This window comes from Vigna radiata, chromosome 11, assembly GCF_000741045.1.
Source record: "Vigna radiata var. radiata cultivar VC1973A chromosome 11, Vradiata_ver6, whole genome shotgun sequence".
In the NCBI taxonomy this organism is placed as follows: Eukaryota; Viridiplantae; Streptophyta; class Magnoliopsida; order Fabales; family Fabaceae; genus Vigna; species Vigna radiata.
In genome coordinates this window covers 4,598,846-4,658,408 of record NC_028361.1, presented here as the reverse complement: position 1 = coordinate 4,658,408, position 59,563 = coordinate 4,598,846, and the positions used below count along the sequence as shown (strand labels likewise).

General features: G+C 28.1%; 5 protein-coding genes and 1 pseudogene across 5 annotated transcripts; 3 read left to right on the top strand and 3 right to left on the bottom strand.

Annotated features, from left to right (window-relative positions):
* Positions 1-6,910: 6,910 nt before the first annotated feature.
* Positions 6,911-7,189, bottom strand: LOC106776634 (precursor of CEP3). Its single transcript, XM_014664115.1, has one exon. The coding sequence runs from the start codon at positions 7,187-7,189 to the stop codon at positions 6,911-6,913; it is 279 nt and encodes a 92-aa protein (XP_014519601.1).
* A 4,082-nt stretch (positions 7,190-11,271) lies between these two features.
* Positions 11,272-16,175, bottom strand: LOC106776482. Its single transcript, XM_014663960.2, has 6 exons — positions 15,808-16,175; positions 14,781-15,016; positions 14,448-14,706; positions 12,730-12,909; positions 12,500-12,655; positions 11,272-11,807 (listed from the first exon to the last, which is right to left on the bottom strand). The coding sequence occupies exons 1-6, from the start codon at positions 15,835-15,837 to the stop codon at positions 11,640-11,642; spliced, it is 1,029 nt and encodes a 342-aa protein (XP_014519446.1). The 5' UTR covers positions 15,838-16,175; the 3' UTR covers positions 11,272-11,639.
* Positions 16,176-25,889: 9,714 nt separating this feature from the next.
* LOC106777413 (patatin-like protein 3) lies at positions 25,890-28,289 on the top strand. Its single transcript, XM_014664998.2, has 7 exons — positions 25,890-26,093; positions 26,170-26,360; positions 26,582-26,768; positions 26,844-27,008; positions 27,086-27,385; positions 27,516-27,691; positions 28,138-28,289. Exons 1-7 carry the CDS (start codon positions 25,962-25,964, stop codon positions 28,199-28,201), a joined length of 1,215 nt encoding a protein of 404 aa, XP_014520484.1. The 5' UTR covers positions 25,890-25,961; the 3' UTR covers positions 28,202-28,289.
* Positions 28,290-32,940: 4,651 nt separating this feature from the next.
* Positions 32,941-35,045, top strand: LOC106776633 (annotated as a pseudogene).
* A 682-nt stretch (positions 35,046-35,727) lies between these two features.
* Positions 35,728-42,850, bottom strand: LOC106777891 (methionine aminopeptidase 1D, chloroplastic/mitochondrial). The gene is made up of 10 exons (XM_014665708.2): positions 42,642-42,850; positions 42,464-42,533; positions 41,937-42,165; positions 41,308-41,469; positions 41,193-41,234; positions 40,704-40,775; positions 38,790-38,869; positions 37,658-37,755; positions 37,065-37,112; positions 35,728-36,420 (listed from the first exon to the last, which is right to left on the bottom strand). Exons 1-10 carry the CDS (start codon positions 42,757-42,759, stop codon positions 36,275-36,277), a joined length of 1,065 nt encoding a protein of 354 aa, XP_014521194.1. The 5' UTR covers positions 42,760-42,850; the 3' UTR covers positions 35,728-36,274.
* A 6,316-nt stretch (positions 42,851-49,166) lies between these two features.
* Positions 49,167-50,868, top strand: LOC106777147 (cyclin-dependent kinase inhibitor 7). Its single transcript, XM_014664674.2, has 4 exons — positions 49,167-49,949; positions 50,113-50,168; positions 50,466-50,636; positions 50,780-50,868. Exons 1-4 carry the CDS (start codon positions 49,698-49,700, stop codon positions 50,847-50,849), a joined length of 549 nt encoding a protein of 182 aa, XP_014520160.1. The 5' UTR covers positions 49,167-49,697; the 3' UTR covers positions 50,850-50,868.
* Positions 50,869-59,563: the final 8,695 nt, after the last annotated feature.

Below are 59,563 nucleotides of genomic sequence, written 5' to 3'. Positions count from 1 at the left end.
ATAGATCTATTTTTATAATATCGTCCACAGTCACTAACCCCCAATTGTCGCTAGGTCCAGGCCAGTTCCTGAGGGCGTAGGGATATCCGGTACCGGAGATTTTCTGTGCAGAAGCCATAATGTCACTACAAAACAAAATTGTGAGTTAAAAAACAGTTCAAGTCCAAATTTGTTTTGAGGATCCAAAGAATCAGATATAATTACAATCATTATTACTACTTTTCTTTTTCATTTGTTTCAGTTCAAGTTCCCTTATTAATTCACAATTATGTTTTGTAGTGACATATATTAGTATAAAAATCATATTATATGACGTACAAAAACGTGACGTACATGTAAGTCTTTAAAATGCTTCACGACATAAAATGTACATAAATATGATTTTTTGTGTTCCACCCCAATTGTCGCTAGTTCCAGATCAGTTCCTGGGGGCGTAAGGATATTCGATACCGGATATTTTCTGTGCAGAAATCATAATATTAGGTTAAGACTAAGAATAGCGACAAATGACAATGTTATCTAATTTGAATAGTTTAGAGACATCCATAAAACTGGTGAGTTATCAAGAAGGTGAAGATAGGTTCCACATTTTGTGCTACTGGAAAAATAATTTTGCAATAACCATGCGCAGAGAATTTTCTGATAACCGCGCAGAGAACCTGAAAAGGAGCAGAGAATTTTGCAAGAAACTGAAAGACGTAGTTCTCCCTCGCAGGCTTCAGGTAAACTGAAACACAATTTTTACTATTTCTTTTATAATTCTATTTAAAAGGGATTTTTCAATGGTCTCAATAATAAAAAGTTTTTTTTGTTGGATTTGAATTAAAAAAAAAGAAAAACTAAATTAATTCAAATAAAACTGAATTTATTATATAAATGTCAATTGTATCCAAATTAAATGATTGTGGATTTAATCATGTATAAATTCAAATATAAAACATTTTTAATTATTAACTGTAAGTATATAGGTTAGAAATTTAAATACAACTCTAAGTTTTATATGAATGTTGAATAATACATAAGAATAAAAACTTACAATTTTATTGTCTAGAGATATTGGAATTCTAAGCTTATTCTACTTAAATATAATTAATAAACATAAAATGATGGAAAAGATGTTCACATTTTTTCACTAAAGTACGTTTCTACTTCACTTCTCCAACTTCAATTTAAACTACCCTTTACCTTTATATTATATTATTAAAAATTCTAAAATTTATCCATAAAATCTGTTTTACTGGTCATGTTAAATTTTCAAATTACCAAATTTTTTCTTACTGTTTTACTTTTTTAATTTTGTTTTGTTAATTGAGTGACTTGAAAATTATTTTATCTTATCATCTTGCTTTTGATATACACTACGAGAAAATATTTTATTAACAAAATTTTATGGACGGAAACACTCTATCGATAAAATAATATTATTAGTGGATTTTTAAATATATCGGTGAAATAGAATTTATCATCGCATTTTACTATCAAATTTTTAAATTTTAATTATTTATAAATACTTTTGTTCGTGAAATCCATTTTAAATTCCATTAATAATGCATAATTTTTTATTATTGAGAAATATTTTCATTCTTAAATAACATCAATAAAATGAGTATCGGTTTTCGCTTTAAGTTTTATCATATAGTGGTAAAGTTGATCGATAAATTCTTTATAATGAATTTAATTCGTTAATAAATTTACATGGTGATAAAATTTGTTGATAATGATTTTTTAAAATTTGTTCATAATTCTATTAGCAATTCAATTTTTTTAAAATTTATGGGTAAATTTATCGGTAATTGTATTATTTAAAATTTGTTAATAAATTTATTATTAAAATAAATATCAAAATCTTCACAAAATCTAACAAAAATATGTGTTATAAGTTAAATGGAAATTGTGAAAAAAAAAAGAGAAGAAAAAGACAGAAAAAATTGGAGTAAAAAAGGTACAAGTGGAGTTTTAACTTTAAAATTCATATGCTTTGATTTTAAATTAAAAAAAATTCAAAAATTTCAGGAACTTATAGGTTCAGATTTTATTTTATTTTTTAAAAAAACCAAGCCTATGTTTTAGCTTCAAAACCGAGATATAAAAATTAGTTAAAATTTCAAAATTTCCTCATTTTTTAATTACTTTTTCTAAGATAAGAGATATAGGTCATATTTGTTACGAAAATTGAAACATAAATACAATTATGTTTCAGGTTCTAAATAATTAAAACCTAAAAATTTACCAAAATTTTAATTTTGACATTAAAAATAGAGTTTTAGGTTATTGTTAAACCGAAGTATATTATTCTTTATTTATTTTTCTTTGTGCAAGCACTGTAATATTTTACTCTTTTTTCGTGATTTCTTTTTTTTCATCTTTACCACTTCATCTTCTTCACCATCTTCATCGTCTCTTCTTCTTCAAAAATCCTAATTAATACTTAGGATGATTTCAAACGACTCCTCATATATAACTGACAACGTCTTCACTAAATATATGGTTGTTTTTTCATTTATGATGTCGAATGCTACATTTTTGGATAATGTAGTTGGATTTTTGGATAATGTAGTTGGATTACTATCAATCTAAAAACTCTCAATCTAACTACTCCATATTGTTTGACTTATGCCCTTTTAAAGTTATATACAACTTCTTCATGCTACTTTTGAATAAACCTCACTACTTTTATGAACTGAGATTAAAAAAATCAATTTTTTTTCATATGTGATGTGGTATATCAGACAAAGTTACATCTATACAACATACAATGTACATGTCTATATCCACTACAATATTACAAAGTATGTTCATTTAAATGTGCATTTCAAACTTTACAGATAATTACTATATAACAAAATAAATAAGAACATCTTAACATGTGAGACTAAATTAAACTTTGTAATACTAAATAACAACTTACCCTTTTAAATATTTTAAAAAGGTATTTATTTTTTAAAATATAATTTTTGTATAATTAAATTAAACATTTATCCATAAAAAAATATTAATAGATTAATCAGATTACATTTATTTACTTAATTTATTACCATTCAAACTAAAATTTATGTAATTCTCGGTTAATGGGAAATAAATGACACAATCTTCCCATAGGATGGCTCCTCAGACTCTGGAACTTCTAGTTTAACCATATATCTCAGCATACCACACATAAAGTGAGTTAAGGAGAAAATAATACAATACATCATGCCACTTTCCTACCACTTAATGAGTTATTTATTTATTTATTCATACATACTATATAATGTCTTTTACTTTATAAAATGAAATATTATAATATTGCATTCTTCTTCTCCGAAAGTAATAGTTAAATCACACTATAAATTCCATTGATTTGTTTCTAAATTATTTTATTTCTATGGTCAGAATGTTATCAAATTTCAATCTTTATTGACATTAAAAACAAATATTCATTAAGGACAAAGTTCCTGTACAACTGTTATCCACAATAATTTTTTAAAGTATTCTATGTATAATAGGTTTGATTTGCTACTCAAACTTATAATAACGGTGACAATAGGTTCACTGGTTCAACAATGAATAAGGTTTAATGTAATTCAACTTACTACCTATTACTAGTGGAAACACACAGATCATATGTCCATTTTTACCTTACAATTATAAAAAATAAAAAGTTAATTATTCTAATTATAGTCAAAATAAAAATTCATAATTTAAAAGATAAAATAATTAATAACAATTTATATTAATAAAATTATTATAGTGAGACGTGTACACCGAAAAATAATTACTAAAAACAATTATCTTTATATATAAGTATAAAAATAAAAGGATAATAGTTTAACAACGGGAAAAGTATTATAATGACTCTTAATATATGTCAACTATAATTACTTAAGGACTTTATTATAGTAAAACATTAATTTAAATAATATATGTTCTTCTCATCTACATGAGTCATTAATAAATGTATTGTCATATTGTCTCACATTAATCTGATAACGTTAACATATGAATTGTAAGCACCATTTATAAATTAAAAAGAAAATTAAGAGTTTAAGTTATTTCAATTCTCTAGTAATTGAATAGGAAATTAGATTCATGAATTTCTTAAAAAGTATTATTTTGCTAATGTAATATTTATATTCTATAACTAAGCATATTGTATATGTTGACTAATCAAAATATACCCATCAAGATTTATATATTACACATAAATTTGGATTTAAAAAGTTAAATATTTCAACAAATAAAAATATATTTCATTATATATGCATAAACTATAAAAATGTAGGTCAAATAATTTGCATGTAAGATACAATTTAAGTAAAAGTTAAATAAAAAGAAAGGTAAATTATTAAAAATTAAGTACCACCTTTAATCTATTAAATAAAGGAAAACATATTACTTTTAAATGTATGAATTAATCGTTGAATAAGATATCTAATGACACTTTAATACAAAATCCTAATATTCAATATTTATAAATACCTTTTTATATATTACTTAATTTTTCATTTTTATTTAATGTAGAATTTTGAACTTATAGTTAAATATTCCTAATATGAAATAAGACCACAAACAATAAATAAAAAACTTCTTAAAAACTAGTATTTATCAAAAACTAAAACTTAATCATCCCAAATGTATTTAGTCTGTAAACCTCGCCTCTAGGTTTGCATGAGTTTATTATGCAAATAATTTTATATTGAAGTTGCCTCTTAGTAGTGGTAAATTTTTTAAAGTTTCACACTATTTAATATTTTAATCTATTTATAGTAATAAATTTTGCGTTAATATCTAAAATAAAAAATTCGATCAATATATATATTTAAAATATTTAATTCAATATTCATGTAGATCATTAATATATAAATATCTATAGTAATTTCAACTCAACAAACTAAAGTTAAGAAGGTTAATTTGAAGATGATTCATTTATTAAATAAAATAAAATTTATTGAATAAATTTAATTGAAAACCTTATTTGAATTGGTGTTGTATTTCAATGTTTTTCACAAATTTATTTATTTAAACATGATCGTGTGGTATTTATAAGAAACAAGTTACTTTGAAAAAAGAAATAATTTCTTACTATTTTTAGTGAAAAATATGCTCTAGAAAGTTTGTTTGACCTCATACTATTACCAATCTATTGTATATTATATACCGAATGTTAGATTTATTTTGGTTGATATGTCACTTGTAGGATTTGTATATTGAAAAACTGATTTAGTATTTATAAGTTTCAAATTTCCATCTCCTATAATTTTATTGATATTGTACATGAATTGAGTCGAGACATATTCAATGCTTCATTGTTTTATTTTCATATTAGTTATAATATATTTTTTATGCATATTAAGAGTGTGCACTGAAAATAACACGAGGTAAGATAGATATATATTTATTTATAAATTCGCACAAATCTATCTAATATATGAAACTATGGAGGTTGGAGTCTAATCAACCCACCATTTTTTAACTCCATTTTTTTAACATTTTATCAATTAAATATTTTTATTTATTATTTCGTTAATATTATGTATTTAAAAATGTAATTTTAAAATCTATTTTATATTCTACTTTTGTTTTATTATTGATTTGTGAAAAATAATAAATGATTAATTTTTAGATTTTCATTTTAAAGAATATATTTGTAATAAATATTTGTTTTGTTACTGATACAAAAAGTTAAGATGAAAGTTATATAAACTTGTTTTAAAATATATTTTAAATAAATATTTAAATTTTATAAAATTTGAGTTGATTAAGCGAACTTTAAGTTCTACAAAATAATTGATGTTTAATATATAATATTGGTTTTAAGGTGGCTTCAACTGATAATATTGGTTTCCTTCTTGGACCATCGACTTCTTAATTTACATAAAGTAGACTCTAAATATAAATTAAAGTCCATATTTTCTTTTTATGTTTTTTATGGAATATAAATTTCCATTTTCTTTCTAATGTTTTTAAAAAGACTTTTAGAATAATTTTATATGAATTCTTACTTTAAGCTAATACTTTTATTTGAATTTATAATATTAAAAAGCAATGTTTACTTATTTAGTATAAAAGTCACAATTATTTGAGAAGTATAAATATATACTTATAAATAAATATAAAAAAAAAAAATCACAAGTAATTTTTAAAAAGGTAACTATCTACATTAGCACATCTCACAAAAATTACTAAACATTTGTTACTTTCAGATGAAGCGCGTTAACCAGCTACCATTGAATTGCATTAAGAATTAGTAGCACCTCACCTATACAAAATGATATGTTAATAAACATAATATGTAACTTTAAAATATTTATTACAAAATCAATAATTTAATTATTATGCAATGGTTGATAAAAACTTATCTCGAGTAAAATAGTTTAAAACTGTTATTCAATAGTTGAGTCGATAATTTTTTTAAAAAATTATTGATTTATTAATTTTTTTTTTTACTAAATTTTTGAATTTACATTATTCTGATAAACTTTGAAATTTTAGTACAATTATATGTCCTAATTAATAATGATAATTGACTTAAAATTGTGTCATAATTTTATGCTGAATACGGAGATTATGGTAAAATTGGTATAGCTTTTCAGCCCATATGATATTAGTCAATCACAATAATAATTTATCATATTAATAATATAATTAATATTGAGAGTTTAGTTGACAAATTATACGTAGTTCAACATTCTGATGAATAGGAGAATTATGAAGAGTTGTATTATGCTTTACTAGGCTTGATATATATTCTAAAACTAAATTTAATTAAAAAAAAAAACAGCTTAAAAAAGTTACAAAATTATAATAATTAAATTAAAGGTAAGACATATATTGAGTCCTTTTCAGCTTTTATTTCCCTCTCCTTCGTAGCAAACATAAACAGGGAAATTCAAACCATAAACCTAAAGCTAATTAAACCCAAAACGTACATTTAGTTGTGAACAGAGTGTCCAACTCCGGGACTATGACCCGGTGCGGTGGGTCGAAAATTATCAACATCCCGACCGGGTGCGGCCGCAGAGGGTGGCGCTGGTGGAGACACACCCACATCAAACGGTGCTACATTTGTCTTCCAAATGCGTTCTTGCATTTGACGGTGGTGGATGGTTTCTTCCGACTTCAGATGTCTTCCTTCAATTGACTGGAACCCCTGCCACAAAATTATTAATGCCATGAAAATCAATGTCATCTTAAACTTGTTTTGCGCCATGTTTGTAAGGCTAAAAGTGAAAGTAGAATTAAGAAGCAGTATTGAACTATGATTTTGTGAGGAAGAAGTGAAAACTGAGCTGACACAATCTAACCAAACCATCCCTTATATAGAGCTCACAAGCTAAGGAATAGTGCGCGGGTGACTTATGCCACGTGTCGCCTCCTTAGTAGTGGGCAGCCTTTTGGCAATTTTTTTAGTTACTTTAGATTCTGATCAACAATGGAAGTTAACTTGAATTTTTTAAAGTAAAGCTTTTTGAAAAAAATTTAATGTTTATAATAAGAAAAATATTTTTTTAACCATCTTTTTTACAATTTTTTTTACAAATTTTAAACATACAAACTAATAAAATAGTGAGATATTATAAAAAAATTATTAATCTTCTTTCTTTAATGATTTTTGTAATAAACATGGAGATATGAGGCATCATTTCCTTAATATTTACAACAGTATAGGACTGAAGAAGAAGGAAACATGTGAGAAAAAGCTGAAAATAAAAGCTATTTAGTGGAAGAGAAGTACAAAATGTCAAACAACTTCAGAAATTGTCCAAACAAAGATATCTTTATACACAAGAATGACTTAAGAAGGGTGAGTATGAATGGCAGACAAACCAAGACATATAATTAAAGAAGATCCAACAATTCTCATCAGCTTTAATGTACCAAGAACAATTTTGTTTTGTTATAAATAATTTTAATATATAATTATGATTAAAAAATACCCATAATCAATTATAAGTATCCACCATTAGTTATAAATATGTGTAATACTTAAAAATATTTTTTTATAACAATATAATAATTATATATCTATTATAACATGTAGTTATACAATTTAAAGATAAAATATAATTTTATATGATAACTTAAAATAAAAAAAAATATATTTAACTATTATTTTGAAATATTAAAACTTATTGTGTACTTTCAGAAAACTCCACCTTCAAACTATAATTTTAATTTTTCCATGGAATAAATGAATTGATAGAAGTGGTCGTTTTTGTCTGTCATAGGCATGGGTGAGTGCCAGTTATACACTTTTGTATCTTTTAATTTATGGGTTAACAGAAATTTACATCACATGACTGCAAAAAGCTAATGTTATTGGGCATTGAAGCAATTTTTGTGATGATTTCAGTTGAGTTGAGATGATTAATATAAAGGAACAAAAGCTGAAACATTGTACTTCAAAACATTATAATATAATGTGTGCAGTGCAGCTAAGGTATGGTGTTTTGCTGTCAGCTCTGTTATCAATAAACAGTAAAATGGCAAGTTGGAAGCTTTGTCTCCATCCTCTGTTTCACTTCACTTTACTATTGCTCAACTCTGCTGCAGTTTTTCTTACTTTCCAATTTTTAATACAACTGTCCTATGTATTTCTTTTGTAATTTGTCATTCAGTATAAATTATGATTTTGTTTTTGCCACTTTTATTAAACTAATTATAGATTCAAGGTTTGTTGAAAATAAATGGTACGACCAAAATATTTTTTAAGTTAAATTTTAAACTTAATTTGTTTTATAAATGGTACTACCAAAATGATACGAGATTTATATTTATTTATGTATCATAAATTGATTTTTTTTTAAAATTAAAGGCTCTTGATTTTGATATCATAAATTTTAAATTTAAATTAATCTTATAAAATTATATTTATAAATAAGATTTATATCAACCTGTAAAATGAGGTTATTTTTAATTAGTGTGAGATTTTTTAAGTTTTTCAGAATACTTAAATTATTATAAAATTTAACACTATATTTAATTTGTAATATTTTAAGATTAAGCAATGTTATTAAACACTCATATAATTACATGTTCACAGTTTTTTTTTTCCCAAATTGAATAAAATTAACAATAAAGCAGACCCGTTAAATCCTAAAAAATTGAAATACTTATAATTAAATGTGTATAGGTATTAAAATATACCAATGTTTACTCAAACGGAAAGACTTATAATAAAGTGTGTATAGGTATTAAAATTATATGTTAAAAAAATTATGGAGAACAAAATTTTATTTCCATTGATTCAAATTTCGATTCTAAATATTAGATTTTTTGTCTTTTGATCCTAACAAAGAATTATTCTTAAATATATTATGACACTCAAATTAGTATTTATATATATATATATATATATATATATATATATATATATATATATTATTAAAGATAATTCAATTTAAGAAGAAGATAACCTTTTTATGATCCATGTTTACTTATTTATATTATTTTTGTTAGATGCTTTTCTATACAAATTATTAAAGAAAACTTAAGTATAACTTAATCATGATTTTAGTTTTACATGGAGTAATCTAATATATTTATGCTTGCTTAGATAATATTTTAATATTTAATACACATTCCGATAAAAAGGATTGTTATCTATTTTAATATTTAATATAACTTAATATATATGAATTATGTCTTATAACCTAATGTACTTTTACATAGTACTAAAATAATTTTAGACTTACTTCTACTATTTTTTTTATAAAAAGCATCATTTTAGTGAAATTTTTAGAAAAATATCAAAATAGAAAGAGTAGATAATTCATATCAAGGTGACATGACTTTACCGTAAAAAAAGTGATGTTAAAGTGATAAGAGTTCAAAATATTTCTAAAGTTAAAATCGTATCAAAATGATACAACTTTAATTCATAACATTTTAAGTTGAAGTCATGTTACTTTAATATGATTTTAATTTAAAATATATTGAAAAGTTGTGTCATCTTGACATGACTTCACTATGAAAAAGTTAGGTCAAGGTAACTGACTTAACTCGAGTTCAAAGTATTTTTAAAATTAAAATGACAACTTTAGTTCAGAAGATTTTAAGTTGAATTCGTATTATCCTTATACGATTTTTACCAAAATTAAACTAAAGTCGTGTTATCCTAATACAATTTTAGTTTAAAATATATATGCACTAAAATAAAATTGTATCATATTGATACAACTTTGACTTAAAAATGTTTTACACTAAAATTGTGTTCTTTTGACATGATTTTTTCATATCAAATTCATATCAATATGATACGACTTATTTATATCATTTTTTTTAATCTATTCATTTTGATAAATTTTCTAAAAGATTACATCAAAATGATGTTTTTGCTACAATTTTGATCAAGAAAAATCTTAAAAGATACGGAAAATTTTCCATATATATATATATAACAAAAGAAAAAATATTTTATTTTGATAATGGTTATCTTTTTTAATATTCATGACCCGATCTGTATGAAAAGCTTCCCTTTTAAATATATTTAGTGTATTGTAAAAACGAGAAAAGTGAGAAGTAAATTGATGGGTTTAGTATTTAATTTCACGAATAATTACATTTTGGCACCCTGGTCATGGGTTCAACATATAATAAAACTGAATGGGTATATTCTTAATTTGGTTAATGAGTTTCAGTGACAAGCAATTGACTTTTTGTGACAACAAATATAACAGTGTATTTGCAAATGTCAAAAGCAATGCTGATGTATATTTCAACGCAACTTTTTCTTTCTTTCCAGTTTCTTTAAGAGCTATCTTCTTATTCAAATCTATGAATTAGAAGTAGTAACATTCGTTATTGTTTATTCGTGTTTCAGTTTTCTTTATTGTATCCACTGAGCTAAATCAACTTTATAAGAAATTAAAAAGGTAAGTGAACCTTAATTTATAATGCACTGCTTACATTTATTGTAGTATCACTTTCCAATTATATAGAAACTCAGATGAAATAAAAGTTCAGAAAGCATACTTCTTTCTATACTATTGTTTATAAGCATTTGCTGACATATGTTCCAATGTCATTAGTGACACTGCTTAATGAACTTTACCTTAAGCAACTCGACATAGACAATTAGATTTTCTCAAAATTTTCCCATAAAAATGGTTTCACGTGAGGTCATTAAATATATGACGACATTCTTAGCAAATATTAATTAGGGAATCTTAAATCAAAGCCTTACAATTTGAATTAACCTTTCTACAATGAAAGAGAGTAAAACATAAGATCGATTTTACAATACTAAGTACATGATGCCCGTGACTTAGAGAAGCTAAAAGCCTAAAAGAATTAATAGGATGCCATATTGCCATTTCAGAGGGTTAAAATTTAAGCAACCAAACAAACAAATCATTGAACACGGGTTTCAAGAAAACAATAATGATCTTTACTTAAATCAATTAGCTGACAAAGACATGTACATGTTTGACTGAACAAAGAAACAAAAAAGACTACAAAGGAAAAAGAAGCCACTCATTTAATCAACCGTGTTAGTAGGTGGGTGTGGGTGACCAAAAAAGGCATAGAACACTGAGGTAATGTTCCAGAGCCAAAGCAAAACTTTTGAACCCTGAGGCTTTACTGGGGCAAAAGATGAGCGAAGTTGGTATGGTATTTACACCTTTCTCCAGCAGTCAGAATAGAAGAAGAGACTACAACTAATAGTCAGCTTCAAGAAAACTCTCATAAATGGTTCCTTTCAGCGTTTTGTTAACGTCATCCCAGTTCTGAATGTGGTCTGACAATGGTCCTCTATGTATCTTAACATGACGGCTCGTTAACTCCATCTGAGGCAATCCTAAGAAATCTTGAACATCTCTTAGTTTCTGCATCAAACACACGGTGAATACAATCATGTAATGAAGAGTGAAAACTAGGAAGAGATGATTAATCATGTTTTTGGTTGTGGAAAAAGAATTCAGAAGAAATAAGTTGAAAAAATACAGACATGTCATTTTTAGTTCCTTGGTAGAATAGAAATAGGTGAAAAATAGAAAAAAAAAAGTTTTGGAAATTGTGTAATTTGATTAATTTAACAGGGGCTAAGAGATAAAGAGATGAATAGAAAATCAATTCTCTCCCCCTCCCCCAACTGTACCAAACACCTTAAAAGGGTGCAGAAAGGCAAGGTTGAACTTGGTTAAATCTTCAGCATTAACAGACGATTGATTAGCTCCAGGGGTGCATAATAGAGAAATAAATGCAGTTATAACCGTTGACTACAATATCAATAGTTGAGACTCTGCTAAAATATATGTATACGTCTAATAAACTATGAAATTGTCAGAATCTCAACAACTGATTTTATTTTTTATCAACACTTATAACTATATTTTTGAAGTATTATTAACTTCACTCGGAGCTAAATCCATTTGTTGTCATATTTTAGATAAGTATTTAGCTAAACTCAAACTATAAGTTATCACTGGCAGATTGTGATAGCATAACATCCAAAAGGACTTTTCCTTTCTATTTTGCAGCCTTCTAATGATTTAAGATTTTATGATGGGGTCCTTACAGTGTGATTTCTCATAAGATCCTCATAGTACACAATCATATGCCGAGTTCTGTTGAAGTATTCTAAAGCCTTAGCAGATCTCATCTCCATATCCTTCAAGTCATCCAGCAAGGATGTCGAATTAATGATAGGCTTGTACTTTGAAAGAATATCCGCCTAAAATAAACCAACTATGAGCCTCACTATATGACTATAATAAGAGAAATCAAAAGAAAGATGGATGAAGAGACCTCTTCTGCAGAGTGTACATGAGCCTTGTGTGTTCCATTCAATAGCTTGGCATAACGATCATATGAATTGGCTAGCATTGATACCATCCTGCGTAGCAAGTTCCTCCGGAAAAGAAATATAACAGAAATACGTCTGTGGTTGAAATATTCTGCTATTTCCTTATGGTGTTCCATCAATCCCTGCAAAATCCAGATTTCTCAGTTCTTTTATCATTTCAAATCAGATCAAACATCAGCATAAACTAGATGGAAACAGAGTCTGAGAGCGAGGGAGAAAGAGCAGGACAGCAAATAGATGTGAGGTTAACAACATATGTCAAACTCCAAAAATTTCATAGCCACGTGAATTTCCAGTCCATAAATCCATCCTAAAGACGATTGCTTTCACATTTATGTTTCCTGATCCTGAAGTAACAATAGAACTAGAAGCGCATTTTAAACACAAGATGACTCAAGGTCAAAGAAATATAAGTAAAGCAAAACGAAAATGCAGAGGATCTTTGACTTTTAGACTCCTGATCCTCAAGGAAAGAAACTAGAATTCTTCACACAAAACATTCTTAATACTATTTTTTGGTATTACACAAATTCTTGAGAGAGCACTTAAGGAGGATAAATATGTAGAACTTAGTCTTAGGGAATCCAGGAGATGCTACAATTCCGCTCGAAGCATCCAACGGTAATAAATACCAGAGATACTTGGATGGCATATTCTCATCTTTCTAAAAAAGAGGGGGTAGGTCACCTGTATGACAGTCCTTAAATACTATATAAAAGTATTTAAAAAGAAAGTTTGCAGCGCAAGCATATAAGTAAAATCATTTTAACATTCAACACCAGTAGGAAAATTTGAAGAACAAGATGTTGTAGTCCCCATTCTTAATATTTTCATAAATCTGATCAAGTCTATGAACCCAAATTTAACTAAATTTAACCAAATTTATGTAAATATTACTCATAAGGATTTCGTGAGTCCATTCAATCTCCTTTGGTAACACTTGTCACTGCTTAGATTGCAATCAGATGTAATACTTGCATTACAAATTTCACAGCTCAGATTATACTCATTTGCAACTAGTAGCCCATTTCTATTCAATGCTCACACCTGGCAATAGAAATGGCTGATTCCAGATACCAAGGGGGAAGTCCTGATGAAGGTAAAGTATCAAAAGGTTTTCTTTAACTTAAATCCTCCACAACAGAAAATACAAGGAATAGTTATGGGTATAAACTGAAATGCAATCAAAGCCAGTAACATATATATCGCAATGCAACTATGCCTACTGAAAGAAATAGCACAAGTAGTGTTTTTCTTCTTGAAGCTTCTTAGCAAAACATAAGCTCATGCGTACTTCAGCAGACTCCAGGAGTTCAGTTTGCAATCAGTGAGTCGGTAAATTGTAACATATTTTAGGATTGACATGTGATATTCTAGTAAGATTTAAAGTGAATCGGGAATTACTTTCAAACAGTTTTGTGAAAATTTCTAGACAATCATTCAGGCCAGAACACGTTCAACTGCACAAAATAACACAACACTACAGCATAACCTCACACAAACCCTTGGCAGATTATGAGGCAAAGTTTAACGGCAGTCTCTTAGCAGAAAAAAAAAAGTCACAACTTGCCCAAGCAATTAACTAGCATTAATATCAATAAATGTGTGGATCTGTTGACAACTGTAAATACTCAGAAAACTTAACAAAAAGTCTGTATACCTGATTAAGCATCCACTTCAAGCCAGTTGCAGCAGAGCACTCGTTCTTCGAAGCACTATTGAACCAGTCCAAATTGTAAACTTTATCTAAAGTCTGCAAAATCGAAGACACATTTTTCCTTCTCTCTCTAACAGAAAATATCTCCCCATTCGAGCTTACATTGATGTGGCTATTTAAAAGGGTCTCAAACCACCCACTACCTGATCTCTGATTGGACAATATGGCAAAGAACAGTACAGGATTATGAGCACACTCGTTCCTGGCAAACAACGTGGCAATCAATGAGCACCTAATTAAGGCAACTGATAAAGATTTACAGAAACTTCCCAATACCTGCTAAAGGATACAGGTTTAGGATAATGTAGTAGGTGAGGAGTATTCATTAGCTTCAATCTACCATGAGAATGGTTGTCAATGACTTTAAAATCCACAAATGTAGTCCTAGCTTGTGTGCTTATCTGCTTTAGACATGCAGAGAAGATAAAAACGCCACAAACCATCGAAAACATCACAACTGCTGCCCTTAACAACATCGGTGATCTCTTTGGAGGCTTCATGACGAGAATTTCCTGCAACCACATACGAAGAAAAATTTAATAAAATGCAAATAACGACAACTTTCATTGCTAGACGTCAAGTAGGTAAATTGATGGAACCTCCCCTTCACTCAAAATACCAGAAGAACATAAATGGAAAAGAACACTGGATATTCCCAAAATGGTGCCCAGTCCACTACCATCCAGATGTAACTTTTCCAAAAAAATAAGATATTATTCTTGGCTTTGTTAGGATAATAGTAATTAAAAGAAAATAACCAAAAACATATCAACAATGAAAACTTCAGAGGCATAAAGCATTAGTCTCTGTAACGCATGAACCAAAAAAAAAAAATCCAGCAAGACAAGTCCCTGACACAGCACAACAGATGCACGCTTTGCTAAAAAATAATAAACCTACACGTAAAAGTATAATGAACACCCAAATCCAGATAATAACCCAGAAACCTACAAAGGAGCTTAAAGTGTTCTTCTTTTCTTTTAGTGCTAAAGTGTTCCACTTTAAACCCATATATCAGTGTTAATTATTCTTTACCCGAATTTAAACCACTCTTTCTATGAACACGCGGGACTATTTCATCTTCCCTCGTAATAGCATACTCCCAGAGTGCCAGAAGTAGAGGATAAAGTACCAGAAGCCCCCCAAATGGTAGAAAGTTGAAATGTTTAAGGAAAATAGTACACAGAGAAGCGAGTTAGAAGAATTGTAAAACAAGGGAAGCAAGAGAAGCAACACATTGTGCAAAAGGGACATCTGGGTTTAACAGTAGAAAGGAGCAAATAAGGAACTAGAGAGCAAGTACCTTGTAGAACAAACACATGTCTTCTACCATTGTAGTTCTGGAGAGAGAGAGAGAGAGAAGAAGAAGAAGGTGTGAGTGAGAAGTGAGAGAAAGGGGTCAGCTTTGGAGCTTGATTGCCTGAGAGCGGAACCCCAAATGGCATTCAAAGCCCTAAAGCCAACCCAACCCAATTCAGACGACAAGAACAACAACACCACCAACAAGGTGCCATTCTTCACGATTCCCTATGCTCGCTGTCTTGTTTCTTCTCTCTCTCTCAAAATCAAAATACTTTTATTTTATTAATGTTCTTCTTCGTTCTTTCTTTTCCTTTCTTTTCTTTTCTTTTCTTTTCTTTCACTAATCTTATTATCATGACAATGGTGATGATTAGTATTATTAGGAAGTTAAAATAGCAGTAACAAATCTGGCGTGCATAACGGTGGTTTGGTAGGTGGGTAGAGGCCCACACGCGACTGCAAGAGGCGTGTGAATGATGAAGAAAACGAGAAAAAGAAGAAAGCACTCTTTTCTCTATTTCTCTATAATAGTAGTCTAAGTTATCTCACCTAAACTAAATAGAAGGTTAAATATATTTTTAATTCTTATATTTTGGGATAATTTTAGTTTTAGTCTCTTTTTTAAAATATAGTATAATTTAGTTCTTCAACTTTAAAAATTCTGGTTTTAGTCTTTTTTACTAAATTTTTTAACTTTATTTGTTGTTTCAAACGCGTTTCTCAGTTAACATTGAATCAAAAATGTGTCAAACAGTATAAACAATTCAAATATTATAATGAAACGTACTTGAAACAGCAAATAAAGTTAAAAAAATTTGGTAAAAAGGACTAAAACCAGAATTTTCTAAAATTAAAGGACTAAATTGTACTATAGTTTGAAAGAGGGACTAAAACCAAAATCGCCCAAAGTATAGGGACTAAAAACATATTTAACCCTAAATAAAAATATTCACCTTTTCTAGTTTTACTATATTTTTAAATTAATTATTTTTTTTATTTTCGTTTTTCATTTAAATAATACATAACAAAAATAAGCTATAATTAGAAAAAAAAAACTTTTTTCTCTGAATTTTAAAAAATGGAAACAAAAAGGAACAAATTGCTTACTCGGACAAGATCTTTTGACTTTCTCCTCACTCTTTTTTTTCTTATTTTGCCGAAAACTATAATTATTTATAGAAAAATAGTATTAAATAAGTAATGATTTGTATTGAGTAAATTTGGAGAAGGTGATGATTTTGGCGTTATTGTTTATTATACAAAGGTGTTACGTGGATAAGTGTTATTCCTAACTACTATAAAGTAAAGGAAGAAAATCATAAGTGGTTTACTACTACTTCACATGTAACGTTTAAAAAGTGGTGTGTGGAATTAAATCTTTCGTAAAATGGTGACACATAGAGCAAATGTACCTTTTTTTACCTAACATACACAACATTAAATATAAATTTACGACTCTTTAAAAGTCTTTAAAAGAAATGGTCATAAAACGAGTGGATTGAATTAGACAAGAAAGAAAAAACATATAATTATTCTTGGTTTGGAGGGTGATGGATGGTGAGTTTTGTTGTGATTGACTTGTAAATAAGTTTACAACAGAATAGTTTCGACATGCATACAAATATTTTAAATAAAAGAATTGGATAGACTTTATGTAAATTTAAAACTTATATTTTAACTTTAAAATTAGTTTTTTCAATTTTAATTAAATTTAAAGTGCTTTAGTGTGACAAAAACAAAGTTCGACTAAATTTAAAAAAAAAAAGGAAAAAGAAATACTAGAAAGTGGTTGTTTTTTCACTATATTTAAGAAGTTTAAAGAGATAAAAATAATATTTTATGAATATATTTATTGGAAAAAATCACAGTTTAAATTTAATTGTCAAATAAAATATTTTTATAGAGATTAAGACATTTGTACGGTGAGAGTCTAATTTATAGAATTAACAAGGTATTAAATTGTGATATTTAATTATTTTAATATTAAAAAATTTAAAATATAAATATATTTTTTATAAACAAGTTTTATTATTTAAAAATACATATAAAAGAAAACTTATCCTAAATTTTTCTCGTTTCTTTTTTAGATTGTTTAACATTTCACTTATTTATTTGAAAATTAGAGATTATTTGAGTGATTTTTGTGACGAGTTCTCATTTCTTGATTTATTAATTTTTTAGTTTGGATAAGTTAGTTTTTTATTTCTTTTTTATGTTTAAGTTGATTCTTCCTTTGCATGTTGTTTACATGTTTCTTTATAATCATTTATAAGATTCTATGTTAATCAGTAGTTCTAATGATATATCTTAATCATGTTTATATTATTCGTAGGGACAGATAGAGTTTTCTGTGAACGTTGTACGAACTTTGAATTGTTTGGACTATTATAAAAATGGAAGGGAAGCTAATATCTACTTTTTTTTATATTGGTATTGTTAAGTTTATTAATGCATGTCATTAATTGATTGAATTGAATTTATAAATGAACTATGATTGTTTTGAAGAATTGGTTTTTTTAGTAAATATTATTGATTTTGAATTGTGTAATGTGAATTGTTTGAATTTTGATTTGTTGGTTTGGGTTGGATTTTATGCTTTTAAAAGAGATATAAAATGAGAAATTTCTAAAATTGTTTTGAACTACTTCCTTAAAAAAAAAGTACTCATTTGACCAATAAAAGAAGTACCAATTATATTTATGATATAACATGGAGCAACGACACCACAATAACGTTAGGCGTCCTATTTTGCTAATTCAACACTAAACAATGGCAATATGTCATTAAGCATCATATTAATACTATTAGTTTGAACCTTTTTCAACTTCATATCGCTGAGTGTTCCCGTTTAAATTAATACCACAAGATATTATTGTTGAATTTTACTAATTTAACCTAATAATTTAATTCGTGAATGACTCAAAAAACTTATTTATTTTTTATTTAACTACCATGATCAAATCTCAATATCAATATAAGCCTAACCAAAATAGCAAGAATATTGATTGATTATTTATTAATCATTAACTTTATAAGTCTTTACTAAAATTCAATTTTTATTTAACTAACGCACTAAGACGTTGGAAGTCTGGAATTAGAGTATAATATGTATTTGTTAATTGTTACGATACTTTCAATTTAAAATAAATTATTACATTTTCTATTGATAATTTGGTATAATATTAATCATTATAAAATTGAAATTGAGTTATCACTTTTTTATCACTATCATATTATATATATATATATATATATACATATATCGTGGACTTGTCCAGATTTTTTACATCTTATTTATAATCATTTTTATTCAAATTATAAAATATTTCTTGTTGTCATAATTTTTAGTGTGAAATTATGATCGATTGAAACAATAAATCTAGTAATAGAATAAAGAATAATTTTTCTTTGTGATTGATGACATTGTGTATTGGGTTTTAGACGTAACATTTATCCCAGCATAATTATTTTCTAAATTAGTTTTTGGTCGAAAAATATTTTTTAAGAGACTTTGCAAAGAAAATTAATAAAAATAATCTTTAATAATAGAACTGCCATATTTCATTAACTTAAGTTTATTTTTTCACTCAGTCGCGATTCCAACTAAAGGGTCATTACTTAATTAATTACAACTGGTCTTAAAAAAAAAGATAATTTACTCTTAATTACTCTTAATGAAGCTCAACAACTATAACTTTCATATAAATTACTACATAGTAAAAATGCACATTGTTTATGGTACTATTTCATATTGTAACGCCTTTTATTTAATTATTATTATTATTAAGCTTAGCTTCTCATTGTCCCCAATGCAGCTCTAAAAAGAACTACGTTTACCCCTTCCAATACGCCTCATAAAACAACAATAGACTAAAGAACAGGCCTCAGCACTTCAGATTTTAAAGTTCAACGGAATTAACTTATTATTTTTTAAATTTGGACTTGTTTTGTGTAACCTCCCAAATAAATAAATATATATATATATATATATATATATATATATATAATATACAAAAATATAATAAAAGGTTAAATTATTGAAAATAAACATTATTTATATTAACATATTTCAACCATAATTTTATTAAATCTCATAATTAGATATAAGAGAATAAACATGACCATTTTGTATTAATTATATAATATATAAAATTTAATACATAATTTATTTTATATATTCTTGAGTTATGTATGATTGATTTTGGAAAGCTCGATCATTTCTACATATGAATGTCTCTTTTATTTATCTTGTGAATTTAGTGATGTAAGGTTAAACTTTGTTAAAATGGTTATATTTTTAGAGCGGTAAGCTAGTTTTAATATGCGTATATATATTAGTTTACACTAATATTCATAGAAAATAGTGAAATTAATTTGTTAATTTATATTATATGTTGTTGGTTATTTAAATTATATTTTTAGATGTTGACACTAAGTGAACTTAGTTTTTTTTTTATTATTTAATTTAAATGGAAATACTTTCATAATTTCTATTAGATTGTTCGAGTGAACAGTTTGAAAAAATATTATTCATAATTTATTATGTATATAGTGTAAATTTATATATAAGTTTGAAAAGGTTTTGTTTTGAATGATTTTGTGTTCTTATTTCTGTGCATATTTGATTATGATAATGAGTGACAAAACTTTTATTTTATGTTTGGAGATTGAAGCTGATAATTTTTTTGTTAAATTATAATGATAGATTTATTTATTTACATATTAGTAAATTATGAAAATGGAATAGACCTTATCTTGTGAAAATTGCAAATATTAGAATAGTAGAGTTTGTTACTAACATAACTATGGTGCATGTAAGTAGTAATGTATCTTCTGTATTTACCATGTTAAAATTATCATACTTAATGTATAGTTCATTGTTTTAGGTATAATGACACAACGAGAATTGAGCAAAAGTGGTGTATGAATTTTTTTTTATTTCATGTATTTTGGCTATTAAAGCAAAATACTGATAATTTTTTTTATTAAATTTATGATGATAGATTTCTTTATTTACGTATTAGTAAATTATGAAAAATATTTTTCCGAATGAGTATACCTTATTTTAGGATAACTATAAATGTTAAAATAGTAGAGTTTATTACCAGCATAAAAGTGGTGTATGACTTTTGTTCTCAATGAGTTAAAGAACTTACTATTAAAAAATATCAAATTCAATTCAACACAGATAACATAGATCTAATGTTTGATCTTTAAAAATAAGTTACTATGTTTACTATTAAAAAACACATATAAAAACACTTATTATATCATTGCAAGTATATGACTTCAAATAATTCAATTCAACGTAAACAATAAACTCAATTTATTTTCATATAATTATTCAAATCGACAAAATATTATAATATTTATATAGAAGTATACGTCACATAAATCGATTTGGACTTAAATGTAGGTTTTAATTATTCACTCGTTATTCGAACAACATATTTCCCTTATGTAGGACACACTTTTTTGTTTAGGCAAATACAGCTTAACGATTTTAAAAAATTAATTTACAACCCAAATTCACTTTTAAACAGAAATATTAATTTTCAATTAAAATAATACGAAAACACGATCTGAAGAAAATATAATTATTCAACAGTCAAATTGACCATCATAAATCTAATATCCAAATTAAAAAAAAAATATCATAAAACTGTACAAACTTAATTCTTTTCAAATCTTTTGAGGGATATTGTTTATACATAAAATTGCAAGTAATACAATTCAATTTGATTTCCCAACCAAAATCTCATTTGAAAAAATTTCACCATAAAATACTTAATACATCAACATTTGAAGTAAACTAATTTATCTTTAAAGATTTGTTTGAAATTGAAAAAAAAAAATCCCAACTTACCATAAAAAAACTTGATCAAGAAACAACACGTTATAAATTTCAACTAACAAAAAATACATCTATTTAACTTAGAAGTCACATGCATTCCCAAATTTGTGGATAAAAAATACAAAAAAAAAACAAGTGTATGAAAAAAAAAAACTTACTCAAACTAAATTTAAGTTAAGTATATATTACTCTAATTTTGTGTGGTCTAAACAGAGATGTTACTGTTGCAAAATTAAATAGCAATTAGTGTTGGATTGAAGACTTGCCATGCCAGGTTGACAGACTATTTTATATTTATGGCGATCAGACTTTATTTTCACCATATGCATAATAATTTAATAAAAGTGACTTTTTTTTATCAGTTTCAATATAAATAATTTATTAATTATACGTTAATAAGTACTTTAAAAAATAAAGAGTAACTATCAAGAAAATTCCTAAAAAAATATATTTTATTTTAACAAAGTCAACAAAACAAAGAGAGAGAATGAAGAATAATGACCATCTCTGGCCTCATGCTATTATAAATCAGTCAAGTGGATAGATAATCAATTCAGATAAACTAATATCACCATCAGAGTAAATCATAACATCCATCAAATCCAAGAGATATAACATAAATAAATAAATTTATTTATTTATGTCCTTGAAGAAAAATTATGATTAGAATAGACAAAAACTATGAAGAAATAAAGTTTATTAATTTGTGAATAAAATAAATATAATTTTAAAAAAATATATTAAATGAAATATGTGACACAAATTTATTAGAATCAGTTTACTAATTCAATTGTAAAAATAATATATATTTAATTTTTATTCTAGCACTCATAATTATTTAACACATTTTAATTTCTTAAAAACAGGTTTAAATCTTAATTATGAAAAATCTTAATCTTAAATATTTTTACCAAAAATTTACATTATTTAGAATGACCAATAATTAAATCTTTATTTTTAAAATTAAATATATTAATTGTTTTATCATAACTCAACTCCTATTCTCTTGTATCAAATCTATGAATAAAAGAGTTGGTTATTTATTTCAGTATATTCATTACTAACTCTAAACAAGAATAATAATGAATGCTTATAAAATAAGTTTTTACTTCCTCTCAGTTCTCACTCCAAAAAGATTTATTTTTAAGTGTTTAAACCCTTTTATTTATAAATTTTTCAAAACATTTGAATTTTGTACTTGAAATAATTAACTCCGTTCGGTTGATAGTTAATTTTCTTGATATTTTTTTATATTTAATGATTTTTACTTATCTACGAAATTATAAATCAAATACTTATATTTATCAAATTATTAAATAAAACCTTAATTATTTTAAAAAATATAAAATATTTATATTTCCTAAAATTATTTAATAATAAATGAATTAAACATTTTTTTTATATAACTGTATCGTGTTGTACTTCTCGACTCTACAGTATTTGGAGTAACGTGCACTGTTGTTACAAATATAAGAAGTATATAATGAAGTTAGTCAAATACTCAAAATAGTTGATTAATAAATTAAAAGTTGAAACTAACTAATAAACTTCTTATTTACAATTAAACATATTTTCTGTATTGTCAGAGAGAGTTTTTATCATAGTCTAACCCATTAGAGCTTGATTAGAGTCTAAGTTTATATTAACTCTATTTGTTATTATCCTTGATGTCCTTAGCATGATGAGAATACGTCAAACTAGTTTTATAAAATTAAGTAAAATGTATTTTATTATTTTATATTTTTGTTTCATTTGTTAATAACTTATAGTAAAAACTAAAAAAGTAGTTTAAAAGAAAAATATTATCCAAACTTAAAAGTGACTTTACAAATAGTGTAAACAAATAAAGTCTCCTTCGCCAATAAATATTTTAATATTTTAATACCGATAGTTTCTATATTTGTGATACACGTAAATCCGATTATGGCAGTTAGAAAGAGGAACAATTAAGGACATTCCACGTGCAATTAAAATCCATCTCCAATATGGTTTTATTTTTGGTAGTTTTTGACAAAATAAACACCGTTTAATAAATACCATTATTTATTAACTTTATGATTAAATGTTTCGTGACGTTCTTTAATTATTGTTAATTATCATGACATGTTGAAATTCATAATTGATACTTGTAAATTAATTTCATTTAATTTAGTTGTGCACAGTATGCATCTTTTACTGAATAAATTAATCACCATCCATTTTCTTTTATTATGATTTAATACTATTCTTACATAAGTAAATAATAATGCCTCCTGTCGTTATACGCCCTTTTTTCCCTCTTGTTAAAAATACAGTAAAAATACGATGATATTAGAATGAATACTTTAGAGTTCCTAAATTTCTTATTGTTGTTTTGAAAGTGCATTTTGATCCATTTGTTTAAAATTATATAAATAATTAATTTAAATGTAAAATAATCTGGTGGTTATTTTATTTCGTAGATTTTAAAATTAAAATTTAGTTCATATTTGTTTAGAATAAGCAAACATAACTTTTTTAAGAAAATAAATACATATTTTAATGATCCGCCGCTAAATTCTTTTATATTTTTTTATTGGTGGAAAGTTCTTCCATGTTTCTTATTATCTTAAAAAATATTGAATAAGAATATTTAAATAATATTTTTTTAACAACATTTAAATAATCATTATCTAAAAAAGTCATATAGAAAATTGTTACTTTTTTTCGAAAAAGAAAACTTTTAAGCAAACGGAATTTCTAGACACTTCTTCCTTCATTTTCTCCTCTTTTATTTTATTTCTAAATTAATCTTTAATAACTTTGAAAACAAATTTAAATAGCCAAAAAGATACTTATAGGACACTTGAAATTGTTTACTGGAAACATGAATATTTAGTTATATATGCTAAAAATAAATATACATAGAGTCATATTTTAGAGTTTATCAAAAGATTATATGAGGAATCTATATTTTAATTTTTACTTCTACTTCAAAATAACGTAAGACTATTCAACGTACCAAAACAAAATCTTAAATATAAATAAGTAATATATATATATATATATATATATATATATATATATATATATATATATATATATATATATATATATAAATTATTTGTACTTCTTTATATTTGTGTATTATAACATTTGTCGAGATGCAAGATCTTTGGGAATCATCCACTTTCATCCTTGTGAGGCTAATGAAAAATACATTATCATTTATCCTTTCCTAAGATTTCAATGTAATGAAATTAATAAGATATATTTTCTGAATTGAGTTATAAGTAATTTATAAATTTAAGAATTTTCAACTGAGTTTTTATAATAAAAAAATTGTTCTATTAAATATTCATTTTTTTTTGAAAAAAATCTAAGTATTTGATGTTGAATTTTGTTCTTATAACTTAGTGACTTAATGACATAACTGTCAATTTCATCTTTCCTTCTTCAACTCCTACTTTTTTTTTCTTCAAATATCTTCATCGTTCCTATTAACTCATTCTTAAAGAGAGGACCAGTTGATTAGTGAATTGGATATCACAAAATATAAATAACTGAAATATATGATATACTGAAAATTAAAAAAAAAAAAATTGAAATATATGATATACTGACTATAACATTATTTAAAAGAAAATAAAAAAAAAAATTGAATACTCACTATAACATTTTTTAAATTAAAAATAACTGAAATATATGATATACTGAAAATTTAATCAGATTTTATTAGTATTATTATTATTATTATTATTATTAAACTGGAGGCTAATTATACTTGAAACGATTGTTTGTTTGACTCTGACGGGTCTTACACAGATAAAACTCATATTTTCGAATAACTATAATTAGGCTACATTAAAGACTGGTTGATAGCGTGTATGTATATAACACAACTTTTTTTTTTATTTTTTTTTTCACGGGATAATATTTTAAATAAGTTAAAGTCAATGATTTCACATAATCAAAGATTTTAGAAGATACTTATAAACCCAATTATTTTATAAGTCAAAACTAACTTATTTATATTTTAATTTTAAAAAATCAAATGAAAGAACGTTTATTTTAATTTATTTTCGTTTTCCACAGATATTCAAGACGATGTGTTTCTTATTCGTGATTGAGATAAACATGTACTTGAAGAGTCCAGTCATTAAATTTGAATTGAGAAACAAGGTAAACCTAATTGAGAAGGTTTTTAATAGCCACCAGCTACGGTGTTTTTGCGTGAAATATAAATAATAAAAGTCTACATATAAGGAACCTCTGAAGTTCTTCATATATCCATATCCACACGCTTGTTAATCATTGAGTCTGACATAGGATTCCAAACAGCCATGGAAAATCCATCTTCCGCCGAAACTCAGCCTCCAAAATACGATCTCATTACGGTTCTCAGCATTGACGGTGGCGGAATCCGAGGAATCATTCCCGGAGTTATTCTTGACTACCTTGAGTCTCAACTTCAGGTTAACATATATAAGCAAATATTTGCCCTATTTAATGCTTCATTAACTGATTATTCCTAATGTGTAATATATGCAGGAGATAGATGGTGATAAGGATGCAAGACTTGCAGATTACTTTGATGTAATCTCTGGAACAAGTACAGGGGGTCTCGTTGCTTCCATGTTAGCAGCTCCAGATCCAAAGGCCAATAATCGCCCTTTGTTTTCTGCCAAAGATATAGTGCCATTTTACCTCCAAAATTCTCCACAAATTTTCCCCCAGACAGGGCACGTCTACTGCTACTACTGTTATTATTATACTGTCACATACATACATACATACATATATATATATATATATATATATATATATATATATATATATATATATATGATCACTATGCTATATTTATATATCCAGATTATTATTTCCCTGTGTATACTAAACAAATGATATGATGAGTGTTTATATATATTGTTTAACCTTTCATAATTTCACGTGCATGCAGTGGAATATTCGCTCCGCTGTTAAACATAGGGAAAGCGTTGATAGGACCAAAGTACGATGGGAAGTATCTACATGAGCTGATAAGAAAGAAATTAGGGGACACAATGTTGCACCAAACGCTGACAAACGTTGTTATTCCCGCTTTTGACGTCAAGAAACTTCAACCTACCATGTTTTCATCGTTTCAGGTTATTACTTAAGTCTTATATTATAGATTTTTTTGGTTGAAATAGTTGTATGTAAATCCCAGTGATGTTTTTCAGTTGGAAACGGAGCCGGCTTTAGATGTACGATTGTCGGATATTTGCATAGCAACTTCGGCTGCTCCGACATATTTGCCAGCTCATCATTTTACAAAAGAAGATGGAGAAGGGAGAGTGATAAAAGAATTCAACCTGATTGATGGTGGTTTGGCTGCTAATAATCCGGTGAGATTCTTGAAGGAGTTTTTGTCGAAAGGTTTAAAAGTTTTATGTTGTTGACATGCATATATATATATATGCAGACTTTGGTTGCAATTAGAGAGGTGACGAAGAAAATCATAAGGAGGCCAGATGCAACACCTATAAACCCTTTGGACTATGATCGTTTTCTTGTTCTGTCATTAGGGACTGGTTCAAACATGAGCGAGCAGAAATACAACGCAAAGGCGGTTTCGAAATGGGGAATTTTAGCTTGGTTGTCGAACTCTGGGTCAACACCCATTATAGATTGTTTCAGCGAAGCAAGCACTGATATGGTTGATTACCACAACGTTGTGGTTTTCAGTGCTCTTCAATCTGAAGACAACTACCTCCGCATTCAAGTAAGTTACCTTGTATTAACCAAATAATTTAACAAGTGACTTAAAATAGTTTAAATTTCCTGTGGTTGTGTATTTAATAATGGTGGTACGTAATTTGTTAAAAAAGAATTATAATGGTTGGTTAAATCAGGACAATACATTAAAGGGAGATTTAGCATCTGTTGATATAGCTACTAAAGAGAATTTGGATAATCTGGTGAAAGTGGGAGAGGAGTTATTGAAGAAAGCAGTCACGCGAGTGAATCTTGATACAGGACACTATGAACCAGTTCCAGATCAAGGCACCAACGCCCAAGCCCTCAAAAGGTTTATTTTATTTCTATAATCCTTTTAACTTTAACAAAATTTTATCTTTATTTAAGTTTTTATATTTTTATTTTTGTTGAATATAATAATATTGTCATTTTTGCAATAACTTTTAGGTCAATGACAAAGAAAACTAAGATTGTTATTGTCATCATCAATGATATAGATGACGATTTATTATTTTATATATATTACAATATTTAACACTAGAAAAATAAAAAGAAAAAAAATTACAATTACACTATTTTTTAATTGAAAAAATTAAATATCAAACAATTAACTAAAAAATAAAATGTTAAATAATTAATAAACAAAAAATTGAATAAACTCAACTGAAAATTCTCAATACGTAATTAACGCGACACTTAATTAAACCATATATACTTTTAATTTGATTTTTGTTTGTTTGCAGTATTAACACTAAACAAGTTGATTGATGTTTCCAGGTTTGCAAAGTTACTCTCGGATGCAAGAAAGAAGAAAAAGTCTAACTCACAAGATGGAAATTAAACACAAGAATCCATGGTTGAACCTTCGCATATACCATTACAATATAAGTGTTAAAATTTCTACAATATTATAAATGTTAAAAGAAAATACTCCCTTAAATGTTGTAATTTTTTTAAATTGTTATTTGTATTTAATTATTTTTTTATCAGTTGTATTCTTATGTATTTTGTAATCTTTAAATAATATATACATGTTTATTTTGTGTGTGAGATAGAGAAAAACGTATAACAATAAATTATATACCTGTTTTATTGGAAGGTAAAATTTCTTATATTTTTTCTCCTAAAAAGAGAAAAAAAAAAAAATATATATATATATATATATATATATATATATATATATATATATATATATATATATAAAATAGAGAGAATAATCATTATCACTTTTAAACTTAAAAATAAAAGTAAAGTTTATCGTTTATTATTCTGGATCAAAGCATAGGCTTAAACTCTAATTTCTTTTAATTAGCACGTTCTCTTGACAATAACTCCATATATTTTTCAATATAATATTTTACATTAACTTGCACTTATCATACGTCAAAATATGGATTTTTTTAGTAAGAGGTTTAGTAATAATTTAGTTTTAAAATCTTAAAATAAACATATTATTTGAAACTAATTTTTTAACTTACTATCATAAATTTCAACGTGTTAGATGCTATAAACCGGTAACATCGTCTCATTCAAAGACTAAAATTCTCTATTAACTCATCTTTAACGTTGACTTTATTTTATTATTAGAATTAAAAAAAAAAGTCAACACCTTAAAACTTATAACATGAATAGGGATTATAAAGAAAATTATTAATCATTTACCTTAATGTTAGTTGTTTAATGTACTTTATTGAATAATTTATTTAATTTTTCTTAATTAATTTAAGTATTTTGTTCATTAAGGAATAAAATAAAAATCAATTTCATCAACAGTTAACTAATCTGTTGACCTTGAAAATAGGAATTAATTTGGAAAGGATAGTAAAGTTAATTTCCAATGGTTCTTCTATCATTTCATATTTATTTATCTTTATTGTTATTCTCAACTAGTCATTTGATTTATTTTACTCTCTTATTCAAAAAATTTAAATCTTTATTTGGTCATTTATTATTTTATTCTATAAGATGTGTTTATTGTACTCTCTTATCAGGAAAATCTTATAATTATTTTTTTTTCTAATTAAATAATTACCTGAGCAAGTATTTTTGGATTGATAATTTAACTTCTATCTATTTACTACAGTTTTACTGAAGAGTTATCATCTCATCTTCAAGTAATAAATTATGTACTTCCATTCCATATTTTGAATAATAAATTGGCATTTATTTTCTCAAATAATGCTATCGCAAAACATTTTGAATCAACATAGCATGCAACATTTAAATTAGAAATTTTCTTATGAAATATTAATATTCATATTATTAAACATATGGATAATCATTTTTAATAAATTGAGAATCATAAACATCATATGCTTACACATTGTAATTTCATTAAAGACAATCAAATTTAGGATTAAATATGTTTTTGATTTAATTTAGTCATTCAAATTAAAGAATAAGTTAATTTAGTCTCTCAAATTAAATATGTTTTTGTTAAATTTATTTAACGTTTACACTGAAACAAAAATGTGTCAAAAGAGAAAAATAATACAAATATTATCACAAAACATATTTGAAATGTCAAATAAACTTAACAAAAATTTAATTAAAATAAATAAATTCATATAATTCTAAAATTGGAGACTTAAATTGGATAAAAAAAGACTAATTTTAATTTTAATTAAAAGTTAAGAAAAAAAATATTTAACCCTAAAACTTATTGATCTGATTTAATTTTGTAACTCTTCTGAATTACTCCTAGATTTGAAATCGAGTGAAACACGACAAATTTAAAAATGATTTTGACTCTATTCAATGTATAGATTAGGTCAAACTTAAAATTGTGCATAACTCTCCTAAAATCATTTTGAATTTCGACCAACTTAAAATGTTCATTCTATAAAATCTAAACTGTAATAGGAGAACTTATACACTCGATTCACGAATAATAATCAATATTTCTCAATTTAAACTTCTCAAACCTATTTTTAATATAATACCTAATAATTTCAAATTTAATCTAGAAAATACCACAAATGTGCTAATTAAAATAAGTCCTTATACTTCAAACACATTTTAGACTTGTTTCCTAATTTAGTATGTAGATATCTCAATTTAAACACATTTTTAGACCATCTATTGATCTCAAAGACCAATCAACTAAGTCTTATATCTATATGTATACTTATAAGTAAGGATGACAAAATAATCGCATCCACAAATATCTGCTACAAAAAATCTTGAAATTACCAACTGATTTTTATCGATGGAAATATATGTCAGTAAATTTAGCATACCAATGAATTTTATTGAAGAATTTTAATTTTTTGGTTATCGATGAACAAATCTGTCGGTAATACATTTGGCACTTACTGACGGAATTTACCGACAAAAAAAATTCGTTTGTAAATGACACATGCATTATCATAGAAAAATTTGTCGCTAAAATGGGCAGGAATTTTCTCACCCATTATTTGACTTACCAACGAAAAATCCGTCGATACATCTGTTGGTAAAATGGACGGGATTTTTCTCGTCCATTATTTGACTTATCGACGGAAAAGTATGTTGGTAAATGACATATACATTACTGATAAAAATCCATCAATAAAACAAGCGGGAATTTTCCTACCCATTTTTCCTCTTTGTCCGCGAGCCAAACTCTTTATATATCTCTCGCTCTCACATTTCTTCCTTATTTACCCGAGGGAGATTCTTCTTCTCCTACTTCTCCATCTTTCACTCCATCTTTTTCTTCTCTTCCATTCCATTACAACTAAAAATCAAGAGAGCCTCCATCGTGCTTCAGTCAAGCTGCATTTTCCACCACCGTGCACTGCCACCACCACACACTACCACCAACGCACACTACCACCACCGCGCACAACCACCACCGAGCACTATCACCAACGTCCACTGTCACTACCACACATTTTGCTCTATGTTCGGCCAACACCAAAGTTTATCCCTGTGTTTGATGTATTCAATCTTCTATATTGGTTAAAATAAAAAAAAAATAAAGAAACAAAAGGAGGAAGGAAGGAGAGCGGAGGAAGAAGATGAACCGGATCACGATATTACTGACGGCAAAAATCCGTCGATAAAATTTACCGACAATAGTTTTACCGACATAATTTTGGCCGTCAGTAATCCATCGACAAATTTCATTTGTCGACGGATTTTGCACATTACCGACAAATTTTAGCCATCGGTAATATCAGCTTTTATTGTAGACTTGTTGTGGATAGTTGTACCCACGGGTAACAAATATTTTAATACCCGCTTTTATTATACTCTTACTATACGATTCAGTTAAGTATTATTCTAATAGGAACATAGGTGCATGGTCCATGTTGATCCAATAAATATAACTAATATTCTCCAAGGAATACCAATTCCAAAAACACCAATACACACAATATTTACAAAGATCACAACTCTCTTACTGACTTGGACGAAGAGTATTTTTGTAGGTAGGTCTCTTCCTTCTCAACAATAAGGAGACCCTTTTTCGATGACGAAAGCTCTTGAAAGCACTATCCGCAAATCCATGCTCAAGATCTCGATAAGAACATTGGAACCCTTAGTGGGACTTTGGTAAAACTCTTCCCCAGTCTCACATTCCTATGGTCACCATGCAAAATTCTCTCACAAGACGAAGTCCAACATAAATGGCAACCATGGGACATCAATGTAGCTACAAATCCAACATAGCAACAATATGATGAAAAACGTAAGAGATGATCGGTATGGTCGAGATGGACGGGATGAACAGACTAACGGTATGATCAGGATGAACATGTTGACTGGTCTGTCCAAGTTGGCTTGAAAGGACAAGTCGATGGGATTGTCATGGTAAATCAGACTAATTGAATAAACGGGATAGACAGTAATCATTGAACGAGGTGGACTAATTTGCCGAATCTAATCCTTTTTGTCATCCTTATTTTAAAAAAAAAAAAACAGAAAGGCCCGTGCCTATTCACGATCGAGATACTAATTTCTATAAAAATGAAACATGTCACAATGATAAAATATGCATGTTAGTATTCAGCTATATGTGGTTGATTGAGGAACAAGGCTATGGCCATCCAATTAAGCCACAGCTAATTGTGAACGTAAATGGTGAATTAAACACCCGTTCTTTCTCATGGGTAAGCCTTCACGTCGATCTCACATCATCGTTAATCTGATGTTGATTTTGGAGTCTTGTTATGTCACGAGGAATGTTGATTCTAGTACATTAATTAAAGAGATAAAACATTAAATGACGCAATAAAGAAAAGGGAACGAAATATGAGTGAAAAAGAAAGTGAATGACTAATTAGCGTTTTCCTACTAATTCACGTGAATACCAGAACTCGAATGTTAAAGTATTGTCATCTAGCGAGTAATTCTTAATCCTCGTTTCACGTAAACATATAACTTGTCAATCAAGAACAACATCTGACGTAAACTATAATAGTTAAATTTAAATTAAAACGCGGATTTCTGGAAAAGAAACAGAAAGTAAAACCCAATTGTGAAATCCTTTCACTGCCATGAACTAACTCGTGGTCTGCGTGAAATACATATATAATTTTCTCAAGACTTCTCCATTCATTTCAACGCTAGAGTTGCTTCTAGTTCCAAACAGCCATGGAAAACCTATCTTCTCCCGAAATTCTGGTTTCAAAATACGAGAATTTCATCACGGTTCTTAGCATTGACGGTGGTGGTATTCGAGGAATCATTCCCGGTGTTCTTCTTGCCTACCTCGAGGCTCAACTTCAGGTTAGCATATTGCACAGATTTTAATTTTAAGTTAGATTCTAAGGCTTCTGAATGTCTGTTACATATATAGGAGTTAGACGGTGAGAATGCAAGGCTTGCAGATTACTTTGACGTGATTGCTGGGACAAGTACAGGGGGTCTCGTTGCTGCCATGTTAACAGCTCCCAATCCAAAGGCCAACAAACGCCCTTTATTTGCTGCCAAAGAAATTGTTCCTTTTTTCCTCCAAAAGTCTCCACAAATTTTCCCTCCTACTAGGTCCAATAGTATATACAGTAACATTACTATTATCACATACACATATATATATTTTGGAAAATAAAATTTTAACACCATTTTTTGACACCACTTTGACACTGCACACGTGTCAAAATGTGATTAGACGATTTCAAATTAAAAAATAAACTTTGATTTTTCTCTTCCAAATATACCCCTGTCTCAACTTTTTTAATTTAAAATCGTCTAATCACATCTTGACACGTGTGCAGTGTCAAAATAATGTTAAAAAATGGTGTTAAAATATTATTGTCCTATGTTATGAGTATATATGTATGTATATATATCTTTGCTTATACTCTTTCATATTTCACGTGCATGCAGGGGACTATTTGGCTGTTTGAAGAACATAGCGAAAACATTGACAGGACCTAAGTACGATGGGAAGTATCTGCATGAGTTGATAAGAAAGAAGTTAGGGGAGACAAAGTTGCACCAAACCTTGACAAACGTTGTTATTCCCACTTTTGACATCAAGACACTTCAACCTACCATCTTTTCCTCGTTTGAGGTCATTATTCATATCTTTAGTACATAGTTATACATTGTTAGCTTTTGTTGTTGAAATTGCAGTGAATTGAATCATCTTGTACAGATTGCCACGGAGGCAGCATTGGATGTAGAACTGTCAGATATTTGCATAGCCACTTCGGCTGCTCCAACCTTTTTACCGGCTCATTATTTTACGAAGCAAGATGAACAAGGAAATGTCATTAGAGAATTCAACCTCATTGATGGTGGTGTGGCTGCAAATAATCCGGTGAGACTCTTGAGACAGAACAAAAGAGATAAATGAAGGCTTGTTATACATAGCTACTAATAATCGTGAACTGGTTTTGATTGATGTTAAAAAATTTAATTTGGCTCTTGATATCTGGATGTGCAGACTTTGGTTGCAATTAGAGAAATGATGAAGCAAATCATAAGGAAGCCAAATGAAATAGGTATCAGCCCTTTGAACTATGATCGCTTTCTTGTTCTGTCATTGGGGACTGGATCGAACAAGAAGGAGCACAAATACGACGCGAAAATGGTGTCAAAATGGGGAATTTTAAGTTGGGTGTTCAAATCTGGATTCACGCCCATTATAGATTGTTTCAGCGAAGCAAGCAGTGATATGGTTGACTACCATAACTGTGTGGTTTTTAGGGCGCTTCAATCTGAAGACAACTATCTCCGGATTCAAGTAAGCTTGATGAAGTTCTGTGCTCCATTTCTCCCTCTAAATCTTATGGCAGTACAATGTTAAATTAAACATTAAATGATTAAGGACATTTTAGAAGTACTTATGTCTGGTTTTATTGCTGTCTGTGTCTTTAAAAATGGCGGTCGTAATAGTTAATTAATTTGGTTGGTGCAATCAGGACGATACATTAAAGGGGAATTTAGCATCTTTGGATGTAGCTACTGAAGAGAATTTGAATAATCTGGTCAATGTAGGGAAGGAGTTACTGAAGAAAAAAGTTACGCGAGTGAATCTTGATACAGGTCTCTATGAACCAGTTCCAGATAAAGGCACCAATGAGGAAGCACTCAAAAGGTTAGTTTTATTTGTATAATATATTTAATTTAATTTATTTTGTAGCAGTAACGAAGACATCTAAATAAATTGATCGATGTTTGCAGGTTTGCAAAGTCTCTCTCGGATGCAAGAAAGAAGAAAAAAAAAGTTAAATGATCGTAAGAATGCATGATAATGACAAATCCATGGTTATAGCTTCTCATCATTTTGCTATAATCTGTATACAATATAAGGGTTAAATTTGCTACTATCTTCAATGTTAAGAGAATAACTGTTGCTGCTTTTGAAACTTAATTAAGAATTCAATTAAAATTCGTTGATGATGTAAAGATTGTTCTATGGAATCTATAGGTTTTGGGTATATATCTTTACAGGGGATTGCTGCAACCTGCATACAAAAGTTGGAGAAACTTCTGAACACTTACTTCTATGCAAAAAATAAAAAGAAAAATAAATAAAAATTTATATAAAATAAGTTGATTTGTAGGATTTTTTGAAAATATCATTTTTTATTTATATATAAATCAGTTTTTAACTTATAACATATGTAGCAATTTTTCTTGACCTACCTGTAGAAACGACAACTCCCTATCATCTTTAGTGCCACATCTTTCGTTAAAATCTTAAATATAGGATTTGATTTTTATCTATCAGTAAACCTAAAATAAATTACTCTAAAGCCAAAATAGATATTGGTAGCACAGAAGATGAGTTCCTGTAGAAACATTCTGAAGAACTCCAGAAAACAACTTTTTACAATTTCACAACTTACAAAAAGTATATAAAAATTTAAAATATTGAGTCAATGTTTGCAATAGTTATCAATGTTTCAAAAAAAAAATGCAATGAAAATGTCTTGGTAAAATTATCTTCCCATGTTACAGAATTTAATAGCTTGTTCATCTCATTGTCATCGAGCTTTCTCTTAAACTCTTCGTACTATTTATAAAACTATCAATTTGGTTACCCTTTTCTTAAAAATCAATCAGTATATTACTTTCCATCAAGATGGTTAAGTCGTCAAACCTAATTTGGCTCAACCAAACCCATTCTCAACTGGTGATTGTCGAGATTCGTGTGAACCTCTGCCAGCGGCTTCATGCATGCTGGCCTCATTTCTACAAGTATCTTTAAATAGTTTATCTTCTTGCTTGCACATAACCCATGAAACCCTAGCATCTAGACCTACAATCACTGAACAATCCATTTTGTATAAGATTTTCCAAGAGCACGCACCAACATCTCATTTACTAAATGAAAGTGGTTCTTCTCCTCGTCACCATCCCTGGTAAGTTCCAGCAAAAAAGAAATGATCTGGAACTAGAAGGAATTAAATCAATTGCATCTAAATAATGAAGTTTCTCCATGTGGTTTCTCCAGAATTATAAAATGTTGCATCTGTCAGCATTGAGTCATAATCTCAGCCCCGTCAGGGGTAATGAGAATGGTGTGCTCAAACTGCGCTGAAAGGCTTCCATCGGCCGTTACGATTGTCCAGTCGTCATTCCACTTCACAGGATTGATGCTGCCAATAGTCAGCATTGGTTCTGCAAATTTTACCACATACACAAAAGAGTTACTGATAGTGATATAACAAAAGAATGATGATAGTTCACAACCACACAACTTTATACCACAAATTTACAATCATTTTTATTATTTTCTATTTGAATAATTTAATTTATATTTTAATTAAAATTTCAACATATTTTTTGTTATTAAAAGAAGTTGTAATATAATTGTATATCAAGGTGGTTGTCAAAATATATTTTTTCTGTAACTAAAATAAAATTAATTTTCACATAAATTAAAAACCAAATTCTAAAGAAACTAATGCGAGAAAGTTTTTATAAATAAATTTAAACAAGCAAATCTGGGATTGGAAATGGACTGTCAGTGAGCTCCAATGTCACTTTAGGTCCACAATTTCATTCCACTCGTCCTATAATGGGAAAGTAAGCTGGAAAGAAGTGCTTTAACCGTAGTCATTTTCATCACTGTCTACAAGTTGAGTTTTTTTATGCTCCATGTCAATAATTTTTTTTAAATGTTGCACTAACGTATTCAGAAGGGATACTAGAAGCCATTCCACGCAACATAATCAAGGGTCGAAGGCATACACAGTTTATAATTCATCAAATAACAAAACACAAAAGTCGATAGCATTCCATATTGTACAAAATAAAATTACCAATTGTAAACGTTTGATTCAGCACCATTCGTCCACTTTCATTGTTTCCTGTAGAAAATAACAGTAATTGTTATAGAAACCAATAATAGGTAAGCTGACAGAAATATTAAACAATTTAAATATAAAAAATAGGGTTGCAATTAAAAAACCTTCGAAACAATAATAGGTCATTAACAAACTAGTAGTTCAAAACGGAACAGGTAATTTAAGTAATATTTGCAAACAGTAACGGAAGTCAAGTGAAAGTTAACATGGACCTTCTGTTTTGGCATATTGTTTTACAGAAAGGGAGCAACAAGAACATAAAATATGTTTTATTAATAATATTGTTTACAACAAACTTTTTTGAAGAAAAAGAATAACTTCTGACCTATTAAATTCATTAATAAATACACAATATAATTTGATAAATCCAGAATCTAAACTTAAGTTCTCAATAATTAATGATAATCACTTTTCAAATTAATGGACACAAATTGACTTCAATATTCCTTAAGCCGAAATGAGATTCACAAAACTAACCACAGGTTTGTTGCGTTATAGCATCTATGTGGAGTTAATAATGAAAAAAGTATACAAATAAAGTTAATTACTAAAATGAAGAACAACTGGATCGGCATGAAAAACACGTCCAACTCCATGGCCAACAAACTCTCTGACAACACCATAACGATATTTATCTGCATGGTCACTAAAAAGGAAAGGAGAAGACGTAAATTATGAATCATTATATAATTGAAAATAAACTTTTCTTGGAGTTACAGTTATCAAATACTAGCTCAAAATAATATGAATCAGATAATAGCTTAGATACTGCTTGATGAAGGAACAGATCAAGGTGGATATAGCTTGAGGGAACCATTCATGGAGGAAGTAAAGTCCTGCTAGCTTCTCGTTTTCTATCAGAGATATAAAAGATGTCACTGAAGATACGAACTAAATTCATTTATAGCTCATCTTGCAACTTTTTCTGATTCTACCCTTACTATTTAAATGCATTTCCCATTGGACCATATGTTTAATGATTTCTATGTTACGCTCTAACTGTTTTATTAAACTAGCTATTCGATCTTAAAAACTTAAAATCAATAAAAAAATATAAAAATAAAGTCATAAAAAATATAAAACTCTATTACCTAAATTGTTTTTCTACGAAACAAAGCAGAATTTATACAAAAATCATAAATAAGTAATTTTATATCGTTTTACATATATCACCTACTTCAACTAATTTTAGCAAATACATGTAATAAAAAATAAATAAAACTAAATTACCTATTTTTTTTCTACAAAACAAAGTAGAATTTATACAAAAAACATAAATAAGTCCTTTTATACGTTTTACATATATCACCTACTTCAACTAATTTCACCAAATACTTCAAATTCAATCAGAGCTAGCTCAACTTTTACCTTCCAGTTTAATAGATTATCACCTAATTTCGTTAAACTAAGTGGAAAAGTGGCTTTTGGGAACCAAAATTGTTCTTGACACGTTAAATTAAATATATATATATATATATATATATATATATATATATATATATATATATATATATATATATATATATATATATATATAAAATAAGGGTCACGAGTCTAAAGCTATGCAATAACTATTTTATTACATCGAATCTTATTGCCCAAGGATTTCTGGCTTTCTGCAGTATAGGGAAAATGATGGAACAAGAGAAAGAACAAATGGAAAAGGGGGTGGCATCTTACTGAATTGTCTTGCCAATTGTCTTGAATTCCACTCCCGGTGCACATATTGATATTGCTTTATCTAAGCATTCTTTAGTTATCTGCATTGACATACAAACAGTCCGATCAAGCAAAAACATGCAAGGACAATGTCTCAATTCTCAAGAACAAAATAAAACACTTCACAAAATCAAAGACACATAAGAGACTTCTAGAACACTACTCAACTAGAAGCATAACAAAATACGTTGAAAAAAGAAAAGTATAAACAAAATTCATAATAGTTAGGTCATCCCTATCTTGCCAAATTGCAACAGCTTGTTCTCAACTTATTCAAGTTATCTAGTGTGGTGTGAGTCGTGTTAATTAGAAAAAGCATAATTGTAGTTCCTTTTCTTGTAGTGTTTCCCAATGTGCTTCATCCCCTCTTGTCTTAGTTCACTCTGACATTTGGAGACTTAGTCGTGTTAAGTCTTATGTAAGTTTTCAATATTTTGTTACTCTTATTGATAATTATTCTAAATGTACTTGGTTGTTTATAACGAAAGATCGTTCTATATTATTTAAATATTCCAATATCTTTTTAATGAGATTAAAACTTCGTTCGGTGTTTCTATTCGAACTTTGCAAAGTGATAATGGTCATGAACATCGTTCCCATTCTTTTAAACAATTTATGGCTTCTCATGACATTCTCCATCAAACTTCATGTGCTTATACACCATAACAAAATGGGATGGTTGAGCACATAGACATCTTATTGAAACAACTTGTACTCTTTTAATTCATGGTGAGGTTCCTCAAGATTTTTAGGGTGATGCTATTCTTACTGCATGTTATCTCATTCTATTTTATTTTCTCACGAACCTCTTCATCCCTTACCTCTAAAAGTTTTTAGGTCTACATGTTTTGTTCATAATTTTAGTTTTGATCTTGATAAGTTATCTCTTCGATCACACAAATGTATTCTTTTTAGGATTTAGTAGATCACAAAAATGACACAAGTGTTTTTATCCTTCTCTTAACCGCTATCTTGTTTCTGCAAATGTCACCTTCAATGAATCTTCTTTTTACTTTAAAGGTCATTCTTCTTTTGATATGTCTCCATCTAATATCGTCAATATTCCTAGAACAATCAATATTCCTTTTATTTGGGGTCCTCCAGTTGTGCCTTGTCCACCACCACCACAATTATTTAGATGTAATACATAACGAATATAGAATTATGGTCTCAACCACTTGTGAGCTTGTTTAACTTAAACAATTGCTTAAAGAGTTACAATTTGGAGATGACACTCAAATGACACTTATATGTGACAATCCAGTTGCTCTTCATATTAGTTCTAATCCTGTTTTTCATGAGAGAATCAAATATTTGAAAGAAGATTGTATTTGGAGACATCAAGATTGAGTTCGTTAACTCAAGTGATCCGTTAACAAATATTTTCATTAAGTTTTCAAGAGGACTAAGAATTGATTACATTTGTAACAACCTTGGTACATATAATTTGTATGCACTAGTTTAAGGGCGAGCGTTAGAAATATTAAATTATTAGATATCTTATCCTTATCTTTTATCTTGAGTTACTTTGTTATTATTTTTATTTATATTTTGGGCTCCATATTTCCTTTATTATAAATACAACACCCTATGTGTATTTTCTACATAAGGAAGATTAATCTTATACATAATTTTTCACTATATTCAATACCATTAATAGAAAATAGTAAATGCAGTAGTGTAACTTTTTTCAATCTTGGTAGGAAAGAATACATAATTTCTACTTAAAATATACGAACAAAGAAACAATGAAAGAAGTACATTACTTTGAGAATCGGATTGAAACAATAAAGTTCAGAATTACAAAGAGTGTGTGCCAGTTGAAGAACAAAAGCAACAAATCACAGCAATTGATGGCATGAAACAAATCGGTACCTGAACTAGTTTCTTAGCCTCATCATCAACACTTCCACAATAGAAAGTTGCTGATGTGTCCCCATGATAGCCCTGCAATTCAAATCTTTACATTTCATTCGCCAAGCTATAGCTTAAAATATACAAATACGCAAAACAAATGGCATAATAACTGATAATGCAGTATGCTCAACAGTTCAAATAATGAACTGCAACACAAATTTAAATTTTCACATAAATTGATACACTAGAAAGGTAAGTTAAAGAAACTAATTATGTACGAGGGTATCAATAAATTGCACCCTCCGCACCCCAAACAATACACACTAGGGTATCAACATAGTAAACAGAGATGTTGATGATATCATCCAGATGGCTTAACAAAAGAAAATTGTAATGGGAATAAGCGAAGTAGCAAATGAAATTTTATAGCTATTCCATTCTCACCATCTCACAAAAGCAAAATCAGCCCTATAACCCACCCCCTGGAAACAAAAACACAAAACTTACATTTAGATAAACAGTGACATCGATGTTGATTATATCACCATCCTGCAAATAAAGAATGCGTCAACAATTTTTTTAACACAGGATTTTAACTTGAAAAAAAATTTCCCAAAAGGACCTCAAGGGGGCGGGAATCTGGTATTCCATGACAGATGCATTCATTTACAGATGTGCAGACACTCTTTGGAAAACTACCATAGCCAAGAGGAGATGGGTATGCACCATTGTCAACTATCATTTGGTGAACTGCTTCGTCAATTTCATCTGTTGTTATGCCTGGCTGTCAACAGAAGTACAACTTTCTTAGATATAAACATAAAATAGGCATTATTATACAAAATTATGAACTGCTTGGTCAATTTGATCTGTTGTTAGGCCTGGCTGTAAACAGAAGTACAACTTTCTTAGATAAAAACATAAAATAGGCATTATTATACAAAATTAAGGTTTCGTAGATTATATTATACTACTCTCTAAAAATTTGCATACTTTTAATATCCTGCACTAAGCAACAATAAAATGGGACAATGTTTCATTCCTAACTTCCGTTCGTAATGTGGACTTAGAATCCTCATAATATAAGCAAAGAGTGAGGCCAGGAAGTGGAAAGGACAATATATCATCCAAATGTATGAATAAACTTTTTCTTTACATAAATATTTCATAGTAAACGGTCAAGCTTTTGGGCAGGATCTGTAGAATTAAAGAATGTGCAATTCAATGGACAAAAGAATGAAAGGAGCTCACCTTGACTAGGGTGCCAGCATATTGAAGAACCTGAGCTGCAAGCCTTCCAGAAGCTCTCATGCATTCTATTCCTTTCTTGTCATGCACTTGAGGTCCACTCACAAGCCCAGCAGGAATCATAGAATTCACATAAGGAGGCCTCGGTATATTCTTCGGCACCTGTCGCCGTGGAGAAACTTTTCCAGGCCTCAGTCGTTTACGCTTGCTGTTAGGCACTTCATCCACACTTCTGCAAAGCCAGTCATCCCCAAAAACTTCATAACCAAAAGGCACGCATTGTGAATTGCACAAAATGTAAAAATCCTTTCGTCCAAGAGTTCAATAAATTAACTAGCATAAACTTCTGAATGGTATTACTATTTAAATTCTACAGCAAACAGAAACAGTAATCGAAAAACATAATAGCTGCTCTGCAAAGTTATGAAATAAGCAACACATGACATGAATGGAATAGAATCCTTGAACAATGTAAATTATACTATCAGTTGCGTTCATTCCTTTTGCAGAAAGCGTACACGCGCAGATACCTTCTATTAAAAAAGAGATTGGTCAGGCCAGAAAGCGTCCGAGATAACTGCATCGAAACATGGTTGCTTCCTGTTAAAATAAATACACAGCGATGTTAAAAATAAAAAATAGTAAACCTAGAAGCTAAATGAAAATGAAAATGGAAGAAGAGGCAGAAGGTTATGGAAAAGGGAGAACCAGGGTTGAAACGGAATAGTTGAGGAAGTGGTTGGTTCCTTGAACTCCGTAAGAATCGATCTCCGACGAAAGAGGATTTCAACCTCATTTGCAGTTGCGGTGACACGCCGCTCGTCATTCTTCCTCCTTTCTAGTTTCTTCCCCTGCTGCTCCTCTTACTCCATTCTCGTTATCCGTTACAATGTGTTTTTTGGTCCTTGAATTTTCTTTTTCACATTTTCATCTTTATTTTATTATATTTGTTTGTCCTGAATAAAAATATGGCGGCTCAACAATTTTGGGGTCTCCGTATGGGCCTTTACAAGCTTAGGGCAAATAGGCCCTGCACCCTTTAGGAAAGTGTGGGAAAAAGAAAACACGTAAAGCCATAGCTTTCTCTTCTTGCACCCTGTTATTACTAAATACCACCTTATATTAACAGGCTATATAATATTTCTATTGTACCGCTGTTGTTTTTGTCATCTTCGTCATTATTGTTATAACTTCGTTTTCTTCTATGCGTTCTTTTGTCAATACAGATAAATTTAAAGATAAAATTTGTATGATTCTTTCAAAGAACTTAGAAGTAAAAACAAATGAATTTAAAAATAGAATTTATAAAAATTTGTGAGTGATTTATAAAAAATAAAATTTTGATAAATTAAAATATAAGAATATTATTTTATTCTTTAAATTAATATATTATTATTTATTATTATTATTTAATAATAATATTATTATTATTATTATTTGTATTTAATGATTATAATAATAACATCAATAATAATTATTATTATTATTATTATTATTATTATTATTATTATTATTATTATTATTTTCTTTTATTATTGTTATATTTATTGTGGACAGACTTCTTTTTCCTGAAACCAAAAGATTGATTGTGTCTTTTACTGGAGCCAAAAAATATTTATTATTATTATTATTATTTGCATACTTTTACCTAACTTTTACCTATGGACTTTAAAACTTTATTGATAAGTATCCAAAATTGCAGTTGGAAATGAGAAACGGAATATAGTGGTTTAACGGAGAGTATGGTCTGTTTGCATGAATTCTGGTAGTGAAATGAGGAAACAGACATTGCAGTAAAGGACAAGGTGGTGAAGTTGGTAGTTTGAAGTGTACGAGTTAACAAAAACTTCCTCACTAAGGTCCCCCGCTCAAAATGCGGCCAAGCCCATACAACAACGACAACTCCTTTTTTCCTTCCTTTCCTTTCATGGCCACACTTTTTGGAATCCGATGCCCCTATCCTTTTCTCGATCTTTTTCTTATTATCTCACCGCTATTTAACACTTGTAAACATTTACCAGCACAAAAAATCTAATTGTTTCACACATGAAGGAGTATATTCCTTTAGGACATGTTTACGGTATATATTCTAAATATTTTGGGAGATTACATAAGATCCAACATATTAGAAGGATACTTTAATCCTAACTCAACCTTATAAAATCGGTTTGTAAAGTGGGATTTGTATCCATTTATATATTATAAATTGATCTTATTTTTAGTCAATGTGAAACTTTCACTATACCTTCCTTATGTCGAGATATATACATCTTGAGCGTGAGATTAGACATTAATAAGTGATCTGATAGCGGATCGAACAATATGTCCAACAAACAACAAATACTATTAGGATAAGTTTTAACGATGACTCTGATATCGTATTAAAAATTAACTTTAAACCTAACTCAATCCTACAAAACTGATTTGTAAAGTGAGATTTACACCTATTTATATATTCTAAGTTGACCTTATCTATAATCGACGTGAAACTTTCAATATAGTATAGAGTAAAAGTGAGAAAGATACATTTTAAAGGAAAAATCGAACTTTTCAATGTAGGACGTGTCAAATAAGACTACATGATCTTACAATAGAATAATCTCAATTTTCAAGAGAAGTGTAGAATAATCTCAATTTTCAAGAGAAGTGTGTAATCTTGTGGAACAATCGAGTAAAAATAATTTTTGTTTATGAAAAAGACAATTGAATTTATTTATTTATTTAAAGAAAGTTTATCCATGAAAATATGATGTGTGGGACCAAAGATGAAGATGATGATGGTGCTTTGAGTTTTGAAGTTTGTAGCTGCCTTAATTACTCCGCACTTCCAACCTGCAATGCTCCTTTGTCTGCATGCAACTGTACAAAAGTTCACACACAATACAACAATAAGATTTTATACTCTTTCTAAAAAATTATGCTAAGTATCAATACGATCTTTCACATCGTAACTATACAACAACCATTTTTTATCACAGAAATTTACTACAAGTCAACAAGAAAGAAATTAAAAAATAAAAAAACATGAAAGGCCAAATTCATGCAATATATATATAAAAAAAACAATAATAGAAGAATTGAATAATTCTAAACATCATAACTGAAACTTATTATGAATAAAAAGTTGCATCTTTGAAAACATTTTAAACAATACAAAATTTGATTTTTCAATAGTGGTCGGCCTATCCGAACACTAATTAATTTTCTAATAAATATATAAATATTTAAAGTTCATGCTTCTACAACATTCTTAATATTTTCAACACTTTCCGACCAAGAAACAATTTAAGATGAAGAAGCCTTTTTATCACTTTGTTATTAGAAAGTTTAATAAAGTATCCGAATTTTAAAACAGCATAATATTCCGTATTTATAAGTATAAACATATATCACTATATTGTGAAGATATACAAAATAATATTCAAATAATAGTTTCGAAATTTGTTTAACGTGTAAAAACATTAACATAATTAAATCATAATGACTATATTAATTTATTTTTAAAATTTAATAAATAAATTATATCAAAATTTTAAATAATAACAAATTTCAATATCGTGTTAAAATGTTGAAACTAAAAACATATTTTGTTACATCCAAAATTGTTAACTATTAGTCAACATGATCATTTGTAATAAATACTTAAAAAAGATGATGATCAGTACTTCCAAATCTCTTGACCCTTCGTCTTTCAATGCATACGAGTCGTGAATATCTACAAAATAAAATATTCTATATAAAAAAGAAAGTATGATAATCAATCAATACTTTTAAACAACATAAATAAGTCTTGGGTATGTATTAGAACTTAGAAAAGGTTTTTTAGTATTAAGAAATATAAATTTCAGTGTCTTGTTTTCAGTATGATTTTAGTTGATGTATAGATATTACGTCCATCAAACAATCTCATATAAATTCTTGAATATTTTTTAGATGTTTTTTCCTTTTTCGTAACTGAAAACTTATATTACATTCTAATTTTTTCATTAAAAAAACATTCTAATTGATTTTCTATTAAACGATAGACATACCATATAATTTTTAATATTACTGAATAATAAATTGATATTTTTAAATATATTAGAGATTTGCTCACACATATTAACTTTAATCACCGAGTAATATTCATTTTATCACGAAATTGTGGTCTTATAATTTGTAATTGTTCCTTGCATGATGGTACTTTTTGCCGAGTGTGCTTGCAATGGGGGTAGTGTAACTGTGGTTCGGAGCCAAACACACCACATGCTTCAACTTCAAACCAGATTAATGATAGTGTTAAAGAAGTTAAAATGAAAAATAATTCTATACTATTAGTTTGGCCACCTTCAACACTCCATATCAGATAGGTCGAACAATCAACAAAAGGACAGGATGCGATAACAATGAATGCGGTCATACCAATAAACAAAGTTGAACAACCAAAATCAAGAACGGTTAGTCATAGTCCATAATTAGGTTTTTATATAATAATTAAGGTAAATAATGATAAGAGATGATTTGGCTGGTATTGGACCTAGGTTAAGGTTTCACTAATCTCAAATCTATAATAAAAAATTATAAATACATATAAAAGCGTCAAATATAAGAGGATTCTATTGTCATTGTATTTAACTCTTATATGGACAGTTTACTTACTTAAGTATCATATAGAATCTTTGACAAGTATCTCTCCCAATGATAAAACGTAAACAAAGACTAAAAAAATAATTACCGAACGACATTTTAAAAAATTATGTAAATATTTAAAGTGAGTCTACCTCACATTCCAAATAAATTCAGTTTAGAAGTTTTCAGAAAAATAAAGAATACGTGAAAAAAAATGTTTGCTTTTGATTTTTGTGGAAAATATGATTACCTTATGATGGAAGGACAAATTCCTTTTTGTTCCCTTGGGTTAACATCTGTTCCCCACTCACCAGCAGCATGCATAGGTTTTCAGAGCCTTTAATTTGAGACACTACTATTTTTTACTTCATATTCAAAAATTAAAATTATGTACTATATCTTATACACGTGTATATTAATCAATGTATCGTTTGAAAAAAAAAAATTGCTTGAATAGAAACCCATAAAATTTAAAGTAATTGAAGAACTTTTGCAATCTCAAGTTGGAAATACAGAAAAGTATTTATAGAAAAGGAAGAGTCTTGGTGGCGCAAGTAATAAGTAGATGTATGAACTTTAAAAAGAAACCGAGACTTTAATAACCAGATCATTAATTTTGGTTTCGGTTCACGGTTCGATGGTCATATCAAAATCATCTTATTCCATTTTGATTAGATGTTTCATTTCATTTTAATATCTGCAGTTTTATCTATTTTTGTTAAAAGCAAAACATTGTATAAAACTTTGGGATGAGCATAAATGTAGGTAGATAGGTAGATCTCGACCGAGGGATTTGTGGTTGTTTGCTTTAATTTCTAGTAAAAGTCAACCAAATCAATACTTTCTTTTATTCAAATTAGCTACGCAATCAAATCAGATACAGTTTGAATTGGTTGAAATAATTTACATTTTTTGAAAAATAAATCAAATTGGTAATGTTAAAAATAAAATGATCCGTTAGATTAAAAAACCAGTTTTACATTATGTGCGAAAGCATTTCTAAACAACATTTTTTTATATCTAACTATAGCAGAAAGTGGAAAAAGCGATGGATCATAGTCAAACATTGTAAAAAATTTGGAGCTAATTTAAAACATGTCACCCACCATTTTTTACCACAGTTTCTCAACAGCTAACATCGAAAAATATTTTTAATGACTAATTATGCCCTAGAAGAACACTCACAAAGAACTTGAGTAACAACTCCAAAAAATAAAATAATATATATATATATATATATATATATATAATACATGGTCAGATTCAATCCTATATATTTCCAATTCTTAAACAGTTAATGAAATCAAACCACAATTTTCTGTAAATGCAGTGATGAAGTTTGAGTTTTTGTATTTACGATTCATTTTTAATTCTATTTTCGAAATTTAAATTGGGTTGAATTAGTTTTGCACATGGTGATATATAGATGATGTATGCATGTATATGTGGATGCACATTGATATCCTATCCTGCATTCATATCTATACTTACCTCACACATAGAAATCGGTATGGTCCTAAATTAAATTAAATGACCATGTGTGTCATGTCCCCTTGCTCTTTTCTCCTACCTTAATTTCTTGTATGTCACCATTTCAAAATTTATTGTCATCAACTAAGAATGTATCATTCGAAAGAAAATACTAGCATCAATAAACGGTATTTTATTAAATCGAGGCAGAAAATTAAATTACTAGTATTCTTTTTATCTCTTTTCTTATCAGCAAATAATATATATATATATATATATATATATATATATATATATATATATATTAATTGTATGAATTTACTCAATAGCGGCCACATTTTGTGTATCGACAAATATTTTATCCCAAAAATGAGATACCGACAAGCATACTACGAAGTTGGTTGATAGAATTGAAACAAAACGCGGTGTATTCATGACAGTTTTAATTATAGTACACACGAAGTAGTAAATAAAATGCTAAACTATACTATTTTTTATTTTATTTCTCAAATTAGCTTCAAGCAGTAAAAAGTTGAATCAAATTATGGTTAAAGTAAAAATTAATTACTCGTGAATTAAAAGTAGCATTGATTTGAATTAGACAGAGCTACAATCATTACCAAGCTTAATACATGTTTCTGCAGCTTATTGTTTAAACAAAGAAGAAATATAGTAAATTAAATGAAGATAGAATATCATGCGACCAAAGACTGAGACGGAGAATATTAATCCGTTTGAGATTCTTTTATTTAATATCTTTTAATTAGTGTCCAAGGACATGTACTTGGATATCTACATGTAGTAAAGATTGAACTTTTTTTTTCGTTCTAGAAGAATTTTATTTATTTATTTTGATATAGTAAGTTGGTGTAGCATAGTAGGGAGCAGTGACCACTCCCTATACGTACTTCACGACTAACCCAAGAAGGAGAATAAATAGATAAATAAATAAATAAATATATAAAATATGCATACGAATAATTTAAGGGAAATCGCCGTGTACTTGACACGCAAACAAGATAATATGGTGGTGGGGAGTATTAAATGGCATTTTCTTGTTTCACTGTTTATAGGAAGGATATATCCGTAATTGGGTTTATAACACAATTATTTTGCTTGAGACGGTTCTCCAGCAAACGGAATTTTGGGAAGAAACGAAGATGACGGTTTCATTAGAAGCGCATGATTCTTATTTTTTTACTACAAAATCAACGTTGCTTTGTTTGTAGTGAATAATTTAGAGGGTAATCCCAGCTCATCCTTGATCTGTCTTAATCTTATTCCTGTTTGGTGTAAGACGCGGATATGGCCACACAAGGGCGCAGGGTACAAACTTGAATAACGGCGCGGTCAGATTCCCCGTCATTGTTAACAGAAACTAGGCCACCACCACACTTGCCAGCAGCACCACTAAGAAAAAGCAATTACCTAATCCCAACCGTTGAAGCCCTTTCGTCGTTATCACAATTTCGTCGTCTCCGTACTACACGCGCGCACCAACTTACTACGCTCACTCACGCCACACCTCCTTCATTCCCTCACTCTCTCTCTTACATTACCAAACTAAACCCCAAAAAAACGCACAACGCAACGCAACATCGCGCACACCAACACCTGAATAGGTATCACCTCGCGAGAGGACGCAACATTAGTTGTAGTACTTAAAGGGACTCACAGTGCACATCAATGCTTGCTCAGGTCGGTGTCAGGACACGCGCTCCAGCCGCATTAGCCATGGAACCTGACACTTCAGCTCGACCAACTCCCAAGAGAAAGACCATCACCCACACCAACCAAGACCCACCTAAATCCTCCAAGTCTCCCAAAACCACTTTACGCTGCCTCAGCCCTACCTCAGCTGAAATTCCTGCCTCTTGCTGCTCCAACAATGGATCCACCAGCCTTGATGAGGACATGATCAAACTCTTAGATCTGGAGGTAACCAATTTATTATTTCTTATCTATTGCCGTCTGTCATACAATTTCTCATTCAACGCTCCTCTTAAATCCTTCCTTTCTCTCATTTTGTCTCTGTATACCCTTTCATTCACTCATTTTTTATCACCTAAATTAATGCATCGCATTCAACGTTTCCTTACAGGTGGAGAGCGCGCGAGTTGAAACGTCGACGTTCAATGGTGCTGCACATATTGAAGGGTCTTTTAATCAAACTCATTTTATTTAAATTTGAATTTGCTTCCAGCTATAGTTCCATATCCAGACGCTTTTCCTCCCACCACTTTTTTCTCCATAATCAACTCCCCTCAGTTCAAAACAGCACCACATAAAAAATGTATCAACAGTCATTATAATTTCCTCAATTCAAAACTCAAACTCATTCTTCTTCTCTCTCTGTCTCGTGTGTGAGTGTTTGTGCTTTTTCGCGCACTACGCATTCTATTCTATCTATATATAATTCTGAACCGTAATAGTTTTCGTGTCTGAACATTGCAGGAAAGAGATGAATCGTTCCAGCAAACTTCTCGAAAATTCGGAGGAGACAGAGTCAGTGGAGATGATTTCTTGTCGTGCCTCGTCAAGGGCTCGAACCATGCCAACCGAGTCGGAGCTGGAAGAATTTTTCGTTACGGCCGAGAAAGACATTCAGAAACGATTTCAAGATAAGTAAGTTGTAATTACTAGAATTTTCTTCTCTCTCTCTCTCACTCTTTTCTCTTTTTTCTTTTTTTTAGTTTTAGTTTTTGACACCATAATTAGTATATGATGCAGCTCTGTCATTCCATTTTAATTAAAAAATTATTTTGCAGGTACAATTATGACGTTGTTAAGGATATGCCGCTGGAAGGACGTTATGAGTGGGTTGAGTTGAAACCATGAAGGTGTGGTCGCCACCTAAGAAAAAAGAACTCTGATCAATTTGAACATGCCATTTTGGTCTCTTTAATTATAATATTGCTAAGTCCGGTCTAGGTCTTTGGTTTCTTCAATGTTAATTATCATTTACACCAACCAAGACTCTTTTCTCTGGTGTACAACTTTTTATATTTCAGTGTGGTTAATGTAAACAGGTTGAGATTCATTTGTTCCTTGTACTGAGAAGCAGCTTAATGCTCGCTTGTTCAGAATACTGTAAATTTCCTTTATGAAGAACTAACGCTCCCATTTTTAAGCGCTCCCCTAAAATCCCTGTCCATTTGTGTTTTTAAAGTTGGCTTTTTAGTATAGGGTACACCGAAGTCAGTGAGTGTATGATTGTGTCTACTTTTTCTATTCTTTTGTATATTTTTTTAAGAAAAAAAATAAACAAAGAAAAATGAGAAGGAAGAAGATTAGCCGACTTATAGCGAAAATGGGGAAATGAAAGGAGTGGGAGTTGTTGGTAGTAGGAAGAGGGGAGGCCAGGGTTTTGCTTAGATGTTGAGCATAGGAGGGGGCAAAGACACGCACCATGTGTAAGTTAGCGGCACGTGTTAGAGAGGATGAGAAAGATGATCTTGTTATCCCCTCCCCGCCCCACCATGTGAGAAATGTCCTAAAAGCTTGCAGCAAACACTTTCACAAGTACAGCAAATATAGGTAAGGGAGTAAAAATTGGAATATTGTTGTTTCCACACGGTACCATTCTCGCTCTTGTTATCTACCAAGATACATAAAACGGATGAGAATTTGAAATCATTAATTAGTTGGAAAGAAAGAGAAGTTAATTAGAGAGAAGAAGAGGAAGTAGGAATGAATGAGAAGGGGATTAATGCGGTGATGAAGATGAGAGGTAGGAGAAGAGTGGTGTATAGTTGGGTTGAGGATTTGTGGTCCCGATGCTGCATATCCATAGTGGGACGTAGAGATGGAAGGTAGGTGGTGTGACCTTATTCGGCCGTCGTTTGGTTTTGCAATTTTTAATTAATTATTTGAAAAAATGGCATGTTGCGCAGGAGGACAGTGTTTGTCACGTCGTACTAGCTAGGCGACTTATTAAAGCGATGAGATAGTGCAACAGTCTACATGGTTGTGGATTCCGTGATGTGCCTTCCCACTGCTGCTTTCCGTTATGTTATAATCATTGCCTGCAAATCAAACACTGTGTTTCGAATATATCAGAATATCAGATAATAGGATATCCTTTGACAACACAGGATCTTCATTCTTACAAACTTTTCCTTTATTCTCCCCTTTAACCTCTCTTATAATAAATACACTCTACTGTCTTGTTTTCTCCTTCTCCCAATGTGGAAACCAAACACACATTTATCTCATTTTAATTACAAGATTATGTTAATAAAACGACTTATTTTATCAATCTAGGTCAATTAAGTTTTCAAAATTACATAGCTGGGTTCGATAGCTGTATTTACTTAATAAATCGTTATTTTATGAAGATATAGAATCACATCAAAACTTATCCTTAGTATAACAGTACAACTTTTTATATCAATTTATAATATACTTGTTATAACAAGTGACGTAATTACATAACTATAAATATTGTAAAACTTTTTATATTAGTTAGAGTTAGAATGATACGTTATATTTTGTAAAAAAAGAATAAATTTTTTTATACATATTTTAATTAAAATTGATTTAAAAGTGAGTGTAATAATATTTTTGTAATAAAAATTAAAAGATTTCTATAACGTTATAGATAATATAAAAAATATTTTTTTTTTATTTGTGAACATATTAACATACGGTTCTCAAAACTTTTAGGTTTCTTCTTTTGCATTAACATATTAACATAATTATATATATTGAAAATAAAATATGAACCTTTTTTTATGTTTTAATTTTAATTACCTAATAATACTGTCAAAATTATATTAAAACAAAAAAAAGTCTATTGGAAAATTAATAAAATTGAACTTGTATATTCATATAAGACTTCTATAAAACAATAAATTTAAAATTAAAAAAGCCGAAAAAAATTAATTAATTAGATTGTTATAATCAATTTAAAATTAAAATATGCATACATAATTTTTTTATTTTTTTATTTACGTGGAAGTGGTGCAGCAAAAGCACGACTTCTCTTTCTTCGTTCTTTTCCTAACTTTTTTTACATTTTCTAAATCATTTATATATATTTTTATTTTAAATTAATTTTTAATAATTTAATTTATTTATTTTTAGCCTCGTCACCATACTTTAAATAACCCACTATAGGATAATTTAATTTATGAATTAGAAATAATGTTTTTTATTTCTTTTATCTTTAAAATTTGTTGTGTTTTTTTAATTTTACACAAAAATATTTTTTATTTCGAAATTTTTAGATAATTTTATTTTTGAAATTATATTTACAATTTTTTAAAGAAAAATAAATATCTGTACTTTTAATTTTAATTTATTGATGAAATCATTAAAAAAGTGTTATTATATAATTTTAATGATATAAATTTTAATTTCATATTTTTTAATAATTTGATGAATAATTTTATATATTATTAAACTTATATAATAATATTTTCTTAATACTTAGATTAGTAAGTTAAAATTAAAAAGATAAATGTTTATTCATTCAAAAAAAATAATTTTGTAAATATAATTTTTAAAATAAAATTATCTAAAATTTCAAAATAAAAAAATGTTTTCATATAAAATTAAAAAAAAAAGAATTCTAAAAACTAAAATAAATAAAAAGTATTACTTATAGTTCATTAGTTAAATTATTAACAAATATTTCAAAATAAAGAAAATGTGATTGTATAAGAATTAAAAAAAAAAGAAAAATCATTAATTTTATTATTAATAAAAAATTTAAAATTAAATTATATGTTTGTTTAAATATATAAAAAACATAAAAACTTAAATTTTAAAAGAAATAGATAATAAAGAAAAGAAAGAAGAAGAAAACAATAAAAAGTTAAAATACAAAATATAAAACTGTAGTTAAAAAAGTCATAAATATGAAATACGACTTTCATATAAAATATTTTAGGCAGAAGTTGCCAAACTATAGCAAGACTTCGGCGTAAATTTATTTTTGGTTGAAGTCACCAATATTAATCACAATAAAACTATATCTAATATTTAGTCAGAAGTCAAAAAATTCCATTATGACTTTTGTTTAACAAATTTTTTAACCGAAGTCTTCTGATAATGACTTTAGTTTAACAAAATTACTTTGAGCTTAATTTATCTTAATATTACAGAAATCATCTTTGACTAGTACAGTTTTGTTAAAAAAATTGTCATCATCTTTTATGATTTAGTTTGAAATTTCACGTCAATTTAAAACTAAATTATAATATATAAACCTGTTTTGTGAATTTCTTTAACATTTTTCTTGTTTTGGGGTGATTTTATCTTCAAAAATCAAAAGTCATACATATATTTTAATAATTCTTCAAAATGAAATAGTACCCACCAAACTTAATTTTGGAATAATTATTTTAAAATGAGATCCATATATAATTTTGTAGTCTAAATAATCACGTGTATATATATATATATATAAACACCTTAATAAAGTAGGTCCAAGTTTGAGTGGGATCCTATGATGGTATGATATATATGAACATCGGATTGTGTGACAGTTTTTATTTCTATCATCCGTCATAATTAAGCTGTGGTCGTGCGTGTCTTTCAGAGCATACTTATTTTATATCTTCCAATCATATATTTATTTAACAGTGAAACCATTGTTACCAACCAGGCATAGGTAGGTAGGACAAGAGGAAACCCGATTCAAATTAATGAACATACAACAATCTCTCTCTCTCTCTCTCTCTCTATATATATATATATATATGAAGTAGGTACCCCTAGATATTCTTTTATATGACACATGTCACGACAAGTGGATGATGCAAAATGTAATTCACAGATGAAATATAGTGCATTGGTTATCCACACCCCTTGCAGTTTGTGTTAACCAATAATTAACAACAGTAGTGATTAAAATGGAAATGGTAGCCAAAACGAAGATTGAAGGTAAAAGTGCATGAGGGCACTTGAAAAAAGGAAAGTTGCAATAAATTAAACCCAGAATGCTGGATGATATAGAAGAGAGAGGAGTTAGGCTTACGGGCCCTACCAACATTGAATTTGGAGGTGTCTGAAACTGAGGATAAGTAGAATAAGATGAAGTTGATGGAGAGGATGAAGACGAAGAGAGTTTTATGTTAGTGTCAGAATATAGTTGTGGCAGTTGAAGGAGTCATCAAGAGAGTGGTGGTAGGTGGGAGGAATAAGAGGATGTGAAGTAGCAGAGTGGATCTATGTACTATATTATTCTTGGATCTTGTGCCCTATTCTATTGAGTAAAGGTATTATAACACGTTTTCATATTCTTTTTACACAAGGTAAAATGGTTATAATGGATTTTTTTTTAAAAGGGTTAAATATGTTTTTAGTCTCTATACATTGGGGCGATTTTGGTTTTAATCCCTTTTTCAAACTAAGGTACAATTTAGTCCTTCAATTTTAGAAAACTCTTGGTTTTAGTTTTTTTTTACCCAATTTCTTTAACTTTATTTACTGTTTCAAGCATGTTTCATTCTAACATTTGGATTGTTTACACTATTTAACACATTTTTGCTTCAATGTTAACTGAGAAATCGTTTAAAACAACAAATAAAGTTAACCAGTGTTTCATGTGTAATTTTGATTTACCAAATGCTTCTCTCTACCGTTTACCTACTCTCTCCATTTATGCTCTTTAAAATCATTCTTCACACCCACTTTCTAGAATGCCTTCAATCCAAATTATGTAAACTTAGAATCTTATGATGTATAGTGTGAGAGATAATAGGTCTTGCAACTTTACACTTGTTGAATTAAAGCGCTATTTCTAAATTAACTCTAACCTCAATTCAATTATAAAACACAAGTTAATATTATAAATAGTTTAAAAGCATCATTTTTCCTTATTTTACAAATATTATGAAACTCTTTTTAAAGAGGAAACCTTCTCACATTTCAAACAAAGCGAATGCAACGAATTTAAAGCTGCCACAAAGGATTAATAGTTTTTATAATTTTTTATTTACTATTGTGATCTCATTGACTAATGAATAAATACCCATGAGATTCCCTGAATATAACTAATAAATCCAAAAGTTATTTAAAAATGTATTCATTTTATGTTTGTTTCCTTTTTTAGTAAATGCCAGAAAAATAACAAACAAAAATTAATCATTTTTCCAACCTAAATCATAGGAATGGGTTCAAAATTTATAGAACCAGATTTTGAAATCTAAAAAAAATCTCAAATTTGAATTCAAAATTAAGAAAATCTATAATCGGATTTTGAAATCCAACTTATAACTACCAAATTTCAAAATCCAAAAAAAATTCAAAATCATATTTTAAAATTCAGAAAAGTCCAGAATTGAATTTAAAAATTCGGAAAAATTCACAACCGTTGAAATATGTAAAACATATATAATCTATAGGAATCTGTTGAACATGACAATGAAATTTAGGGGTGCAAAGGAAAACGTTTGATATAGAATGAAAGCCCCTTACTAATAAGAAGAAAAGCCCAACTCTCCGGTGATAGTTGAGCCCTAACCGCTTTTACATCCTGTATCCGTACAAATTTTATAGCACAATCCCATAAATTTTTAAAATGACCATTTTGCCTTCTAAAAAAGCCATTTTGGAATATATATTTTTGAAACTTTCTGGATAAACATTCTAGAATCCTTAGAATAAGATTTCGTGAAAGAAATTTTCCAATTTTTGGAATAAAATTTTTGAAATCAGATTTTGGGAACATATGAAATAAATTTAGCAATAAATTTTTTAAAAAAAAAAACTATTCAGAACGTATATAACACCTTTCAAAAGAAAAAAAAATAAAACATTAACCATAGTAAAAAGAAAATGAAAACATTAACCATAACCAGAACACAAAATAAATTGAATATTACGAGTAAAATGGCCAAAAATTCCACAAGTACATGTATCTTTAGATAAAATCCGTTGTAGATAGTTCCTACTCGCAAATATTTATTATATGCGGGTGATGGGTAACAAATATTTTAATATCCACTTCTAAACACTTCTAAACAGATTAGGTATGAGTAATATATTATCTAACCTGTGGATACCTGTTACCCAAAAAAAAAAAAATTATATATAATTTTAATTAAACTTAATTTAAAATGATATTAAATTATATTTTATTTGGTTAAATTTAATTAAAATTAAATTTTAATTTATATTTAATTTAACTTCTATTATATTATATATATTTTGTAATTTTATTTACATTTTATTTTAAAATGTATAAAATATATATCTTTTTTGTTTATTTTTTACAGTACATGTGAGTTTAATATCCACAATTATTTTTTAAACAGATATCCAATAGATAATGAATCAGCTAACAAATAAAACTTTATCTAACAAGTCGAATTACGAGTAGACACTATTCGTCCCGTTGTCGTCTCTAATTACAAGCAACATTTTCGTTTCTTCATGCACATTCATAATTTCTAATTGCATCCCATTATTTTAAAACATCCATTTTATCTTTCATTAAGGTCACTTTTGACAAGTTTACTCGAATTTCTAGAACAATTTTCAAAACACGTACACATTAGAATGAATTTTTCAAAAAAGAATTTCTAATCTAAGTTGGAACATATATGATATCTTTTGAAAAGATTCTGGAACTTATAAGATATGTTATGAAACATGATTTCTAGAATCATATATAAAATGTATTGTAGAATGAACTTCTCTTATTCCTCTTCTCAGAGTGCAATGTTTACAGCTAAAAAAATATGTGTTTGTGGATATTCAAAATAATAAGTGAATACTTTAAACATATATTTATAAATAATGAATAAATAATAATTTATTGCTAGCTTATAAATAAATTGATATAAATATCATATTATATATATTTAGAAGTACTTATAAAATATTAAAATTAAAATTAAAATTAAATTTAATTATGTTAAATTTAATTAACATTTAAATTTCATTTATTTATTTTTAATTTCATTTTATTTATTTTTAATTTTTTGAAACAATTATATATATCTATGAATATATGAGAGTTTTAAAAAATTTATACATTTTTTAAATAATGATTATTTAACAAGTAATAGAACGGGTAACGAGTTAAATTGATCGAGTAATAGATAAACACGAGTCAATCCTTTCATCCCTAACTAAAAAGTATATACATTTGTACTTGGAAGTAACAGTAGTAACGATGGAAACAGAGATAGCATGGTGCACCGAAAAAGATATTTATGTCTTTTGAATATTAGAATAGGGGTGGAAGTAGTAATCACAAAGGTACAGAAAGAAGAAAAGCCTTTATGCATACAGTGGGTTGAACAAATGGACGAAGCCCAAAACCAAATAACGGTATAGACTTCTTGAGAGGTAAATACAACAAGCATCGGTCATTAAAGCAATATATATCAAGAAAAAAAGCCAGGTTGTTTTGGAATTTTAAGCTTACATTATTATTTTTATTTTTTATATTTATCTTATTCTTAATTTTTTTAAATTATTTTTTTCTATTTTTTAATTTTTTATCCTAAGTAAATCTTCTAATATTTTTATCTTTCAATATTTTTAAAATTTATGATATCAAATATTTTATTTTTTTTATATGGTAGCATTATTCTATAAACCTTACAACTCCAATTATTTTGTAAGACTTATTTTGACGAGTTTTTCCTCAAGGCCTTACACGGAAAAAGATAAAAATGAATTTGTCATAAACTAATTTAACTTAAACATAAACTGATTTATAAAATTTCTTTTATCTATATTTCTAAATTGATATTTTTTAAAAAATAATTTTAACTTAGGAAAAAAATATTTTATTCTTTTCTTGCATTTTTCATTCTTAAAAAGCATTACGAAAAAATTGTTTAAATAAATCCTAAAACACTTTAAAAAGTTTAAGAGAAAGCAAAATATTGTACAATCCGTTTGTTTTAAGATAAGTCACGAAATTAGATTTGACAGTGCTATTCAAGGAAAAATTGAATGAGGTCTCTTGAGAGTTTAAAGAGAAATGTGGAGAAAGGCATGTCAGGAAGAGTAATATCTGAATTAGCCTTGCTTTTTAACATGCATCGTTGAGATTCTTCCATGGTGAACCTTATTTGTGATAGCAAAGCACTTAATTATCAATAATTAAGTGTTATTGATTTACCTCACTTGTGTATATTATATCAATAAGATATTACAATTTAAATGTCTCCAATTATTACAAAATATAATTAATGACTATTAACATCCAAAACATAAAACATTGAACTCATAACTTATATTCTCCAAAAACATTAAAATAAAACTACTCATTTGAATAATTTCTTCTTTAGTTCATCTTTACAAAACTTTTCCGTAAACTTAAATACTTTTTCATTTTTATTTTAATAAAAATTTTATAATTATTGAGTAATAAAGTAGATAATGTCTTTGTAAACAAATTTGTAATTTGATCTTGACTTTCTACTCACACTATTTTCATATTGGCTTTCTTCACCTATTTTCAAATAAAATGAAATTTTATATCAATAGCTGACTTGTTATTCACACGAATTACAGTCCTTCCTTCTTGTTTCATCTATAGTATGCTTAAAATATTTTTAAGCCATATTACATGACATATACTCAAC

Bases quoted from the DNA above. Each gene is read 5' to 3' on its own strand.
- LOC106776634 (XM_014664115.1), bottom strand. From the start codon at position 7,189: ATGGCGCAAAACAAGTTTAAGATGACATTGATTTTCATGGCATTAATA.
- LOC106776482 (XM_014663960.2), bottom strand. From the start codon at position 15,837: ATGGTAGAAGACATGTGTTTGTTCTACAAG. The intron at 12,910-14,447 runs GTATACAGACTT...TGGATTTTGCAG, and splicing joins TGAAGTGGATGCTTAATCAG to GGATTGATGGAACACCATAA. The intron at 12,656-12,729 runs GTCTCTTCATCC...GGTTTATTTTAG, and splicing joins ATGTACACTCTGCAGAAGAG to GCGGATATTCTTTCAAAGTA.
- LOC106777413 (XM_014664998.2), top strand. From the start codon at position 25,962: ATGGAAAATCCATCTTCCGCCGAAACTCAGCCTCCAAAATACGATCTC. The intron at 26,361-26,581 runs GCACGTCTACTG...ACGTGCATGCAG, and splicing joins CAAATTTTCCCCCAGACAGG to TGGAATATTCGCTCCGCTGT. The intron at 27,386-27,515 runs GTAAGTTACCTT...TGGTTAAATCAG, and splicing joins ACAACTACCTCCGCATTCAA to GACAATACATTAAAGGGAGA.
- LOC106777891 (XM_014665708.2), bottom strand. From the start codon at position 42,759: ATGACGAGCGGCGTGTCACCGCAACTGCAAATGAGGTTGAAATCCTCT. The intron at 42,166-42,463 runs GTATCTGCGCGT...CTGGCTTTGCAG, and splicing joins AATCTCTTTTTTAATAGAAG to AAGTGTGGATGAAGTGCCTA. The intron at 41,235-41,307 runs GTCCTTTTGGGA...CTTTATTTGCAG, and splicing joins CAGATTCCCGCCCCCTTGAG to GATGGTGATATAATCAACAT.
- LOC106777147 (XM_014664674.2), top strand. From the start codon at position 49,698: ATGCTTGCTCAGGTCGGTGTCAGGACACGCGCTCCAGCCGCATTAGCC. The intron at 49,950-50,112 runs GTAACCAATTTA...GTTTCCTTACAG, and splicing joins TCAAACTCTTAGATCTGGAG to GTGGAGAGCGCGCGAGTTGA. The intron at 50,169-50,465 runs GTCTTTTAATCA...TGAACATTGCAG, and splicing joins GGTGCTGCACATATTGAAGG to GAAAGAGATGAATCGTTCCA.